The sequence below is a fragment of the Papaver somniferum genome, chromosome 3 (assembly GCF_003573695.1).
Source record: "Papaver somniferum cultivar HN1 chromosome 3, ASM357369v1, whole genome shotgun sequence".
Taxonomy (NCBI): domain Eukaryota; kingdom Viridiplantae; phylum Streptophyta; class Magnoliopsida; order Ranunculales; family Papaveraceae; genus Papaver; species Papaver somniferum.
This window is the reverse complement of record NC_039360.1, coordinates 220,981,520-221,053,608: the sequence shown is the minus strand read 5'-3', so window position 1 is coordinate 221,053,608 and position 72,089 is coordinate 220,981,520. Positions and strand designations below refer to the sequence as shown.

Here is a 72,089-nt window from a genome sequence, read left to right as displayed (position 1 = left end):
AAAAGATGCAATCAATTAACACAAGCAAGTTGTCGTTGTAGGAAATCTTACAACCACACAAGTATGAGAATCTAGCAATGATCAACCGATCTCAATGTAAATCATCTCTTTATTAATCAAAATCACAAGAACAATTACAAGATAATGGAAACTCTAAGTTTACTCTCTATCTCTATAATCTTTCTCTCTCCTGATTTCTTGACCAAGGATTCTAAAGAGAGCTCTCTCTTTACATGAACCATCTACTCTTTATATAGGGTATTACATAGTGGATGACAGCTAAGAGATCCTTTATTTTCGGAATCCATGTGCGTTATTATCGCACATGTACATTAGTTATATTCGCAGACTCTACAATATTCGCACAGATCTTCACACTTTACTTGTGACTAGGCTGACATCATTCAATACGTCACCACATCTCAGCTGAGCGACGATCTTCGCACACACCTGATTGTCTTTTGCTCACATATAACACATGTGCGATATTATATTCCTATATTTTGCCTCTTCTCATTTTGTTCCCTTCGCAGAATTAGCGAAATGAGAATCTTCAACTTGCCTCATCGCACATGCTTATCTTTTCAAATTCCATCCTGCCGACATTCTTCTGCAATTTCAGTTTATTTTTTACACGTGTCATCTTTATTGTTACCGTCACGTCCTGTTTACAACGGTCACCTTATTCAACCTATTTATTGATCAATTTTTAAGAAAAGTTATTTTCTTTTTCTTTATCACTCCTCTCTTCTTCTCTGAGACAATTTTCTTTTCGATTTTCTTTTATTTTGCTGCCTCTGTTACTTATTCAATTGATCATCATCATTTGGTATTGTTGTTGTTATTCACTTAATCATCATCTTCATTCATGAATCCCTATCCAAAGTAAGTATAATTTCTTGAAACTATCTTCTTTTCTTTTGATTATCCTTCATCTTATCATTAATCTAATTCCCATACTGCTTGTAGAACAAATTCTCCTGCTGGTGGCATGAAGATAACTGTCAATAATCCTAGATCTTCTTTAGATCCAAAAAATAAGGAATCTCACAAAAGGAAACCTTCGCAGAACAAAGGAGTAAGAAATATTTTGTTTTTATTAAACAATATTGTTGCCTCTATTTCTTATCTGTATTGTTATTCGTAGGGTTCCGACGGTGAGATAGAGAATGAAAGAGAACCTAAATTGAAGAGGCTTCGTAAGCCTACAACACTTATTTCCAATATTTCTATCCCCCAATTCGGTTCAAAAACCACTCCTACAACTCAAATTATTACAAGTCTTCATGTTTCCTCTTCGTTTGTTTCTACTCCTGCGAACATTCATTCTCCTCTCAGAGAATCTTCTCTTCCTAAAGACAATGCTGCTAATGATATGGGAGTAAATGATTTTCCTCTTCCTGCCTCTGCGACATTTTCGGGTACTGAACTGACTGTTTCAACCTTAGTAAATACTTCTTCGCTTGAAAATGTGAATATTACTAAGGATAATGTGGATACTGCGAACTTCACTGTTCCTTCTTCTTCCATTTCTGCCTCTTCTTCTTCCCCACATCCCTCTTTCTTATTAAAACCTCTTTCTCTTGATGAGAAAGTTTTGGAGAATGTAAAATTGGCTTCCCAGGCTTTGTCCGAGATTCATAACATTGCTCACTCATTCCCCAATGATCCTTTTAAACTTCAGATTTGTTCTGCCCTGAGCAAATTATTGTGCGAAGTTCCTTCTGACAAAGCTTCAAGAGAAGAGATCTATGCCAAGATAGATTCAAATGTTCACATTGCTCTAGATGTCTTGGTAAGTACTCCTCGTATTATTAACAATAATTTCTCGCATACTTGTTACTAACAAGAATTTCTTCTTAGAATTCTTATCGTCGACTGATTTTGGCAGAAGGGCGTTTTGAATCTAGCTGCTCTAACCTGGAACTTTCGCGTCAAAATACTTCTTTAGAGAAGGAAATTGGTAGATTAAAGGGAGAACTTCAGGTTGCAGCTTTTGATTCGGAGGCGCTTCATAACCAAATCAAGAAACATAGAGGTAGTTTTTCACTTTCTTTTCCATAATCTATCTTATTAATTCTCTTCTTCCCTTATCTTCGTCTTTTAAATTTCTTCATGTATTTATTAAGATTTAAACCGGAAGAAAACTTCGGAGAGGTATCATTTTGAGTTTCTTGCTGAAGATACCCGTGCGAATAACGAAGAGTTGCAGACTCAAATAAGTCAATTAGAGAACAACTATTCGTATTCTCTTGATCATATTGATAATTTAACTCAGGAAAATACTCATGTAAATCAAGAGAATGAAGCACTAAATTCGCAGATCTCCCAATTATCTAATTCGCTGTATAGTGCTAATTTAATACATCAAACTTTATCATAGGAAAATCTCCAACTTTCCAAGGAGAAACGTTCTTTTTTGATGAATGAAGCGATGTTTTCGCATCAATATCTGATTCTTCATAAAACTTGTGATGACCGAGAACAAGCCTTTCGCTCATTGAAAGCCCAATACGAAACATCTTTTAAGGAATTAAGCACTCAAAACCAAAAGATTATTCAAAGCAAGATAAATCAAACTGTAGAGATGAATCAACTTCGAGAACAATATAACCAGTTAAAAGAATCTCATGATCTCCTTAAGAAAAAACACCATTTACTTTCTGTTGATGAAAAGAAGATTCAGTCCCGCCTCAATAGTCTGTTGGAGATGAATTTGATACAACTATGGAAATATGAAGAAAAACACCCTCGCCTTTTCTCAATCCCTTCTCTGGCAGAAGGAAGGTAGTCACTTAAAGTTGACTGCCTTACTCATTTTTTTTATGTTATACTACTTATTTCTTTGTTCTTTCAAACGTTAGTTGTATAAGTCTTAACTCTATGTTATTTTTGTAGAGTCCGAAAAGTCGCATCTGGCCACCATTTCCCAGTTGAGATCTGACTTAGATAAAACTCAGAAGGATCGCACAAGCCTTGAAGTTTCACTTTCTACTTCTCGAGATCGTGCGCGCAGGCGACTTTCGTATCTTCAAAATTTCTTGGATATTAATGCTAGAAACCTTGAGAAAGAATCTTATCGCAAATCTCATATTGGTGCCCAAACTCTGGTTAATGGGATTCTTTCTGACAACTCTCTTCCCCCAGTAACTATCCCTCCTCTTGATGTAGGCGAAGATGAAGAATTTCCTGAACCAGATAGCGACTACGAATTCATGAGCGAGAATGAAAAAGATCCTGAAGGAGATAATGAAGCTTCTCTCCCAAGAGGTCTGTCCGAGAAGGATAAATCTGACCAAGCGAATTTTAATGATAAAGACAGTGCTGAATCCACCAATCCAGATTCTAGTCGGAGGATTGATTCTGAAGTTCCCATAGTTAATCAAGGAGCTTCTTCTAATGATTCTTAAATTGATACACTTTGAATTTGATTTAAGTTGTTTCTTAACAAGAGAGATAATATTTATTCACTTGAATTATCATACTTGCCTCTTATTATATGTCTCGTAAAAAACAATTGTGGGAAATTACTTTTCTTACTTTATTTTAATTATCCTGCAAAACAAACATATAATTAGATAAGTATATTTTCTTTTTCTCTCGAGGTCTTATTGTGCCTTCCTAAGTAAAGGTATTATTTTGTCTGTCTTTATTTTTCTGTGCGACGAGATCGCGGGACGTCTTTACATTTTACTGTATCGACCCATTGATCTCGTCTTAACTTATTCTTGTATTATTACCTCTTCAGGTTTTCTCTTGTGCGTAAATGCGATAAGCCTTAATACTCCCGTGAGTAAAAGCCTCATGACGTTTACGTCTTTGACACAATTCAGCCCCCTAATGGAGGGTGTCGTCTTTATCTTCCCCCTGGTCGCCCCTTCAAGGAGGCTTACCTCTACCGGGTTAAGGTTGGCTCCTCTCATCCCGTAATACAACAACCAGTTGATTTCGCAGTCTCTTTTCCCTATGCCGATAAGGTTTATGGTTACGAGACTGCACCCTAAGTGGGGTATCTTCGGACCGAGTGCATCATAGTCAGGACTTGTCAAAAGTGGTAAAGTAGGATCCAATGCCCCTCGCACTCTTGACTCAACCGTGTACCTCGGGGCCCTGATCGAGTTTCTGCACTCCTTGGGAAGATATTATTAACTTAATCTTTCGATTTAGGCGTCTTCCCGGATGGGCTTTTTCGTTTTTCTCACCCCAAATCTCCATGACTCAAGTTCCAGGGTTGGTATGACTTTCCCTTGAGTCATGCATACTAGTTTACCTGAAAATGACGTGCTTTATGTCTTATTCTTTCCTCTTGCATGTATGCGAACTAGGTTGCACGCCACATTCGGATTCCTAGTCTCCCTAATTAGAATTTTTATCTCTGATGCCTTCTATTAAGGTCTTATTTTTGTCTCTTAGTTATAAGAGAATCTCTTTCATGGAATGAAACCATCATGAAGTAATAAAATTTTCTCCGTCTATTGTTACTTTTGAGTTATATAACTCTCAGTACATAGAATTTTTACTATATAGTTACTCATGAAGGCAACAATTATTTTCTATTCATACTGCTTGATCATGTTCTTTGCTTGTGCAACATTTTTGAGTTCGCAGACGCTTCATAGGGATTTAATTCGCATGGGTTTTTCAAAGTGTGCGAACAACCGCATAATGACTCATACTTCCACCTCCACCTTTTCCTTTAAGGTGTAATCTTTCTATGTTTCTTGATGCGAGCATTCTCAGAAGATTCTACCTCGGTATCATTCTTTCCAACCGTTCCAACTCTAGACACCACATCGACCATTAGCCTTTCACACCTTTGATTGTCTTTAACATGTTTCTTCCAGTTTCTTCGCTTATTCTCTCTTTCTTCGCACTTATCCACATCAATTTCTTGGCAGCTTTTTCCTACGTTTGGATCTCCCCTTATTATTCCAAGACCTTGAGGTAATGGGAATTTTATGCATTGATGAAATGTCGAAGCTACACCCAAAATACCATGCAACCATGGTCTTCCAATCAAAGAATTATAAGGAGATTCAACATCAACAACACAGAATGTGATTTTTTTAGATAGACTCTTCAGAGGGATTCGCATTGACACCTCTCCTTTGGGATTATTAGCAGTACCATTGAATCCATATATCTTATAAGTGGACGGAATTAGTTCGTTATCTTTTCCTCCCATGGTCTTATATGTGTCATAAAAGAGGATATCGACCGAATTTCCTGGATCTATAAGTATTCTATCAATTGCCCATACATTTGCATCATCTTCTTCCTCATCATCGTCTTCTAATTTTGCTTTGGGATTAATGCCTAGATTTACCACTAATGGATTCTCATGTGGTTCTCCTCCTCTTGGTGTCTCTTCAGCGCTGAATGATATGACTTGTCTTTGCCAATCTTTTAATGGTGACATCTTCGCAAAGTTGAATATTTCTCGTCCATCATTATCTCTTGCATGCACCCGACTTAAGATATTATCATGAAAGTCTTCGATATTTTTGAAAGAATGAACGATTGAATAGCAATATAAATTCTTGGATTTCGCATCCACTTCAATCACATATGTGTTTTTTCCTTTCTCTGCATTTCCTCTAAGTGGTGGTGGTGGTGGTGGTAAATGTTGTTGCTGTTGTGCTAAGAAGTGATTTAATTTTCCTTGCTCTATCATTCGCAGTATAATCTTCCTCACAGTTCTACAATTATGTGTTGTGTGACCATGAAAGCGATGGTACGCACAGAAATATTTACTTCTTCGTCCTGGTGGTGGTTCATCTCCCATATTGAAGGGCTCAGGAATATCTTCCATTAAAATAACAGCTTCCCAGATTTTATCTATTGTTGTATTCAATGGCGGAATTTTTATCTGTTCCCAAACTATCTTTTAGTTTCCTTGTCTCTTATTATAATATGTCTGCTGCTGCTGTTGTTGACCTCCATAACTTTCTTGTTGATTATCTATTCTTTGAATTTTGTTATTTCCTCCCCGATTTTGAAGTTGTTTTTCTTTGTATTCTCTTTCAAACTCTTCTTGATTTGCACTGCCCATGGCTACTAGCTTTTGTTCTACCTCTGTTCTTTTATTTCCCTGACTTCCTTGAGATGTACTCGCAACTGCTTTAGTTATTCTTGGAAGTAAACTTGCATTCCCATTCGCATGACTCATCGCAACTGGGTAAGACTCCGTATCTCTCTGCTTCTCTTCTAAAGCTATATATTCTTCTTGAAATTCGCGTAGTTCCGACATAGTTATGGTGTCTTTTATCCTAAAGATTTGTGTATACAATAAGTCTGTAGGGAATAGAGCATTGATAAAAGATAGTATAAGATTTCGTTCATCTACTCTTCTTCCCATTTCACTACACATGGTTCTCCAACGTGCTGTTAAATGTCGCAGACTCTCATTAATTCTTCTGCGAAGCCCAAATGCTGTTTCAATTCCTGGTCTTGACATGTTATTGCTGATATACTGCCCCGAAAATATGTTCTGTAGGTGATGAAAAGATCTTATAGTTCCCACTGGCAACCCCTCTAACCATTGTAATGCTTCTCCAGTTAAACTTGCTGGGAAATATTTACACAATATTGTATCATTCCCCTCCCACTGCAATAAAGATCGACTATAAGCCTTTATATGTTGTATTGCGCACGTGGTTCCATCAAAAATATGAGTGAATGTGGGTAAAGTACACTTGGATGGTATTATTGTAATTTGTATGTGTCTTGCGAAAGGTTTTTCCCAGCTTCCTCTGCTGCTTCTTCTAACTGTCTTCTTCCACCATTTTTTCGCACAACCATCATTTCTCGTAACTCTGCCATTTCTTTAAGAATTTCCTCTCTCATAGATTGATCTAAATCATATCTCATAGGCCTTTTTAATCTCGCTTGTCTCAATCTATTCTCATGACTATTCTGTCGCATGGCTTCCTGTATCTCTCTTTCTTCAGTTTCCTCTCTCTTGCCTCTACGCCTTTCTCTTTCATCTCTTTCACGTTCACGGATTTCATTATTTCTTTCCTCTTCGTCTTCGCGTGCATATTGATCTCTTAACATTTCTCTACCATGCAATATAATTCTCCCGTGTTCTGGATCATGCTCCTCATTATTATTTCGCTCATGACGTATGCGATGGTGTTCCCCAGTATTTTGATATCTATCAATCCTTTGATCTTCTCGTCTACGATGTTGTTCTCGTGGCTGTTCATATCGATCATATTCCAATTGTTGTTCTGTTCGTCTCGCTTCACGCTGATCTTGTAGATTGTCATCTAATTCCAAGTTTTCGCCTAGATTTCTTTCCCTTCTAGCATGTCCTTGATTAGATTGAATTTGTCTTGATAAACTTCTACTGGTTCTTGATCTTGATCTTGTGTTTGTTGCACTTCTGGATCTCTGATCTTGCAATCTAAGATTCTCTTCTCTCAAATTATCATTTTGTCGCATTAAATTCGCACGTATTTCATCTTCTCTACGTCTTTCTGTAATCAATCTTTGCCTCAATTATGCAATTGTCATATTAACTTCGTTTCCTTCAATCATTCATGTTCCTGTGGTTCTTGGATCCTCTTCTTCGGTAGAATCAGTTTGTGAAGTATGCACGCTTACTCTATCATAATCGATATGATTGTTCTGTTCTTGTATACGTTGATGTCCAATTGTATCTTCGTTTCTTTGAATATTTCTTTCTTCCATCTCTGGTTGATCTGGAATTTCACCTCTTCTCCTCTCAGCAATTCTTGCACTCCTTCTCGCTGTCGTTTGGTCGATAACGTATCCAATTCTCACCATTAATCCTTCTTTCTGAGATTGAATCTCTAAACAAATTCACCAACAAGATTTATACTCCGAGCTGTTTCTAGCGCCATATGTAGTTGCAGGAAATCCTACAACCACACAAGTATCAGAATCTAACAATGATCAACCGATCTCAATGTAAATCATCTCTTTATTAATCAAAATCACAAGAACAATTACAAGATAATGGAAACTCTAAGTTTACTCTCTCTCTCTACAATCTTTCTCTCTCCTGATTTCTTGACCAAGGATTCTAAAGAGAGCTCTCTCTTTACATGAACCATCTACTCTTTATATAGGGTATTACATAGTGGATGACAGCTAAGAGATCCTTTATTTTCGGAATCCATGTGCGTTATTATCGCACATGTACATTAGTTATATTCGCAGACTCTACAAGATTCGCACAGATCTTCACACTTTACTTGTGACTAGGCTGACATTATTCAATACGTCACCACATCTCAGCTGAGCGACGATCTTCGCACACACTTGATTGTCCTTTGCTCGCATATAATACATGTGTGATATTCTATTCCTACGCAAGTAAAGAGGATGAATAGTGCATTTTAATGAAGAAAAAAGAAGATAAATTCAAGCTAAAACATATGAGATTGTGTAAAAAAAAAATTGAAACTGAGTTAACTCAGTTTTGCTACCGATCCTCAGAGCTGCTCCCGGACTGCTCCCGGAATGGTTTATTATCGTAATCTAATTCTTTCTGACTTAAAATAAAAAGTCAAACACGGTTGGGCTACTGGAGCTGAGCAACTTCAAAATTCCACCATCAGAGAGATCAGACAGAGTGAGAGATTAGGATCTTAAAGAAAATGTTTCTTCAGAAGCTAATTAATGGATTACTTTCCGTTTACTTTTTTTTCCTTTCAATTCAAATTCCATTATTCAATGGTCAAACGATTTTACCTATCGAAATCTTCCCTAAATTCCTCGTCGACTTGGTATCTAAATACGCTCAAGATAACAATGATTATTTGATTTCTGACAAACCCCATTTCTTCATCGGAATTATGTGGGCTGAGCTACTTCTCCAATGGCCTCTCTGTATGGCAAATTTTTATGGTATCGTCAAGAAAAGATCTTGGGTCAAAAAGACTTGCTTGATTTATGGTATTTCCGCTGTTACTAGCTTGTCTGCAATTCTGTCAGAGTTGATTGGATCAGGAAAAAAGGGTTCACTTAAGCTTGTGGGTATTTTTTATGTACCATTCATGGTTGTTGCTGTAATCTGTATTCTGAATGGACTCAATCTAAAATCATCTTCAGCAGTTAATCGCACCATCAGTGGCTCGACAGAAGAGGGTCCAGTTCATTTGATTTGATTGTGTGTACTTCCTTTTTCATTTTCTTGCTTTGGTTGCTTTGTTTGTTGTTGTACCCAGTTCATACAGATATGTAAAATTTATTTGAATTTAATCTCTAGTTTGTTACTAAATAGCTTTTCAGTCAAAAATAAAAACCTCATTTGATATGGGGCAACCTCAAATTTGGCACAAGTCAAAGCATTTCTAGTTAATGAGTCACTAACTCACCGAGTCAAACGAGTCAATAAGTTAAAGAAGAAGAAGAAGAAGACTGGCTAATTTTAGGGGTTTCTGGATTGTAATTGATTACCAAATGGAAGAGGAGACCTCAACCAGTTCTTCATCAGATGATCAGACATTCGATACTGGTAGCTGGATTATGTAAGTTTGTTTCAGTCTCTAACTCTCAGTTTAATTCAATAAAGATCAGATTTTTATTAAAAGTTTACACACAAAAAAACAGAGCCCAAGATTTGTTAAAGAGAAGGCTGATTTTGGAAGACAACTTCACTTGGATAATCCCCACCACCACCACCACAAAATCATCATCTCAATTTTTCGTCAAAGAAGATGATGATATTGATAGTAATGAATTGATTAGATATGTTGGAGGTGTTGATTTGAGTTTCTCAAAAGATGATTCTTCAATAGCATGTGCTTCGATTGTTGTTCTTGATCTTCTACAGATTAAAAATGATGGTTGTTTCCAAGTTGTGTATGAAGATTATAAAATCGTTCATCTTCAAATTCCATATATCCCTGGTTTCCTTGCTTTCAGAGAGGCTCCAGTTCTACTGGAATTGTTGGAGAAAATGAAACACGAATGTAGTCCGTTCTACCCACAGGTGAATGAATTTTTATTTATTTTTTGATTATATTTTGTGGTAATTTCAACTGCGGATGAGAACACAGAACAATATATGTCCCTATGTGGAGTTGTTGTTTCATTATAATGAACTTTGTGTAACAGTGTTTGATGGTTGATGGCAATGGATTACTTCATCCCCGAGGCAAGTATTTGTTCAATTGAAGACGTTATGAATGACTTTTGATCAAACTCGACCTTATTTGTCACTTAATGGCTCCGTTTTGTGTTCAAATTTTATAGTTTAGTACTCTTTTCTGAAGCTGGAGGAGATGCATAGAGTTCTTCCATTTCGTCATGAACTCATTGCGTTTTTTCATCTTATCGCTTGCTTATTTATGAACTTCTGTGTTCTGTGCGATTTGGATTACAACAATGTTGAGGGATAGGTAAAGTGCATTTTGTAGGTTTTGGATTAGCTTGTTTCCTTGGTGTTACTGCCGATATCCCTACTATTGGGATAGGAAAAAATGTGAGTTTTACTTTCTAGAACAATTAGTATTGCCTCATGCTATAATGTGTTCTTAAGTTCATAGCTGAGAAAGTCATTTTTGTTTCACACTTTAGCTGCATCACGTGGATGGTCTTACACAATCCGGAGTTAGAGAATTTCTAGAAGCAGAAGAAAACTGTTCTAAAGATCTAATTACTTTAACTGGCTGTTCTGGTCGCATATGGGGAGCAGTAAGTAGCTAGTTTGTATTAAGTCGGTGTTGCATTTAACTTCATGTCTGAAATTTAGTGCAACATCATAGTTTTGACTGCTATTGTGCAGGCATTGCGATCAACTAATGATTCGTTGAAACCCATATATGTATCAATTGGCCATCGGATATCACTTGAGAGTGCAATTAAGCTTGTAAGGTTCACCTGCAAGTATCGTGTTCCAGAACCTGTCCGGCAGGTAACTTTTTCTCTGTTGCTTAACTATGGAGTTTCTGTGCCTGCGTTAATCATATAGTTAAATCTTTTACCTCCATGAGTGTAAATACTAGTAAGTCCAAGACAAGCTTGTATATGTACAGACACCATTTTAAATCAAGTCATAGTAAGCCTTTTGTTTAATGTTTGTAAGTGCAGGCAGATATACGGTCGAGAAATTTCCTACAGAAAAATCAAGGAATCATGTAGAAAAGGTGTGATTAATAGGTAAGCCACCTCTTAATCTGTATGCATTCAACTACTTATCCAAGTTACAAACTTGAAAGAATGGAAAAAACACGAAATATTTTAGTTTGGCAAAGAGCCATGTGGTGATCAACCACTTCTTTTCCCTTCCCCTAGTCGGAACATCCCATGAATTCATTGAGTGGATTTTCAGCTGGTTTACAATTTCTGCTGTCCTGTGTAGCTTGAAATTCCTTAGTCTTCTAACCATAGAATCTGATATCCATAAGACAAGTTGATCATCTCACAACTTCTGATTGAGTTTGCTCCAGGTGCCACAAAAGTCACTTAGTCTCCCCACTTATCTGTCAAAATTCCTTGCCTCCTTGGCGCTGGGAAAACAGATAGAAGTCTATAACTTCTGATAAAATATTGGTCGCACAGGATTCTCATTATCACTGTTTCTCCTGATGTGTGTGATATGAAACCGCTCGCTTAGCTAATCCATAGGTACCTAAATCATTTTCTTCAATTGGTAAAGGTTCATGTTTATTTAGTATTTGTATCCTTCATTTACAGAACAAGTACTGCAGACAAAATAAATAACATTACATCCATGAAAGCAAGATGCACACTCCTCTTTCCACTTAAAAGATGTCAAAGCTGTGATGTGATCTTATTTGCAAGAAAATGTTTCAGAATGCATGTACAAAAGTGAGAAGCTTCGTATTTGCATTTGTATCTTGTCGACTTACTAGATCGGCATGGAAGTCTCAGTTTGAGACAGACTGCTTGTAAATCTACATGTTTACCTGTATATATATTGAGTAAATATTCTCAACCTGAGGCATTCTTGGGTAACCTTACTGTTGTGTGACTAATATTGTCGTGAGAGCTTTGGTTTTCCTCAAATTTACAGTGACAAAGTGCCGTTGGAATAATTCTTTGCTGCAGGCTTATTGAAATTGGTGGCTTTCTGTTATGTTATGCCCATCCATGAAATTTTCCAAATTTAATAACTGAGATTAGACACTCTTTCTATTCATGCTCAAAAAAAAATAAAAAAAAAAACCTTTATATTTAGCCCACTTTCCAGAAGTGGGTCTGACCGTCTTATGGTTTGGCTGAATAGAATTTTGTTTCACAAATGGAAAAGCCAGCAGCAAAGAAAACAAACACATTTGCGCATTTAGCGGACAACGGTGGCTGTCAAAGCTGAGTGAACACCTATAGTTAGACCAAACTCGAGCAGTAAACGGCGATACATCATATATATGTAAGTAACTGGAGGGTATTTTACAAACTCAGTCCAGAATAGGATAACAAAATTTTCTACGGTGTAAAAGCTTACGTGCCCCATGCTACAGAAGTACCAGAAAGAAAGGGAAAACAAAACACTATGACACTCCTGGAATCCTTATTGGCCAACAAGTACGGTCGAGTCATAACACACATCTTTATTCACGTGGGTCCTTTTTGAATTTCATTGCCAAAACGACCGTTGCCATAAGAGACACGTTTCATTTTGAGCCAATTAGGTTTTCGATATTTTTGCCTACACACTTGTCGGTTCTTACATACGGTATAATCCCTATTTTTGATTGCAAAAAAGTAGGTTGGTTTTTTTTGTACAAATTGGCTTAAAATAACCGGCTATCTTTCTGAAACGGAAGAAGTATAAAATAAACGATGTTGGAACTGGTAGAATTTGGTAATTTATCGCTATACTAAATTGTGCTAAATTAATTAGTCGACCAAAGGAAGACCTATTGTATGGTGACTCGTACGGATTTGATGGTCCTCAAAATTGAACTTTAAGAAGAAAAAAAATTCAAAATTGATCAATTCTCGATCGTTTTCCTTTAATTTTTTGTGTGAGAGAGCCATCAATCACTATATCCATCATAAATCGAAAGAAAATTATAAAGTTATTACCCATGATTAAAGAATTTTAAGATCAAAATTTCAATTAAAACAAAAGAGTTTTCTTAAAATTTTAATTTTTTGATTTTCATCAATTTTACATCGTTATTCTTCAAAATTATGACATATTAGTTTTTAATAAGCGAATAATATATGGGTTTAAAGGAATTTAGAGATATTTGATCCTAATCGAAGTTTCCCGAGTTTCAAAATTTACCCAGAAAAACGAGTCACGCGCGCGAGGAAGAAAGGCTCCACGGGTCAGTTAGGGACGCATATAAATGTTACATTTGAGTGAATTCTTTTGACAGTTGATTCTGACCAGGAAACTATGTTGCTTGTCCAACACAATATATATTAGGAACGTTGAGTAACTGTTGCAATAAATTTTGGCCATCTTGGTCGACCCCCAACTGCTGTAGCAGTAATCTAGTAATTATCAATTTATATATTAATCTACCAAAACATTGTATAATTGCGGTCACCAAACACTACACCAATTATTCAATATTTGTGATGCAAGGATTATAAGAGCTTTCCAGATGTATTATCATTGTCGATTCTATTGTAGTCCGTTGGAAGGTTATGAAGCAGAAAAACCAAATCACGAAAAGATTAATTTCTAGATACGATGAGCCTTGCAGTTTCAGCATGGAAAATAGATGTTCGTTCAATGGATGATACAGCGTCAGAGAATTCAAGTGAAATGTTAGATAATGAAGGCACTAGGGAACTGCAAAATTTAATCGAAGGTTTGAATTATCGCAATGGAATGAACGTTGAATACCTTCTAAACTACCTTCAAGAGAATACTATTTTGGATTTTTGACTGACGAGAATAATTGAGAGTATCGTAGGAAGCGAGGAAAGTGATGATGTGGAAGCCAAAGATGAAATTGTAGTATTTTTCTTTTCTAAATCATGAAATTTTATTACTAAAGAGAATCAAATACACAAAATCAATAAGACTTGTCCAAAGATAGAAAAAACACTTTTTACATTAAAAATTAAAATCTAAAGTAAGTGTCTTCCTCATTCTCTAATCTCCCTAAGAAGCTTGGTTTTTCTTCGTAGTAGATGACTATTCCCCTGTTTAGTAATACTCCCTTCTTTGCCATGCAGTCAGCAGATAAGTTTGTCTCCCTATAAGAATGTCTAAAAGTGATAGAGGGTATTAATCTTTTTATCTTCTCCCATCTACTCTGCACTATCCATGGAACCTTATTATTTGAAAATGCCACCAAGACAGCCTTTGAATCCATACTAAAGCATACATTCTGAAGTAGTTTTCTAATTGCCCATTCACCTGCCACTATTAAAGCCATTAGCTATGCTAAGTAGTTTGTTGCTAGCCCTATCCCTCCTGAAGTTGTACCATACAATCACCAGCGTTAGTTCTATCCACAAAACCCAAACTTGCCAGCCCTGGATTACCTTTTGAAGCATCATCACAGCAAATTAACACTTGATTGACAGCAGGCAATTTGAAGAAAACTTGCTTCACAGTTGTAAATGATGCTTTGCATGATGGTGTAATTATAGAGCACCCATGCAAAGAATTTATCCAAGCTTTAAGGACATTGAATAGTTTTTTATTGCATCACCAGACGACAACATCAAAATCTCTTCTAGTGACTAGTGTTAAGAAAAATCCAAGATGATATTCAATGTGACATCAATTTCAAGAAAAATGATGTCATAATTGGATCATTCTTTACCAAATTAATATAGATATAAAACTAATTTTATGTAAAGTAAAGAGTTATTAATTTATATATCGGAAAAGACCTTTAGAAACACTTAATCTTTTATTAAATTATAAATTTAGCACGTTGTTCCCGACTCGGGACTAACAAAATTTATTTATCATAATAATTAATTTATCGCGAATTAATTTACATGGATTCTATTGTATCCTCTTTACATTTACTACAAATATCAACCGTTGTTGTTCAACGGCAGACTCCATGGTAAAGGAAGCAAGGATCATGAATCTTTAACATATGCCAACAAGCAAGGATCATGAATCTTTAACATACGCCAACGCATTTGCGACAACAAGTTCGAAAATATAGCAATATATCTAATGTTTTTGAAAAGCAAGAAATTGTAAACCTATTGTATTATGTTTCTTAATTAATGATATTAACCTTTCCATCAAATAAAAATCATTTTTGACATGTTTGTTTGATTGGTTACAAAATTAATTGACGAACTCATTCGCATGTGTGTTAAGAATGTTATGTGCCGATAGAGTGTACAAACTTACACTCATAAAAAGATGAATTATAAACAGTGGTCCTTTGTCAAGTTGAGAAGCTAAAGACATGCTAACTCAACTTTACATAATTGTTAATGTGTTTGATTTAAGTGTCGTGGGAACTTTGATTGTCTAAAACGGGTTTATATAGTTGCTAATTTGTTTGATTTTAAATGTCGTGGAATTCAATTTGTATAAAAACAACTCCCCCTTTTATATTTCGGTTTACTATAAGGATTTCTTGAAGAAATGCGAAGATCCAAGCTATCAAAATGTTAAGCGTAAGAAACAACATTGCCCGCACAATGTAATTTTTATCAAAACTAGGTAGTCATGACAATTGAGCATATGTAACTCCCCAAAATCTCGACCAATATTCCAGGAACTGCATGAGAAACTAAAACATCGGTATAGCTAACTCAAATATGGATCCAAAACTGAGAATAATAGTTCTACGTGTTATTATTAAATTAATCTTGCACCCTCAACGTTAACTGGTGCGACTCAATCTGAAATTTGTGTATAAAAACGTTGCAAATGCAACCCCTGCGAGACCCCTTATGACCCTACATGATCCATGTGCCGTTCAGGGTATCCCCATGTGGACATGAGCTTACAATATAAGTGATAAAGGATACAATATAAAATAAATGACTATATAAAAATGTTTTTCATGATCATCCAAGAAAAAAGTTTATTGATTATAAAAATATGACGGTCCGGAAAATTACGCAATGACGTCCAGCTGCACGGGCGGAAACTCTCTGATGCGCCAATCGTGAACAAGTAACTTAGAATAGCTTAAAGCTTCAATGTCACCAAGAAAATACATATTGATTTTCCATTTAAAACATGTTTTGCAAGCATGTTGCCTTAAATATTGCTTCCACACCTTTCCAACTTACGCTTGTTCTGCGAAGGGTATATAGCCTTGAAGGCTAATGCTGATGCATTTGCATGCATCACTGGATTCTGAGTCCCGTCCATGCGTAGAGCATGCCTTGTCATTGTAATCCTACTTCCGACTTCCTTATATCACTTTGGCACTGAGCTGAAAGCATGCAATAGTCTTGTTCGTGTCAAGGGTGCATCAGTCATGATCATGCCATTCATCATCCTTGTGATGCAAGTGGATTATGGAAGCTCCTCAAAATTGTATACTAGTTACAGTAAGAACTCCATATATTAATAAAAAATCATAGTCCCAACTCGGGCCAGTTATAACTAGTAATAACCTCCACATATTAATATTAATAGCTTTTTCTAGCCCCTCCATAAGGAATTTACCTCCATATATTAGTATAATCGTCAGCATATTGGAAACTCTTATAGATCTTGTTACATCAAAATTTAAGATGAAACAAAATACTTATTTATAGTTGTTTGAGAAAGGGATGTAAATTTTTGAATTCTTATCGTATCTTTTGATTTGCAGATGCATAATACCTCATTACCGTGAACACCTTCTTGTTGAAGCCAAAACATATACAACTTGTCGAGCATGTTTAAAGCTTCTTGGAATGAAATATTTGGTATCTATGTATTATCATCATCAAGATCATTTCCCTCATCTTCTTGTCTAATTCCACCATTTTTCAATTAAACCACATATGACTTGTTGTTCGTTTGGATGATTAAGGAAGACATCCATATCCATTATCATTTACATACTTTATATTAGCAAAAAACAAAACATTTTTTTTGGTATAGCTCCCTACATTAATAAACTTTGTATATTAATAATTTTGTGAAGTCACAAGGCTAATTATATATGGAGTTTTTACGGTAGTTTCCTTTCCTAGCCATGCCAAATCTCAATTGGCGCATCTTTATGTCGAATATGTCTTGATAGATAGAATGAGATTCCAAAGGACGGAATGCAACAACCTCATCAAGTGTGGAAACAATCATCTCCTGCATCGCATTACTGAGCCATGAGATAGGAGTTACCATGGTGTCGAAATCACCTCACAATTAAATTATATGAGGGACAAGGTGGCAGACCACTAATGCTGCAGCTCATTACGGCTGCCTACGTACCCTCCTCCATGGATCAAAGGGATCAAACACTGATTGTAATTCATCTTCGTAAGGACTATTATAAATGATGATTGGCATCAGATGATCAAATTAATAATTTTACAATGTATTAGTACTGTATCGTACTCAGTTCTAGTGAATGGTTCACCTGGTGAATTGTTATTCCCTACTAGAGGTATTAGGCAGGATGATTGCCTTTTCTTCGTAGATCTTTATTATTTGTACTGAGATTCTATCTCAATTGCTCTTAAAAGCTGAATCAGATAAGTTAATTCAAGGTTTTAAATTTAAGAAGAACAACTCATCGATTTCGCATTTATTCTTTGCTGATGATTGGATGTTGTTTGCTAAAGTTTCTATTACTTATGCTAGAAATCTTATGAAGATTATAAATGTCTTTGCTAAGGCTTCAGGTCAAGCCATGAACTTTGAGAAATATGGGTTTATTACTAGTAGTAAAATGGATCATAAACATATAAAACTCTTGTCAAGATCAAGTTTTTGTGTAATTCAGTGAAATACCTTGGGACTCCACTCTTTATTGGCACACATAAAACAATTTTTTTTGCAGTTTTTGATAGAGAATTTCTATTATAGATTAAGTTCTTGCAAGAAGTCTAATTTGAATGTTGCTGGTAGAACAGTTGTGACAAAGCATGTGCTTTCTAGTTTGGCAATTTATCATATGTCATGTTTTCCATTTCCGAAAAAGATTACTTTTAAAATAGATTCAATTCAAAGAACTTTCTGATGGTCTAAGAAAACCCTAGACGTGCAGCTTATTTTCGTTCTTGGGATGATATTGGTAAATCAAAAATTTATGGTGGGTTGGGTACTAAAAATATGTACGCTACTAATAGGGTGTTTATTTGCAAGTTTGGTTGGAGAACAATTCATAATCCGAATTATCTGGTTTCTGTTTTTTTTAAAAGATAAATATTTTCCTAATCAGAATTTGTTGGAAATTGACAAAGCCATATATTATTCTTCTTGGATATGGAGAGGTATAGTTAATGGTTTGAACTTTACTAGAGCTAATGTAGTCAGTAAAATAAATGATGGTACTTCTACATCTATTTGGAGTTCCAATTGGATACCTTTTGCTACTTTCCCTGCGGTTTCTAGTTATCCTAATTATAAAGATTATACTTATGTTAGTGATCTTATTGATGTGCAAAAAAACTGTTGGAATGTGGGAATACTGTCTATTTTGTTTTCGCCAGATGAAGTTATCAAAATTAGGTCAATTAAGTTAAACCTTAACCAAAGAGATAAAATAATGTGGGCACATACTAAAAATGGTGATTTTACTATTAGATCAGCCTACAAAATTTATATGAATGAGAATAGTACTTTGGAAGATGCTAGTTTTATGAGGAAAGTTTGATCAATTGATTGTCTTCCAAAAATAAAGTTCTTCATGTGGAAAATCTTTGCTCAGATGTTGCATGTTAACATTGTGTTTAAATTCTACAACCCTTTTTTGGATGAAAAATGTCCTTTATGCCATAATGATGAAGAGTATGTTATGCATTTATTCGTAAAGTGTCTTATTGCAGCTAATATTTGGTTTGGTGTTACTCTGCAATATTTAGTTTCTACTGATTTGGATTGTATTGATGAGTTATTTCTGTATTGGCATGATAATATTCTTGGTATATCTCCCTTTGTTGTTAGCTGGCCTAGTATAGGTGCTATCGTTATGTGGTGCATTTGGAAGTCAAGGTGTGATGTGAGCTTTAGAAATATCACTATTGATCGGAATAAAGCTATTATTGATGCTAGAAAAATGATTAACACCTATACTCCCCCCTACTGATTAGAAAAGTGAATAGATATGTTAAAGTTCCTAGAGCAGATATGGAGCACTTTATGTTTATAGATGGTTTCTTCAAAAAATTTAATATGGGTTTGGGTATATTCTGTGTGATATTGCAGTAAGAATAAGAAGAACTTGTTTGGACTTTCGGATGATTCCAGATGCAGTTGGTGATGAATCGTCTACTCTAATTTTGACAATCTCTTGAGCTAAAGAGATGAATCTGTCTAAAGTCATCTTTGTTAGTGATTGTCTCCAATTGGTGGATTTTGTGAATGGGGTCAATACTAATGTTGCATGGAGAAGCAGTGATCTTCTTGAATACTGTCAGAATTTTCTTTCTAATTGTTGTTTCTTTAAAGTTGTGTACATAAATCGTGCTAAAAACAATCTAGCAGACCGGCTTGCACGTCGGGCTAGAAAATAGTGTATTAAGGGTCTTTGGGTATTCTTTCCTTCTTTTTTAGACAATCTTGCTAGGAAGGATCCCTTAACTGTTGTTTGTAACTCTCTGCTTCTTTAATTCCATGGGGTGTTTCTCAGCAAAAAGAAAAAAAACTATATGTATACCGAATCAGGAAAATAATGTTGTTAAAATCTCGGCGAGTTAGACCGAGTTAGCCAGAGACGAACCGTGTTAGTCTGAGATTGCATGGATCGTCTCGTTCGGATAATGAGACTTGGAATCCCAAGGATGTTTCGTCGGAGATAGTGGAGATCGATTATATTGGTCGTGCCATTGCTAAATAATTTTCGATTGAATATTTCTTTTGAAAATAATAAAACCTTCTTCTTGTTGGCAGCTAAAATAACAACGTTGAACAAAGAAGTTAGGAATTTTGAGGGAATGGGAATTTTGTTTATATCCTTGATGGATCACTGCCAACTCTACTTCACTATCTGAAAGTTATATTGTGTTCCTTTAAACTTTTGAAGTTCAGAATTTTCAACAATTTGGGATCAAAATTTGGTGAACTATTAGAAGTTCATAACTCAACCTTGAATTAGGAAGACGCATATGCAATCCGAATAAGAGTTAATTACTATGATCAGTTAATTTTATATTCTTAAACCTTTAATAAATGGTATTGCAAATCAATCATACGGAAAAAATTAGGGTCCCAATGATCTCTTAAGGCACACCAAAAAATTCTAATGGAAGGCATATAATTTTGCATTCAATAATGATTTTCCGAGAATTTATCTTCCAGATCGCATGAATTAAATTCAAATATGAAATCATCTTTTACCTCAATAAAGAAGTAAAAAGTTATGGCTGTCAGATCTAAATCATCATTAAGTATTAGGCTTTGGGTAGAAGGTTGGACTTGACCAATTTGTGTAATTGAATTCAATTTCGGATATAAGATCAGCTATCCCGGTCTCAACAACTACTTTAACTAAAATCTAAAAAGAGTCTGAAGTATGAGATTACTTGAAACTTGCGATTCATTTCCTTCAATAGATTGATACAACTGAAAATATTAATGAACCTGACACTGTTTCTCTTAATACTCATAATTTATCTCAAGATGATCCTAACAAGAATTCTGATTTCTTTTTTAATTTGTTCAACGTAAGGAAAATGAAAAAAAGTAAAGCACAAGATAAATCCCAATTAAAATTTAGTTGATTAATTGTGTGATGTTTATTTCTGTATTTTTTTTTTTTGGGTTTTGTCTTGTTTTATCACTCCAAAGATTCTTTGAATATTATAGGTATCGATAATCTCAACAAAGATGTTATTAAAAATGTCAATGATTGAAAACTAATTAAGCATTTTGGTCTTATAAGAACAATCCAAAGATGCAATGACTTTATCATGGAAACTTTTTGGGGAAATCGTAACATAAAGTGGTTGCATGTTTACTCTCAAGGCAGTTCTTGGGGAGTTATTTTCTTATGAGATGAGTCTAAAGCGTTAGGTCTTGAGTCCTTAATTTGTCATTATTCAAAGCCTTTATATCTGAAGTTTTTTCTGCTTTTATATTTCTGCATTACATTGATTTCTCTCTATAATCAAAAGTGAAAGTCTAGATTTTGAACACCTTGTTGTAATCATCTCTTTCACCATAACATCATTCAATGTGCATCTTGAATAGATTGAGTAAAATGATTACTAGTACATTGGTACACCCTCACTTTTTCATGTGTCAAACAGAGCTAAAAATATATTTTTTTCCTCTTAAACAATTATTAATAGTCTTTTGCCGGTAGGGTTTGCCGAATGGAATATAGGTAACGGTTTGTCCTTTCCTAATACCGAGGCATGATGAGTTCACTTTACTGAGTTGTGGGAAAAACTTCTCAGTTGAGCGTGCTCGTCCAGGAGTAGTCACGGGATGGATGACCTCTTGGGAAGCTGCTGCTGGATAAATTCAATGGTGCCCTTAAAAATCCCACACTGCTGGATAACCGTAGTATATAAGTGGGAAAAATATTGGTGTTAGTTAGGATACAACTAGGGAAAGTTCTCTTATGCTCAGATGAGAGAGTATGCTAGGCCGTTGATCTAGATACTAAAGAGGCAATGAACTTCTACATCATACCAAGGCCTTTTCAGCACATTTGACTCCAGAATTGGCAAAAAACTCTGCAGTTGAGCGCGCTCGAGTGGGAGTAATTCAGGGATGGGTGACCTCTCAGAAATTTTTTGCTAGATTACCGCAACGATGCCCGTTGAAAACCGCACACTACCAGATAACCACAGTGGCTAAGTGGGGACAATATCCATTTAAGGACGGGTCATTGCAAATGGTATCAGAACCGATGAAGGGTCACCTGCCGAAGATGGTGATGAGTGCCAAATATTATATATATTTTCACCTTTTTATTGGCATTTAACTCATCATTTGTGCACTAACGCTCCATTTTATCCCATATTCTGTGTTTTCGTTGTTTTCAAGAATAAATACTTTTCTCAATTAATTTTGCATTTTTAGGTACTAAATAAAGCCTGGTTAACTCACGGAGCGAAAAGAGCAAAGATACGGCAAAGACTCCCGCAGAAAGGCAGCGAAGAATGATGTTTGCAAGAGCCGGATCAACTAGAAGTGGGCTTGAAGAGGAATAATTGTCCTTAAAGAAGATATGGGCTTGGCATACCCAAGGCCCAAAACCCTTACCCAAATCCATTTCCAATATCCATACCCATTTCCACGAGAGCCGTCAGATTGGATCCATTACATCATCCAATGTTCGCCTCATCACCGAGCATCAAATCTTGAAGCTCCTATCAAACATCATAGTACCTAACTCCAATCTAAGCCGTCAGAATTGTTGTATCACGCATCCAATGGTCGCTGCAAGCTTGTTCCATCTTAGCCGTTCGATTCAATCCAGATGTGATCATCCAACTTATCATCTTCGCTGGATATCGAATTTGCTACACCCGCTCAACACCCTAGCACCAAATATCTTCTCCCAAAACCATCGACTTCTCCTCTTCTTCCCAAATTTCTCCTTCTTCCCCGACCAACAGACCTGCAACTCCTTCACCACCATATCCTGCCACCACCAGACCCCGATGTTCACTGCCACCATCTCCATCAAATCATTCCAAACATCTCCACCATCTCCCTAGCCTAGTTCTTTTACTCATCTCACAACCACTGAACCCTAGGTTTGGGGTGAATAAAACAACTCGAGTTAGGGAACAATTAGAGCATCATAAGAGACAATTGGAGCAGGAGGAGTAGCAGAGAAGGAAGACAAGACATGGGTCGAGGTGGAGACAACAAAAGCAGAGACGGGTGAGCTTTAACTTTAATTTTCAATGTAAACCCTAATTTGGGAATTCTGGGGAAACTGTTAAGAACCCTAATTTTGGGTATAAATAGAACATGGTATTGTGTGTGTGTGGGTAAGCCTGGGTTAGCCAGAGCAAAGCCATTAGAGGCCTGGACTAGCCAGTGCCCTCAATGTTACTGTCCTGTTGATGTTCCATGTAGTGTTAATGTTCAACTCTCTATTTCAGTTATCAGTTAGTTACAATATGTTCTAATTTGCTTGCTGAGGTTTCAATGAAACCCTAATATTGATGTGTGTTCATTTTGATAGTATTGATCTTGGATGTTTACAATTCTTATGAAAGATTCAACTTAGTGCATCATCATCTTGCTCTCACATTGTATGTCATGCATACCTTGTAGTTAGGTTTACACCATGATGATTGAACTACAACTCATGCTCAAACAGGTCATCTTTGATCCTTAGACTAGTTGTACTTGACTTAGACAATTAGTACTTTGGAGAAAAGCCTTAGTTGTGCTTGGTCTTTCTAGTGGGGAAACCCCTCAGATATAGGGCAGACTAGGATCTTACCCCTTATCTGCTATAGGGACAAGAATGGTGATGTCAGTGGAAGGCATAGTACAAGATTAGTGGTGGATTTGCTAACCTCAGTTCACTCATCTCTCTGTTTAACTTGCTTACTGCCTGTGTTACTGCCTCTTTTTGTTGTTGTTGCTCTTACTTTTACTGTCTTGCATTTTACTTCACCACTTGTTTACTGCCTTGCCTTTGGTTACTGCCTGATAGACACATTTTTGTGTCTAATTTGATCTCAATACTATATATTGTTGGCACTCGATTTTGTACTAATTTTGGTGTTTTGTGTGTCTTTTAGGTATTTTTTGGAAATAAACATTTTTGGAAAAATCAGCTCGAAAAGTTGCCAGAGGCACCCTTGAAGGTCATTTGTTATTCGGACTCTCATCATTGCTTAAGGGGCACCTCATTTACTAAGGGGCACCTTCTTTACTATTTACACCCCAGGACAGCAACTGCTATTCGCACTCCCAGTTTTGTTAGGGGGCAGTCATCTTCTTCATTTGAATTTAGATTTTTGGCGGGAAAATATCTTTTCTCTTTGGCAGATTTACCAATTGATTTTTGGGCGTGCTGGAGATCGATTCAATGGCTGGAATCTTTTGGAAAGATTTGATTGATATTAACAAAGTTAACATGCATGTTGGAATCAATCAAAATGGGCTGTACACGCTGTTTGATTCAAAACAGGAAATAATATTTTCATAAAACAGAGGAAGAGATACAAGGATTTTTTTGGTTGTATTCCGGGAAATATATATGCAGTAAAGGCAAGATATTGATTGTGGATTATACATTATTGATGGAGAGATATTTTGAAGCACTTTCCAGCGTAAAAATGATTCTCGTGAACTGGCAGGAGAAGAAAATATTGAAAATATTTTCTATAGTAAAGAGGATGATTCTCGAGTTATTGTGAATGATTTCTTCCTCCTGTTGTGTATAAATAGCATCTTGGGTTGGTAGAGAAGGGCTGTCGAGAGTTTTGGGAGCTAGGGAGAGCTAGAGAAGACGAAATCAGAGTTTAACAAAACTCTGCTGCTGCTGATGATGAACACCAAGAACACGAAGAACGGACTCGCGAGGGCATTCGTTTATGAACAGTGTCTAAGACGCGCATCCGTGGGTCGCAGCGCAGTCTAAATATCAGCAGCACCTGTCTCTTACCGTTCTTTTTGTGACGCCTTCTGTTGGTCGTACATTCACTGTTTTACTCATTTTTATCATTTTAATCAACTTTTGAGCAACATACATGTATTTTGAGATTATGATTAATATGAGAAGCTAAATCCCAACACTGGGGCGATGGAGGAAGCCTTATTTCACACTTGGGTAATTATATTTAATTCTTTTCATGACTTTTGCATTAATTTTAATTGAAATTATGATTTAAATTAATTAGTTGTGATTTGATTTGATGGGTCATGCTTAGATTAGATGATTTGATGTCCCATGCTTAACATTTACACCTAATATTTTGAGAATCTATATTGGCAATAAATTAGAGTCGATATATTTAATATATTTTTCGAGCTATTATTGATAAAAGAATTATTATTTGAACCTTAAGAAATGAATTTGGCGGAATCCTAGTCCCAGTACCTCTCGCCCATTGTTAATATTTTTGTATATATTTTTGTTTTAAAAATCTATTCAAGTCCGAGAAACGAAAACCCTTACCTATCGCAATATTATTACTACAACACTGCCTTTGTTCTCTGTTAAGCTTAGAAAACAATTTAGGAACTTCTCTAGCTTCAAACACACACACTAGTCCCTGTTGGATCGACCCGTATTTGCACATTCTACAACACGACACCGTGCACTTGCGGTTTAACATGTAGGATTTATCCTTCTCATATTTTCTTGCACAATCCCCAGCCTACCAAGTTTTTGGCGCCGCTGCCGGGGACTTGGCTGCTATGTGGTTGAAGCTTTGTATATCTTGCTTTGCTGTTTTCTGTTTTCCTTGTTGTTCATCTTAGTTTTTCTTTACTTACATCTTAGCTAAATTACTGTGCATTTAGTGTAAGCATATTTGCTGTTTTTCCTGTAACTGCATTTTAGTTTCTCATCTGTAGCTGCACCTGCATCTCATACTCTTTGATCACTGTTTGCTCTTGATCTTGATCTTTACTGTCCTGTTCTTGCTGTACATTCCCTTGTCTTACCTGTACTTGCATTTATCTTGTAGCTTTTTCTCTTGCTGTTCATTTGCATCATCACTACATCTGCATCTTCTCTGCTCTAGTAGCATTTGCATTTTGCATCTTCGCTGCATATTGTTCTTGCATTTATCTTTGCATACTGTTCTGCATCATAACTTGCATCTTTCAATTAATCTTACTGCCTCCTGCATTCACATAATCTCTGCCTTCTTGCTGTGCATCTCATTGCATTTCACTGAACTTGCAAATTTTGCTGCTGCTGTGGTGCTGGGGAGCTGGTGTTGTTGCTGCTGCTCTTGGCTGTGCTGCTGCTGTTGCTGTGTTGCTGCTGCTGAGCTGCTGCTGCTGAGCTGCTGCTGCTGCTGGTGTTGTTGCTGCTGTGGACCAAAGCCCAACTGGGTTGTGCAACTAGAACAACAGAGCAGCTGAGATGTGCTAAAAAGAGTAAGCCTAAACCCAATAACTGTGTGGGCTTGCTTTAAAAACTGAAATTCTGGGCCTTGTAAATTGATTCTGAAACTCTTGAACCCAAGTGCACTTTGTTTCTGAACTCTGGGCTTGAACCCAACTCAGAATTTGTAAAACGTTTTTAAGCCCAAGTGGGCCTCGTATTTTGGCTAACTGAGAGCCCAAAAATCAAATACCCAGCTGGGCCTCGTGCATTTCTAGGCTTGGTTCACTGAACTCGTTAGTTGGGCCGTGTACTCAAATCTCTAGGCCGTTCGCTGGGCTTGTCCCACAGAAAATTTGAACCAGTTAGCTGGGCCTCATCCCATTAAAACCAAAAGGAGTTTTCAAAACCCATAAAAACCAAATGTTTCCCATCAAAAACCAATTTTTTTTCATTCCCAACAAAACCAAAAATTTTCTCCCACATTCAAACCAAATTTTCTTTTCAAAACCCAACAAAACCAAAAATTTCTCCCATATTCAAACCAAAATTTTGCTCCTAATTCAAAACCAAAGCTTTGCTCCACCAATGTGGGGTTTCTCCCAATTTTAAAACCAAAGTTTTTATCTCCCAATTAAAACCAAAAGTTTTCTCCCATTCAAAAGACCAAAATTTTTTCTCCCTCTTTTTAACCAAAAATCCCAAATAGGCTTTACCTTTAAAGCCTAAAAACCAAATTTTTGAAACCCATAACTGAAAAGTGTGGGCCTTATTTCTCTTTTTGAATTGCGTGATTGTTTGATAAACATAACATGTCTGGATTTTGGTCTTCCACTGGAAATAAATCTATTAGAGAAGCTTACGGGGAAGATTCACCTTATGAGCCTCCCACAGACCATGATGTCAATAGTTGTAGGGATTATTATTATGGACCTTCTGTAGGTCATGAACCTCAATATGCAAACCCTAATGACTATTCACACATGTATCATCCACCATTGAGTGAAAATGAACATCTAGACAATATCCAACTCACACATTCGTCACTTGTGAATCAATTAGAGGCTCGGATCACTGCTTTAGAAATGCAAACACATGAGAAATATGTAGCATCTATTTCACATAGATGACCTGAAATCTATGCATGTACCTTATGTGGTGGTTTAGACCACCCTGATAAATATTGCTATATTTTGCATGATTATAGGCAATTTAGAGAATCCCATGAAAATCCAAATTATGAAATGCCCACAAATTGTGAGGCTGGTAGTTATTGGGACCATAATCAATCCTTTGAGGGTTGCGATCAATCTTTTATAAACCCTAATGACCATGCACACATGTACCATTCACCACAATTTGAACATGAAGAATTTTGTACTCCCATGAATTTAGACTCCACCACAGAAGCTTTCAGACTCAGTGAGAAAAACTTTGCTAGATCTACATAATGAATTCAGGCATATTTAGATCAGATTTTGCTTCACCTACAAAAGGAGGAAATTCATGAGGAAATGTATGTTGTCCCTATGAAGTGTCTAGTCCCATTCATGTAAATGATGTTGAATATGAACCTAATTTAGAGGAACATGAATCGATTAATGACACCACCACTGACAATGAGGACCAATATGCATGTTACCATGATGATGATTATGAAGATTATGATGATAATGATGTTATGTTAGAAGAACATGAAAATATTGTGGAACCTTTTGGTTCAATAACATATGGATTCTCGCCCTCGACCTTCATGAATGTTCTTTCTTCAAATACTCATAGCAAATCATATGATTTTTATATTGATATGGTACTTGTACAATTGTTCTTCGAAGATGAGCATGACATAGGAATAATTGAATCTTCTGTAGACACTAATGTTAATATGCATGAAAACAAATTTGATGTGTCTGATTCCTTGAGTAAGTCACAAAATGTTATTTCTTCCGATGTTGATTTGAGTACTACAGACAATCATGATACCGATTTAGGTCTTGATGTTTTGTTCGATGAATGTGAGCATGATTCACCTATTTCTGATTTAAGGAAAGTATGTGCTGGTACTATTGGTCCTATACATGAAAATAACTTAAAAGTACCTACTTTCTTTCCTAAGTCACAGATTGAGATTATTCCACCCAACCTAGATTTGGTTTGTCACAAAAATTTTAAACCAACTATTCTGAGAGTCCCTAATCTAGGCCTGGAACTATGTGCCTCCCAAGTCCTTTTGGACTATTTTACATCAAAATACAATACTTTTAAGGAGCCAAAATTGGAATACATTTCTTTGCCCATCCCGCAAAAAGTCCATTTTGAGTTAGACCTTGTGAATCCTGCACCCCCAAAATTGCTAGATTTTGTGCTTAAAAATAAATCTGTTGAAAAATTCAGGTTTAGGGGTGATTCATTCGGTTTTTCACTCTCACTCGCATTTAAGTCCAATTTTAGTGTTTTGAAACTGTCTATGTTTCAACACTTTGTCTTTTGGGTTGATCCTCAACTCTTTAGACTGTATGTATATAGTGAATTGTTTGTATATAATCTGGTAGGTAATGTTTAGTGGAATCATATGTTTCTTGTATATATTGTGCTAACCCAATGTGAATTCAGTTGAGTTACTGTTGGGTTTTGCCTTGAATAATGGAGTTCAGAACTTGCTTTCGCCAATATCCGGTAATCTCTTTCCTTTTTCTACACTTAGCATCGTTCTCATGGTATGTGTTATAATCATGTTTATCTTTTGAAACATTGAGGAAAATGTTTAGTTTAGGTTTGGGGGTGAAAAGTAGATACTTTGATAACATGCTATAATCGAAAAATAGAACTCTTTCTTTTTGAAAAAAAAATAAAATAAAAAAAAACAAATGAAAAAATCAAAATAAAAAATTAAAAAATTCGAAAAAAAAAAAACATAAAAATGGAGCTCATTTACCTTGAAATGTTGACTCTTGTGCATGTATGTAAACATAAGGATTCTTAGTCTAGATATTTAGGCACCCTGATTCTAGCACAATTCACATAGTGATAAGAAACTTGCACGCGCACGATCTACCAATACATGTATAGCCTCATCCTTGAGGTGTTATATCGGAATTCACGATTGCCAATCACTTTAGAATACTGAACGAAACTTGACTAGCTTGTTCTTTGGTTGGTTGGGATAGAAGGTGGAGGTTACATTAAGAAAGACAACCATCGAATTTAACGGGGTGCATCAAAAAGGGCTACCTCTTGCAAAGTGTCATGTAATTTTTTGTTTCTTTTTGCTTATGTATCAAAAGAGTTACCATGTTGTAAATACTTTTTTCAAAAAAAAAAAAAAAAAAAAACGATGTATATATTCAGAAAAAAAAAGTATTTATCAATTCCATCCTCTCTTGTTCCAAAAATAAAAGAGAGTAGTCAATGTAAATAAGAGTCATGTAAAGAGTCATCTTTTGTGTTTTTGTGTTATAAGCAAGGAAGGGTGTATGCCATTGATGTACAACGCGAGTAATTGTGAAATACCTCCAACTCATTCACAATTCTCGTAAAGTCCGGACAGCTAGCTAGATTTCGACCTCGTTTCTTAGCCTGAGAAACTATCTCTTGGTGATTAGTAGTCATAACATCCGATCTTTCTTTACACATGTGTAGATACACTTTACACTCTTATCACATGTCTTTATTTGTTATCAGTGCTAGGATTGTGCCTTTGATAGCTAGATTGACATCTCCATTTTGCTGTGAGCTTAAACTGTCTTGCACATGTCACATTTCATGGAATCTGAGCTTATATTTTGTCCTAGAACTTTGTAGGTACGTTCTAAGCAAACCTTCACGAGACTTCAACTCGTCCACTAGGGACACTTAGTGGTTTAAAAGGCTTATTGCAGTCGCTAAATGCAATCGAGAGACCAGCGACAGTGGTATAGGTAGGATTTTCTTAGTTTTGTTTTACTTGAGGACAAGTAAAATTCAGGTTTGGGGGTATTTGATGAGTGCCAAATATTGTATATATTTGCACCTTTTTATTGGCATTTAACTCCTCATTTGTGCACTGACGCTCCATTTTATCCCATATTCTGTGTTTTCGTTGTTTTCAAGAATAAATACTTTTCTCAATTAATTTTGCATTTTAGGTACTAAATAAAGCCTGGTTAACTCACGGAGCGAAAAGAGCAAAGAAACGGCAAAGACTCCCGCAGAAAGGCAGCGAAGAATGATGTTTGCAAGAGCCGGATCAACTAGAAGTAGGCTTGAAGAGGAAGAATTTTCCTTAAAGAAGATATGGGCTTGGCATACCCAAGGCCCAAAACCCTTACCCAAATCCATTTCCAATATCCATACCCATTTCCATGAGAGCCGTCAGATTGGATCCATCACATCATCCAACGTTCGCCTCATCGCCGAGCATCAAATCTTGAAGCTCCTGTCAAACATCATAGTACCTAACTCCAATTTAAGCCGTCAGAATTGTTGTATCACGCATCCAATGGTCGCTGCAAGCTTGTTCCATCTTAGCCGTTCGATTCAATCCAGATGTGATCATCCAACGTATCATCTTCGCTGGACATCGAATTTGCTACACCCGCTCAACACCCTAGCACCAAATATCTTCTCCCAAAACCATCGACTTCTCCTCTTCTTCCCAAATTTCTCCTTCTTCCCCGACCAACAGACCTGCAACTCCTTCACCACCATATCCTGCCACCACCAGACCCCTATGTTCACTGCCACCATCTCCATCAAATCATTCCAAACATCTCCACCATCTCCCTAGCTTAGTTCTTTTACTCATCTCACAACCACTGAACCCTAGGTTTGGGGTGAATAAAACAACTCGAGTTAGGGAACAATTAGAGCATCATAAGAGACAATTGGAGCAGGAGGAGTAGCAGAGAAGGAAGACAAGACATGGGTCGAGGGGGAGACAACAAAAGCAGAGACGGGTGAGCTTTAACTTTAATTTTCAATGTAAACCCTAATTTGGGAATTCTGGGGAAACTGTTAAGAACCCTAATTTTGGGTATAAATAGAACATGGTATTGCGTGTGTGTGGGTAAGACTGGGTTAGCCAGAGCAAAGTCATTATAGGCCTGGACTAGCCAGTGCCCTAAATGTTACTGTCATGTTGATGTTCCATGTAGTGTTAATGTTCAACTCTCTATTTCAGTTATCAGTTAGTTACAATATGTTCTAATTTGCTTGCTGAGGTTTCAATGAAACCCTAATATTGATGTGTGTTCATTTTGATAGTATTGCTCTTGGATGTTTACAATTCTTATGAAAGATTCAACTTAGTGCATCATCATCTTGCTCTCACATTGTATGTCATGCGTACCTTGTAGTTAGGTTTACACCATGATGATTGAACTACAACTCATGCTCAAACAGGTCATCTTGATCCTTAGACTAGTTGTACTTGACTTAGACAATTAGTACTTTGGAGAAAAGCCTTAGTTGTGCTTGGTCTTTCTAGTGGGGAAACCCCTCAGATATAGGGCAGACTAGGATCTTAGCCCTTATCTGCTATAGGGACAAGAATGGTGCAGTCAGTGGAAGGCATAGTACAAGATTAGTGGTGGATTTGCTAACCTCAGTTCACTCATCTCTCTGTTTAACTTGCTTACTGCCTGTGTTACTGCCTCTTTTTGTTGTTGTTGCTCTTAATTTTACTGTCTTGCATTTTACTTCACCACTTGTTTACTTCCTTTCCTTTGGTTACTGCCTTTGTTCTCTGTTAAGCTTAGAAAATAGTTTAGGAACTTCTCCAGCTTCAAACACACACACTAGTCCCTGTTGGATCGACCCGTATTTGCACATTCTACAACACGACACCGTGCACTTGCGGCTTAACATGTAGGCTTTATATTTCTCATATTTTCTTGCACAATCCCCAGCCTACCAGGTGGGAAGGTACGCTCGACGGGTTTTTTTCAGGTGCTTGTCTCATGAAGGGAATGGAACGTCGAAGATCTGGGCTTGAATATATTCTGATTCCGGAGCCGAGGACGAATCCAATTTAAGGTGATGGTATTGTAATATCCGTATTTGACCGATAGGATTCGCCGAGCGGAATATAGATAATGGTTTTTCCTTTCCTAACACCGAGGCCCTGATGAGTTCACTTGAATGAGTTGTGGAAAAAACTTCCCAGTTAAGCGTTCTTGGCCGGGAGTAGTCACGGGATGGTTGACCTCTCGGGAAGCTGCTGCTGGATAACTGCAGTGGTGCCGTTAAAAATGCCACACTGCTGGATAACCGCAATGGATAAGTGGGAACAATATCGGTGTTAGTTGGGATACAACTAGGTATAGTTCACTTTTGCTTAGATGAGAGAGTATGCTAGGTCGTTGAGCTATATACTCAAGAGGCAAGGAACGTCTACATTAGACCGAAGCCTTTTCAGCACAATTGACTCTAGAGTTGGCAGAAAACTCTGCAGTAAAGCGTGCTCGGGCGGGAGTAATCCAAGGATGGGTGACCTCCCGGGAAGTTTCTGCTGGATTACCGCAGCGATGCCCGTTGAAAATCACGCACTACCGGATAACCGCAGTGGACAAGCGGGGACAGTATCGGTTGAGGTACGGGTCATTACATTTTGGCATAGAGTGGTTCATATCTTTTGAACTTTATTTTGTTTGTTTATTTGTTTAACACCCGCATTTTTCACATGACGCATGCTCAAGGATGCTTCATTTAAATGAGATGAAACTTCATCTCAAGATTGTATTGCGCGATTCAGGGCATGTTAGCTCAAAATATAAGTTGCACCACCATGGTGCACCATGGTGCAATACGCCCGTGAGAGGCTAGTCAAGAACTGTTTATCCACCACCATGGTGCATTCCACCCTTGATATCCTTTTTTTTTAAGTAGTAGATATGTAAATAAGAGATATAAAGGGAAAATGCATCATAAAGCTTGGCCAATGAAGCATATTTGATGCGAAAGCATCATTATACGACGTTACTTATTTAGAGAGATTCATGATGCTTAGGAATCATTGTTGTAGCGTTGTTAAACCAAGAATGCACCACCATGATGCATTCTGAAGGAAATTCCAATGATACACACGTTTTCATATATCATTTTCAAAATACCATTTGGCATATAAGGACTAGGCCTTTGCCTTGTACCACGAGTTGTCTTTAGTTGTTAGTCCTTACGAAGATGAATTACTATGGCTATTATAAAATTAATGTCTATTAATTTGACACCAATCATCTGAAAAACCAAGCTTCTTGAAAATAGCCAAAATAAAGGACCACTCCAATTTATCGAAAGCTTTGGAAAGATCCTGTTTAATAGCCATATAACCATTTTTAGTTTTAGTCTTTTTCTTCTTAAAGGAGTGAAGAATTTCATGAGTGATTATTATATTATCATGAATTTGTCTATTAGTTATAAAAGCTGACTAGTATGGCGAAATCAGAGAGTCTAATAAAGGTTTAAGATGATTAATTAAGATTTTTGATATAATTTTATACAATGTATTAGATAAACTGATGGGTCTGAAGTCATGAGGGGAAGGATGATTTTTGATTTTTGGAATTAAGGTAATAAAATTATGATTTGTCTGTTTAAGAAGAAATTTAGTTTTGAAAAAGTTTTGAACATGAGAAACTACTTTAGTCTCAACCTCTTCCCAATTATCCCTAAAGAATCCAGCAGGGAAGCCATCAGGTCCCAGAGAATTCCAAGGGGCATATTTTTAACAGTGACAAAAATCTCTTCACTGGTTGGAATGGCTACTAAAGCAGCATCAATGTCATCAATAATGATTGGTTTGACATTTTTTAAAGCTTCTTCTATGTAAGAATTACTAGGATTTGTAGAGATGTAGATATTTTTAAAGTGTTTTGAAATAAGAGTAACAACTTGTTCCCTATTTCCCAACAAATTACCCTGATCATCCCTAATGGTATGAGTTGTGTTATAGATATTCTAAGCTTCACAGTGTTATAGAAAAAATGCGTGTTTCTATCATATTGAGTAAAGTAGTCTATCCTAAAATTGTTTGTAAAAACTATTTTCAATTTCATACCAGTAGTTGCTTGGAATAATTCAAAATATGATTTCCTATATCCGACGTGTAAGGCATAGCTTGAAGTTTTTCTATCTCAGCATTCAGTCTTCCTATTGTAGTTTTTATATGTCCAAAAGAATTAATATTCCATCGAATCAGATCTTGCTTCACATTTTGAAGTTTATTAACCACTAAAAAACCAGGCGAACTCCTTACCCTTTTACACTAAAAATTATGAAGAACTCCTTTAAACTCAGAATTCAATTGCCAGCATTTAAAGAACTTATAAGGTATACACATAGTTACATGTATAAAATTTGAAAAAATTCTCGAGAAATCACTATAGATTTCACCGAGATAAGTAGTTTTGTATCTCAACCGAAACGAGACAGAGATCCGGGATTCACTACCTTTGGCATGTCTTATCCTCCTGCAATGGTTTATTAATCAAAGCGAAATTCCAATTTTCAATAATTGAATGATTTCTTTTACTTTTGTTGAACAGTTTTAACGGGGATCATTCTTATACTATATAATATAGGATTAATTTTTTTTTATTTGCATGAGTTGTATAAGCTCAGTCAGCTAAGGTTTTCTCAAAGCCCACGACAAAGTAATTCCATCTTTTACCATTTTTACTCTACATGATAATAATGTGTTTGCGATCTGAAGAGATAACTAATCAAAAAGCGAAAATAAACTCCAAAGTTCAGTTCTTTCCGAATTTAAAAAATTAATAACCATAATCAAAGGCAAGGAGAAAGAAAAAAAAACACTAAAAGTGTAACTCAAAATTATACTCCCTTCGTCCCAAATTAGATGAGCTAGTTGTAATTTGCACAATTCTTAAAGAAAGGAGTAAAATGGGAGTATATTTATTAAGTATTTTTTACAATTATACTCTTATGAATAATAACTACTAGTAAAATTTAAAAATGATTTACCTCTTAAATTATATCATGATTTTTTCGCAAATTTTACACCGTTCAAAAGCATTATTAAATATCTAATAAAGAATATAAACATGACTATCAAATTGTACATATTTCTTATAGTAACAATAATCAATTAAAATGATAGTTTTAGAGATATCTCCTTAATTAAAGAGATAGCTCATCTATTTTGAGACAAAACTTAAAACCAACTAGTTCATCTAATTTAGGTCGGAGCCAGGTTAGAATCGGCAGGCATTGGTGTACACCTACAGCTACCTATACACTTAGCCCATCTGGCTCTCAAGCTACTCTGTTAATCCAATACCATTTTCATATTAAACCGCCAAACGATAAATGGTACTGCAAAACAATGGCTATATAACTAATATTTCTTTCTCCAAGTAACGAGGGTTTACACCAAACTCATAAAGGCTTTACCCAAAGAAAATCACACACGACCACTTTATCTTGAAATCCTCTCTTCATTCATCCCATCTCACCAAAATGAATAGTAACCATTGCCCGTAAAAGCTCAAAGTAGGTCAAGTTTTAGATCTTCATCAACTCAAAAGCTAATTCTTTTTGGATTTCCAAGGTTCACTAAACCTATCCCCTCCCTACCAATGGGGGACAAACCCTAATATTTTTGATCACCTAACTAAGATTTCTTTTGACTTAAACAGTGACACGTGGCAAACACCCATAACTAGATTCAAATTCAAGTTATAGATAGATGCATCTCCTAGCAACACAAAACATTTGGACAAAAGAGGCATGTTGAAGCATGTTAGGGTTTTCCTTTAGCAATAGATGCGAATTACGTGCTTAGATTTTATTGGTGGTCATACTATGAATGGTAAGTTTGTGGTGGTGGCCTAGAATTGGAAGATAAAAAAAGGCGGAAAATTATTCCCATAATTAGTAATTTAGAAAGGGCTCAGTATTTGAGAAAAGATAAGGTTTCCTTTTTTCAAATTTCTATAATGGTGGGTGGGGACCGGGAGGGTGACGTGACCTTTTCCTAACATAGAATAGAGCTTGATTAGGGTTTTATAAGGAAGTGGCTTGATAATTCTATATTGGGAAGTAAAAGATCTGAACGAGATATCTTGTGAGTTTGTGACCATAAGGAAAAGAATACTTATAAAGGGAAAAAAGGGGTTCGCACACCGCCCCATCGTACACAACCCAAAGAAAGAACTGTCTTTGTTGCAAGGGATTCTTTTTCTCTTTTGGTTCCGTATCGGTGTTTCGCCTGTAATCTCGACCGAATCATTTTGAGCTGCAAACAAGCAAAGCGCATGAACGAAAATATTTATCACTGCGGCTCAAGCGGAATTTATATATGCTCTTGCTCTAGATATCTTAGTAGTGCTAACCTTTTTGCCAATAACAGTCCATGGGAAAAACGAATCCACTTAACACATTACATTATAGCACTAATAGATTTACCTCTTAAAATCAGTCGATTGTACAAGTGAATCCACTAAACAGAAGTCTTTGTCAAAGTTATTTTCATATCCATATATAGAAATATCATTGTGTTTCTATTTGGCCAATCAGATACCAAACACTTCCAAACACAATGAACAAAATAAATTTCTATCCACAAATATTATGATTTGATTACGCTCCCCCACCCTCACCACCCCAGAATTGGCAAATAATCGATGTTGTTTGTGCATGTCACCATCAAATTAGAATTTAGGAGACGTAATACTAAACCTAACAGAATCAACTTGGGGTCCTCGTCAAAAAAAAAAAAAATGCATGGATTTTCCAATATCAAGACCATATTTCATCATCAAACTATTGGATTAGACAAACAAATTAATTAACACTTAATAGATAGATAATCACATCAAATACACTGCATTACGACCACAATTTTGAAACCAATGACGTGACAACTAGTTTATCCTGTTTCTCTCTTATTCAAATGCACCCAAGAGAATTTAGAGAAGTACAGTATAAGGAAGAGTGCAAGAGAGGAGACAGAACATGCATTGAGGTGATGAGTCATCGGCATTTCTTTTGTTGTTTAGCCAAAAGAGAAATCAATGACTCACTGCATGGGAACACTCAAACGGTTCGCATTAAGGCCGATGCTGATTGGTTATCAAAGTTGCACAGTTCTGGCGGATCAATAGAGTGCCAGATTTCGTTTTCTTACTGCTGTTCACGTGGGTCCCGCCTTCTTTCTATTAATGTTCATAAAAGCCACGTTTCATTTCTCAACCAGTCCTGTTTTTGAGCTGTTCATATCTTTGCCTATACACGTGTCGGTTCTTATACGTGTCCTCGTTATAGTTACTATAAATATCTTCCCCCATTAATTCTCTTCCATTGCTCATTATCATCATCATCATCATCATCACGCTCAGAGTGTTTTCCGTTCTCATCTATCAATCACATATATATTCAGATTCATAAGAAGAGAAAATATATTTCTTGGATAGAGATGGACGGTAGAGGAGGTTGTTGTATAGCGAGATACGACGGGAGGAATCCGTACGATACTTCAAAGATTGATCGGATAATGTTAAGATTCCGACCAATAGCTCCAAAACCAGTTGTGAGTGGATCAGTTTCCGGTGATAAAGCGTCGGAGAAATCTGACGTGCTTATCAAAAATGGTGGTAGAACTAAAAGAAGGTATGTCAAAGATGCTACAAAAACTAGAAAAAACAGTAGTAACAATAATTCCAATTCCAAAAAAATAAAATTATTATCAGATCATCATGTTCATCAAGATGATCAAGCAGCTGTTGTTACTTTATCATTATTACCAGAAAAACCCACTGGTGAAGCATCATCTTCACCATCATCACTATCATCACTGCTACTACCGGTAAATCATCTGACTGGTTATGTACCTGCTGCGACGTGGAGCCAAAACGGCAGTAGTCCAGCTAGTAGTGGAGGGTCAGGCGGATCAGGCGGTGGTTCTGCTGCACTATCAACATCATCATCATCAACAGATCGTACGGTTGTGATTCCACAGCCAGTAAGACCAGTAGGATCATGTGTAACAGTGAAGTGTATAACTGAAACATTCGGAGATCAAGAAATAGGGTTAGGGTTTTTAGGAAGAACCGACGAAGAAAAGAAGATTAATCTTGAGAAAGACGCGTGTCCTGGATTCATATCCGACGGGTTGAATAGAGTGAGGTGGACCAACGAAGCGTATAGGAAACTAGTGAATCAAGATGGGTTCGGGTATGGCGGTGAACAGAGACCGGAAATGGTGTGGCTGGTAACGAAAGATAATGAATCTTTACCGTGGAGATGTCAAGGATTTGTTTGTAGGGTTAGATTGCAGTATACGTGTAAGAAAGAGAGGCACTCGTTGATAGTACCCTGTGATGTTTGGAAAATGGACGACAGTGGTGGCGGTTTTGCATGGAGGTTAGACGTTAAAGCTGCTTTGAGCTTAGGTCGTTAAAAGAGTTGTAACCAACCAGTGGAACACAATAGTAAAACCCTAGATTTTTTCAGTAATTGTGAATATATTCTGTTTTCCAGTTTTAGGTGTTTTTTTATGTTATATTTTTGGGTATGTTAATTAAGTTTTTACCGTTTGTTCGAGAAAAATGATTGTATGATTGTTGTGATGATAATATTTTTGTAATATCCATCGATCTCTGATCACATACAAATGAATCGTTCTACTTCAATAGTGCACTTATATATTTCTCTCTTTACAGTCCGAATATATACTCCCTCATAAACAAAAGGAGGCATGCTGATGATTAAGCGGAAAATGAGTCATTTGTCCAAAAAAAATTTAAAGCATGATTCTAATAGACGAGTAAAAATTAGTATGAGTGAAATGAACACCAAAATAATAGCAAGAATGAAATTGGATTCATCGTGTCTTAACCTTAAAAAAGAGCGAGGAGAGCGAGGTTGAAACTTAAAAGAGCGAGGATGAAATTGAATGCATTCTAGTGTAAATTAAAAATAAGAAAAAGTATTTGAAAATGGGTAGGATGAAACTGTTTACATCCTGGCTATTTTTACATTTTCGTACATTTGAATAGTATCAAATTTTACATGTCATTTTCACCCATCCTAACTATTTTTACATTTTCGTGCATTTGGATAATATCAAATTTTACATGTCGGTTTCACCTAAAAATTGTCTTTATTAGGTTAATTGAATTTTGTGATTCTTCTGTAAGCAATTTTTTAAGTTTTGTGCCCAATTTAGCTTTGTGATATTTTTTGTTTTTAGAAATTGACAAGTTAATATTTAAGGTGTAATCCTCGTACGTTTTTTGTTCGGCCAGAAATTAATTTGAGACCACGAATTCAGGCCGACTTCTGCGAATTTTGTTTACATGAGGACAAGCCATGTTTACAAGTTGTGAAGCAAAAGTGCCTACATTTTGTGTAGCAAATTGTTTTTGCTTTTAATGTGTGATGAATACTGACCCAATGAGGAGAACATAATTTGTTGTTGAATAAGCTGAAAATTGGTAATTAAATAACATAAATTATCTGAAAGAAAGCTAACATGTCAGTACATGATAATAAACCTGGCAGTCTCCCACGTACACAACGGGAAAACATAACATGTTAGACAAAGCACTTCCTTTCATACCCCGATTTCGATTTGGTACCTTTACGGTAACCATGCTCCCGTTGAGGTTTCTTCAACGCGTCATCACAACAGATACCCTTCTAATAATTGAAATCTACCAGTCAAGAGGAAAAGAAATCCTTGAAATTCTGTAGGATGTTACCTGGACCGGTGGGTAAACAATTGGGGACTACACGGAATCTTACAGGGTACTATAGAACTGTTTCTTAGTCCCATACGCCATACCTTACTGCCTTCGTTTTTAAATCTTCCAATGTTTTCGTTACAATCTTACATTCAATGTCAATCAACTGTAAGTGATGTTACTTGGTTATTATAGAGGAAAAAAAGGAACGAAAATGCTTAACATCTCAGTTGAGTTAAGAACACTAGTGAGTCCCTGCATTATAAACGACTAGGATGTCTGAACATATTAAAGTTAGTCCCATAGGGAAAACAGACAATGGTAACCAACCTCATTTCTTCACAGCATTGAGGATGGTCTTAGAGATACGCATACCAGTGAAGCAACAACGACACAAAATCAAGCAGATGATTCAGATCCTTCAAATTGAGAAGTGTATGTCAAGGTTCCTACGTCTCAAACCCTTCTTTCAAGTGCTCTCATTATGTGTAGCCCTTATGAGCCCTTATTATATGTAAGAGATCATAACAAAGCCACAGTGCTTTACGGGCAGCATACTAAGTGCGGATATCTCTACGTTGATGAAAAAAATTTGTAAGCATGCTAAGAAGAAAGAATACTATGACTCTGTAAGATCATGATTATTGAAAATTGGCAAGAAAAGTACCTCAAAGAGAACCTCCAATTTCAACTTCTTTGATAATGTTATTAATATTTCTCGCAAAATGTGTTCTAGAAGGATGTTCACCTAACGGGTGCTCCCCAACACAGCTGCTGCGTTCAGTCCTTGTTCCACAAATTCTGCACTCCTTTGATCCTCCCCCTCGAGTTCCATTCCTTCATTGCTGCTAAACAGATTGAACTCCTCTAATTCGTCGTTACTACAGGGCTTGGCGATCAAGGTCACCAATCCAAGAGAGGAAGTCATCGTTCTTCAAGAGATTAAAAAGGTTCCTCCTCCTGATTTGTAGAGGTCACAGTATCAACAGATTATGGAATACCATTTGATGATAGTTTGACTGCACGAAAAATATAGAGGTTAACTAACAAAACTTGAACCAGGGAATGTATGATAACATAATACTGTAGCCAAGCAAAGTTAGCCAATTCTTGGTCTAGTTAATCCAACAATTGATTCAGGATATTAGAATCCTTCTAGCCAAGCCAAATGGAAAAGTACTCACTAACAGCCAAACATCACATTGAGCAGCCATGAATGCTCCCAATGTCACAGTCCCGACAAAGCTACGATCATCACGAAAAGAAAACCACCTGAAAGAAGCAGATTGTATTCAAATTAATGTATGCAAATGTTTGCACAACCTCTTGGAGAAAATGTCACATATTTCTAAGTTTGAGCAGGAGGTGCCACAGAAAAATGCTTAAATAATAATCATTGTACTAAATGAGATGGCAACAATGTGCATGAATACAAACACTGACCAGATTTGGCATAGCCAGCAAACTGCATATTTTCAGTATTAAGTGGTCTAGGACACCATTACACTAAGCATTAAAAGACATTCATAATTGCAGTCACTGATTCCATATTTACTTTGGTGATCAAAATAATAACAACAAAAATGTCAAAACAAATGAAAGCAAGATTGTGCAAAATAAACTTGATCATGTAATTTGGTCGCAATGTTAATTGCTCCTATGCACCGCCCTTATCACTTAGGCATTTTTCCGAACACTATGAACACAATGTTTTTACAGCAAGTTAAAAATAGGACTTTCTTTAATGTCTTTGATCGGTATACTAACCATAGCACGATTCCAAGAAGTGTCTACACTGAACTGAGAAAGAACAGTGTCACTCTATTAGGATTAAGACAACCAATTAGAGGAGCTTCTTCGATGTTCAATGCCCTATTGGACGTATAATTGCGGGCTTGATTGTTAGTGTTAATTTTTTTGGGGACCATTGTTTTATTTTGGTTAAGACATTAGAAGTAAATTTAGGTCATCCCTTATCTAGATATTTATATTAATATCTAAATTATCCTCCTAATTAATTTTGGGTAATGATTAGTTAGTGTTAATAATAGTTACTGTAATGATTAAGTTAAAGATAATTAGTGAAATTAAAAAATCAGATGATTTTTTTTTTTTAAAAATAGAATTATTGAGAGAGTAAAGTTAAAGAAGATGAAGAAGGAAAACATGAAAAACGATGGATTTTACCAACCATAATCAGAGGAAGAGTATTTGGGTACCCAGGTATGCTTCAAACTTAGATAATGTTGATTGAATTGCTCCAAATTTTTCAAAAAAATGTAAATTTTTAGAGTAGATTTGGGCTTGTCCGGTTACCTTATGTGAAGAACAGGTTACGGAACTCATTTGAAAGTGTAATTCGGTTACTTTTTCCAAACACGCAGGTTACCGAACTCGCTCTTTAATGGAGGTCTTTAGTCGTTTGGTTAACAGACATGTTACCAAACTTTGTTTATAGGATTTACAGAGTCATGTTCGGTTAGTTCGCAAACTTTAACGTGACAACATATCTAACCGAACTCCACATGTATGCAATTAGTGAAGAGTTCGGTTTGTCAAAAAATTTTGCGAACAAACCGAACATAGTGGGACAAATTCGGTTAAATCATAACTCAACATAGTGGGAAAAATAACACAGTTCGGTTACATTGGTTTTTTTTTTTTTTTTGTATTATGGGTAGAGTTCGGTTACTAACTAGTTTTAGAACTTTTTGCGAACCAACCGAACAGAGTGGGAAAAGTTCGGTTGAATGAGAACTCAACATAGTGGGAAAAATAGCACAGTTCGGTTACATTGGATTTTTTTTTTTCTTTTTGTAATATGGGTAGAGTTCGGTTACTAGATAGTTTTAGAAATTTATGCGAACCAACCGAACTCGCAGTTCGGTAACATAATTTTAAATCCTATTGAACCGCACTGTTCTTCCTTTCAGGAAGTTAGGTTAAGAAACTAGGATTTTTGTGAAACGCGTCCTAACCGAACAAAGCACTGTAACTTCCATATGAAGCCCATTTTGATGATATCTATTCAATTAAATGTAATGGGGAAGAAGAGAAGAACATGAGAAAAGAATAATTTTCAATTGAACGAGGAACGTCAAGGAAAGAGAGAAGAAGAAGAGAATAATTTATATTTTTTCAAAACTAAAATATTTCGATTCCCCTCCTATTTTTGTTTTTGATTTTGATTTTGATAATAGTTTCATTTAGATTAGATGTATATGATTAGATTTATATAGTTATTAGGTTAGTTTTAATTTAAATTAAAGTAAAGGGTAAATGTGTATTTACCTAACTTTAGGACACCCCTTATAAATATAGGGAGATCGGCCTAATAAGACCATGGTCCCTAAAAAATCATTCTTATTTTCCAACTGATTTCGTGATTAAGATGAACAAGCAAGCCGACACGAAGAGGATCCATTAGAAGTAGATACAAAGATTGAATTTGGGCTACGATTAGTGGTGGTTTTGTTGAGCATCTCAACTGAAAGATTAGAATATTGGGCTCAATCGAGTGGGTTTTGAAAAATGGTGATGGTGGAGAAAAATCAGGGAACCGGGGTCCAGCGTGAACTGAATTTTGATTTGATTCCATGCACAAATCAAGCTCCGTCACGGCAACATCTTGGTTTTGTTTTTATTTATATTTTCTATTATTGGGAATGTCATAATGATCTTGATTGTAATGTACTAGGGAATGACGCGTGCTGTAACGGCACGGGCTATTCCACAGTGCGCGATCTTCGATTATGACACGTATACACTTATACTAAAATCCGAGTTTAACACCCAATATACATTTCCAAAAGATATTCCCAAATAATTGTTTCATGAATCATCAGCCGGACGGAGTTTCAAACTTCCGAAAACAGTGTAAGTATCGTTATTACTAGATGACTGCTAAGCAGTTGGGGGCTGACCAAGAAAAACATATGACTGAAGACCAACAAGTGATGCCAGCATAAACATAAAATACATTTATAAAGAAAAACACAGGTTTGAAAATGAAGAAACGAGAAATAGAGAACCAATAATTTTCACACTCTCTCCCACTGTAGAGGTAGGAATTCGAACCCATAATTATTTAAAGGAGTTGGGATGTAGTCCCCAAAAAAAAAAAATGAAAAATGACCTTATTGTATATTATTGCTTTTGATAATTGTTGCATCTAGATGACCAGTGACACAATGACTGTATTGCTTACATCAAAAAGATGGGGGCTGTAAATAACAAGGCTGAATTGGAGGCCCTAGAAAAATAATTGGGGACCCCTAGCTACAGGAAAAAAATGTTCATGAAATAGTAATTGGGAGTTATCCCTTATCCCCAACTTTTTTAAATGGTTAAACTACCCCGAATCATTAGTGATAATTAATTTAATTAATTATTAATTAGATTAAAATCAGATTTAGGGATAAAATTTTGATAATTTTTTTTTTGTGTTTTTGTGTTGTGGAGAGGAAGAAGTTGAGTTTTTGGGGGATTCCAGTAGAGGAATCATATTGCTCAAAATGAAGGAACCAATCCTCAAAATGAAGAACCCGAAGCTCAAAACAATCAGGTAAACTTCCTATACTCTTCAAATTGTATGAATGATGCCCCAAGTGGTCGATTCATGTATACTATGCAACTACTCAGAGTGAGGGTCGTTAAGTCGAGAGGGTAATAAACGAACGACTCTAAGGAGTCGTCAATTACTTGACACAACCTTTGACGACTCAAACCTGCAACTTTTGCAGGTTATGAAAAATCGTCAACCAAGTGTGATATAATTGACGACTCCAACTAGTTAGGTCATATAGAGTTGTTAACTTAATATGTTTAGAACCCAACGACTCTAAAACTTTTTACTCTCTGAAGGTGTTACTCTTAGGGTCGTTAATTAGGCATTCCTATATATTGACGACCCTAGCGAGCCATTTCATAGATTAAGGGTCGGCAAGCAAAATTTATAAAACCAAACGACCCTTCAACATCGTTAACGATTTCAAAAATTTGACATGACGACCCTTCAACATAGTTAACGACTACAACCATTTGACATGTCGTTAGTTTAATAAAGGGGTTGTCAAACAAAGAATCGTTAATGCTTTAGAAATATATTGACGACCCTGTCACTATTTGGGACAGAGAAGTGGTTCTGCATAAGACAAAGTCGTTCGTATTTAAAAATGGTCGTCGAGAAGAATCGTTAACGATTTAGAAATCCCTAGACGACACTATTCTAGGGCAGAAAACTAGATTTAGGGTCGTCATCTACTACACCCTAATGGTTAACGATTTTTCATCAATTCAACATGCATATCAAAAATCGTTAACCAATAAAAAACCGTGGTTAACGACCCTGGAACTGTAACTGCAATTTTGCAGTTGAAAACCTAACTTTTCAATCAACAAATCAAATTAAAACGCAAACCCAACTTAGATTAAGGAGTTTTAGTTCACTTACGACGATGAATCAGTGAGAATTTTTTTTTCTCAGAAGTCGTTAATGGAATGGAAAACAGTGGCAGAGAGGGAGCGGAGGAGAAGAAGACTGGGAGGAGAAGAAGTTATTAGAGAAGGGTAAAATAGTTATTTCACCACCATTTTGGAAGCTCCATATATCTTTTGGTGTGGGTATAAAATGTGTCATGGCTCCCAATTCAGCCTTGATGAATAAGCCGGGTGCTGGCCTGGTTTAGGACAAAATCTAAAGAGCTTGAGACAAGTTTCCCCGTAACATAACTCAACATGGGGAATGTAGACATTTTTTTTTTGTAACCATAAAAATAAAACGTAATGGCTATAACTCTGTGATCTCTTTTAATTAGAAACTGATAATGGACATCGTCCGGTCAGTCAAGCTGTTGCTAACCCGTGAAATCCAGCTAGATGAAATTGTTGATGGTCAAACATTGGTTGATAATAGTGGACTATGAATGTCCAATGGACAATAACCATGTTGTCCCATCCAGATTTTTTACTTCCTAAAAAGATAGGTTTAAAAATACCAGTTTGGGTCTTCCACCTGTTTCTCTAATCGACATTGCATGACACACAAGTGTAAGCAAAGTCTCGGAAACAAGTGTAATATTGTGGTAATTCATTGAAACAAAAGGGAAACAGAAGACTACACGTAATGTTGTCTTCCTCCAAGAACTTTTTTTGATGAACATTACGTTTCTCCATCACACAGTTACTGAAGTTTATTATTTTTTTCATTATGCCAAACAAGGAAATAAAACAAGTATGTGTAATCACAACAGACATGTTAAGGTCAAGTGATTACTGTTCCAAACATAATTATTCAGCTACTTCTGCTTCAAGAATCCATTTTTGATTCGATCTTGAGATGGTTGTGTTGAGTTTTGATTTTAAGGAATGGGTTTGTGATTTTGATTCTTGGCTGAACAAAGAATGAGAGAAGAAGATGATCAACTCGTTTATTAGGATTCAAATTCTCTGACCGTATTGAATCGGCACTGACTCAGCGACTCGGAACTAATAACCAGGAATCATCGTCTTCTTCGGTGAAACAGTATGGTGCCCTGTTATTTTTTTCCCAGAAAAAACAGATTTTTAGGTGTAAATTTGTTCGAATTGACTCAAATAAAAGATTCAATTATTGAAATGGGTTCTTCTATGTTCTACATGCATTAAATTTATGTAGATTTTGCTCTTATTGATCATGCATTAAATTTATGTAGATTTTGCTCTTATTGATCATTCAAATGTATTTTAAAATTTAATTTTTTCTATTTTTTTTATCTATTTTTTTTATCTATTTTGAATGAATACTGATGCAGGGCATACTACAATTCCAGAAGATTCCGTTTAGAGGTTTGACTTTCCAGAAGATTCCGTTTAGAGGTTTGACTTCCATGGTTTCCTAGTTTCAGTCTTTTTTATTTTTAGGATTCTTTTAGATTTCCTTTTAGTTTTCTGTTTCCTAGTTTAGTTATTCTTCAAGCCTATATAAAGGCTAGATTAAGTCTTGTAAGAGCTATCTATTACTTAATCAAATTATTAAACACAAAACTTATCTTTCTCTTCTTGCTTGAATTCTCTTCTCTTCTTGCTTATAGCAATCTAGTATTACTTTCTTTTACCTTGTTCTACATTAGTTGGTATCACCCGCTTAGTTTTAGGTTTTTCATCCTATCACTTGATCCTTTACTTCGCTTCCGCAACACCTTTTCATTCCTTTTAAGTACAAAAAAAAAATATGACTGCTCAACCAGTTACTTTAGCAGCAATCGAAGCTCTCATCAAATCTCATACCGAGATTTTGGCAAAAAACATTACTGAAACTCTTGAGAAGTCCATGGAGGAAAAATTAGGGTTAAGAGATAACAAGCTTGAAGCAATGCAGAATCAGCTTTTCAAGGTTGCAAAACACATAAATATAGATTTGGATATGCCTGAGCTTGTAGACTTAGAAGAAAAAAACTAAAAACGATACACTTCAGTTTTTACATAATGATGAAGTACCTAACGATGTATTGCGTACTTTAAACATTAAGAAACCGTATGAAGGGTTCATAGGTCATTCAAAGAAGAAGCTAGTTTCTCCTACACTCGACAGTGATGATGAAGATGAACGTGAGAACGATCTAGAGAAGAATTGGATTGAAGAACGACGTTTAAAAACTGGTCACAACCCTTACATTTCTTTACCCGAATATAAGCTAAAAGATGATATTCCCAACTTCTCTGAAAATTTTCGTATTGAAGAACTAACTGATTGGTTCTTTGAGGTAGAAGCTTTTTTTGAATTTATGGAAGTCCCTGAAGATTTTAAGGTCAAACTTGTGACTTACAAGCTCAAAGGAGGAGCTGCAGCCTGGTGGGATAAGATCTGTGATGATCGTAGAAACGCTAACAAACCGAAAATACGTACTTGGACACGTATGAAAACTTTGATCAGGGATAAGTTCTTACCTAGAGACTTTATGCAGCAACTTTTCATCAAATTGCAGAACATTCAGCAGGGGGCACGCACTGTTGAAGAATATGTGTCAGATTTTTATAATTTGGTGGCACGAAATCAACTCAAAGAATCGGAAGAACAGTTAGTTGCAAGATTCATTGAGGGGCTGAATAGATTAATACAAAATGGTATGACTCATTCAGTTTTTACTATGGTCGAAGCGGTGCAGCAAGCTATTAAGATAGAAAATCGCCTTCTTCGTTCTTTTAGGACTTATCCATCCAGACAAGGGCGTTATCAAAATAATTCCAGGGGTACCAATTCATCTCAAAACTTTTCTCCAAATACTGTTTTGACTATTCCCAGGCCTCCTTATGATGATGTTAGCCATTCACATCGACAACCTAGCCATATTGTGCCTTATACTCCACCTCTGGCTACACCTATCTTAGCCAATCCAGTTGATCTTCAGCCGGGTCAACAGTCTCACTCTCTGCAACCAACTCCTCCTACTACAGGGAATCGGTTTCATAACAGGCAACAACAATTTCCACTGCAACAGAGAACTACTAATACTTATGCAAAATTTCGTGGAGATAAGTGCAATAAATGCCAGCAATCGGGGCACACGTCTAGTGATTGTCGGAAATTCAATGCTTTGATTGGTGAACCTCAGTTCATTAATGAAGTCACTGGTGCGCTTAATGAGTTCGAAGATGAAGACTCACCTGGTGATGACGATGAGTTTGTTGGGATGATTCATCCATTATTTCTTACTCAACAATGCAAGTCTCGGAGACACAGTATCTTTAAATCCAGATGTTATATTGGGGGTAAAATCTGCAAGATGATAATTGATAGTGGCAGTGTGGATAATTATATTGCTGATCACGTAGTTAAGAAGCTTGAACTACCAGTAACTTCTCATCCAGAACCTTACACTGTAGGATGGGTTAATGCCTCTAGCACACAGAAGATTACTCTTCAGTGTTATATGTCATTCTCTTTTGAGGGTTATGAAGACACAGTTCTATGTGATGTCATTAATATGACGGCAACCCATCTTCTTCTTGGCAGACCTTGGCAATACGATCTTCACGCGGTTCACAATGGATTCGAGAATACTTACACTTTTGTTCATAATGGGAAAATCAAGGTTCTTAGTCTATCCAATTCCACTTCAAACTCTTGTGCGCAGACTGATGCTGTCGTAGCCACTGTTATTCGTTCTTTGCACCCACAACATTCTTTACATTCCCATGAAGATTCTAAGCCTATGATTGAGTTTCCTGCAAAGGTGAAGCCCTTATTATTTCAATATAATGTTTTATTTCCAGATGAACTACCAACTGCATTACCTCCTTTACGGAATATTCAACACTGCATCGATTTTCTTCCTGGAGCCTCTTTACCAAACCAAGCACACTATCGCTTGAGTCCTGCTGAGCATGAGATATTACAGGGACAGGTAAATGATTTGCTTACAAAGGGTTTGATACGACCTAGCAACAATCCTTGTTCCAGTCCTGCCTTCTTGGTTAGTAAAAAAGACAATGGATGGAGGATGTGTATCGATTGCAGAGCATTAAATCGCATCACCATTCCTTATAGATTTCCGATCCCGCGTATTGATGATATGATTGATTTACTGTCGGGCACTATTATTTTTACTAAGTTGGATTTACGCAGTGGTTACCACCAAATACGCATTCGAGGTGGAGATGAGTGGAAAACAACATTCAAGACACGTGAAGGTTTATATGAGTGGCTGGTCATGCCATTTGGGTTATCTAATGCACCTAGTACTTTTATGCGACTTATGAATCAGGTTCTCCAACCCTTTCTCAGTAAATTTGTTATTGTCTATTTTGATGACATACTAATTTTTAGTCGCAGTGAGCCAGAACACCTCCAACATCTTTCACAAGTGTTTCAAGTTCTTGCTGACAACTCTTTATATGTTAATTTGAAGAAGTGTACCTTCATGGCTTCTTCAGTAACATTTTTGGGATATGTGATTTCTACTAATGGTATTCATGTCGATCCTTCTAAAGTTCAAGCAATTGAAGATTGGCCAGTTCCTACTTCTATTCGTGATGTTCGTAGTTTTCATGGTTTGTCTTCTTTCTATCGAAGATTTGTGAAGAACTTTAGCTCTATTTCTGCACCTTTGACTGACTGTCTCAAGAAGGATAAGTTTGAGTGGACGGAAGCAATGGATAAAAGCTTTATTCTTCTTAAAAAAAAGCTTTGTATGGCACCAATTATTGCACTTCCGAATTTCAACAAGCCTTTTGAAATAGATTGTGATGCATCTGTTGTTGGTATTGGTGCAGTATTATCACAGGAGGGTCATCCAATTGCATATTACAGTGAGAAGAATTCTGATGCACAAAAGAAATGGTCTACATATGAATTAGATTTATTGGCTCTTGTTCAATCTCTTAAGCAGTGGCATACTTATCTTATACATAAGGAATTTGTTGTCAACACTGACAACCATGCTTTGAAGTTTTTGAATACTTCTGCTAAAGTTAACAGAATGCATGATCGATGGATTTCCACACTCAACAAATACACTTTCTCCGTGAGACATAAAAGTGGCAAATTGAATCAAGTTGTTGATGCCTTAAGTAGAAGAAGTCATCTATTAACAACAATTCGTAATGAGAGTTATGCATTTGACTATATCAAAGACATTTATCCAGAAGATGAAGATTTTAGCAAACTATGGGATCAATGCAGTTCTCAAACTCATGGGGTTGATGATTTTCTTATACAAGAAGGTTTTCTTTTTAAAGGGAATCGATTATGTATTCCTCAAGGGTCTTTACGTTTACATCTTATGCGAGAATTACATGGCAGTGGTCTTGGTGGTCATTTTGGGAGAGATAAAACCATTGCCCTGATTGAAGAAAGATATTTCTGGTCATCTTTGAAACGTGATGTACAAAAGTTCGTACAAAAATGCATGGTCTGTCAGAGAGCAAAGGGTACAATTCAAAATACCGGGTTGTATACTCCTTTACCAGTTCCTGATGCACCTTGGGTTGATATAAGTATGGATTTTATACTTGGTTTACCTCGTACTGCTAGAGGTAATGATTCTGTTATGGTCGTAGTTGATCGTTACTCTAAAATGGCTCACTTCGTAGCTTGTAAGAAATCAACTGACGCTTCTAATGTTGCTTCTTTGTTCTTTAAAGAAGTAGTAAGATTGCATGGGGTTCCAAAGTCTATCACTTCTGACAGAGATACAAAATTTTTGAGTTATTTCTGGAAAAGTTTATGGATGCGCTTAGGCATAGTTTTACAATTCAGCACAACTTCATATCCGCAAACTGATGGACAGACTAAGGTTGTTAATAGATCACTTGTGAATTTGATTAGAGCTAAGTGCCTGGATAATAGTAAGCAGTGGGATGTGTTATTGCCACATATGGAATTCGCTTTGAACACTTATGTGAATCGTTCTACTGGGAAAACTCCATTTGAGATTGTGTACTCTAAAGTACCTAATCATACTCTTGATTTGGTAGCCTTACCCACCACACAGAGTACAAACACTGCAGTCGACTCTATTGTAGACAAAGCAACTGAATTACATAATGAAGTAAAATCTAAACTGGAGAAGTCCAATTCTAAATATAAAGAGGATGCTGATAAACACAAGAGGTTTAAAACCTTCAAGGAAGGGGAGCTCTTGATGATACATCTAAGAAAAGAGAGATTTCCAGTGGGTACTTATAACAAAACCAAGATGAAGAAATATGGTCCTTTCAAGGTTTTAAAGAAGATCAATGATAATGCTTATGTTATTGATCTACCAAATGATTGGAATATCTCCAACACATTTAATGTTCAAGAGATTTTTACGTTTCATGGTGACAATGAACTTCTGGTTTGTTTGGACAACTCGAGGACGAGCTTTACTCTAGAAGGGGGGACTGATGCAGGGCATACTACAATTCCAGAAGATTCCGCTTAGAGGTTTGGCTTCCATGGTTTCCTAGTTTCAGTCTTTCTTATTTTTAGGATTCTTTTAGATTTCCTTTTAGTTTTCTGTTTCCTAGTTTAGTTATTCTTCAAGCCTATATAAAGGCTAGATTAAGTCTTGTAAGAGCTATCTATTACTCAATCAAATTATTAAACACAAAACTTATCTTTCTCTTCTTGCTTGAATTCTCTTCTCTTCTTGCTTATAGCAATCTAGTATTGCTTTCTTTTACCTTGTTCCACATTAAATACAGAATGATATTGATCTATTCCGATCGATTTACGTGTTATTTTGATTAAGTTTGAACTGTTAATTTGTTTGTTTAATGTTCTTTGATCGAAATTGATGATCAATTTGATTGATTATATCACCTATCATCTGAATTTCATGAGATTAGAAAAAAAGCAAACCAATTTTGGTTTTTTTTTGGAAAAACTTTGTGACTGACAAAGACTACATCTTTTCGTCACATAGAAGGCCTCCTTAACAGTCGGCCAATAATAGGAAAAAGAGCGATTGACAGTTAAGCAAATGGAGATGCCAGAAGTCGGACTATTGTCGTCGGAAAAAGAAACCATATGAAGCAACAACCAAACCAAGGCTTTGATCGTTTACACCAACTCCCAAATTAAGAAATAACAAAAACTAAAAACATGGATCCATGAAAGATATGATAACACCTCGCACAAAAAATCCAGCTGCCACTTAACACCCATGACCTATCCAAAACTTTAATCAAAACCCATCTAACACATTGTTTGTTTGCAGATGACTCGTCTGGATCTGAGTCATCTGGATCCGACTGTAATCACCTGACTCATCTGAATCTGATTCACTAAGATCTGACTCAGAAAATGTGTTTGTTTTTTGAGTCAGACCTAACTCAACTGACTAGAATATTTAAGACATAAAACATCCCTGACATTAGATGACTTGAAGTATACGAGACATGAAACAACAAAGAGGAGGAATACAAGTTACTCCGATATAACAAAAATGTTAGAACTATAATGTGATTTACATAAGACTGTTGTTAGGTTCAGTTAATCATATGTTTTCATTGACTGCTGTTAGGTTCAGTTATCCCTGGGTGTCCATATAGCTCCTGTCACCTGTGATCATGTATATATGATTTAACTTAAAATTGTTATTCACACTGGCACCATGATCCAGAAAAGGTAAATGTTACTCAAATTGGCTCCATGATCCAGATTCTAGAATAACTTTAACAATATCGTGTTTGCCAGCAACAACAATATATTGTAGCAGTGAGCCATGACCATTCGAAACATCCACATTAATACCTTTGAAAGTAATAAGGGTGTGCTATCTTTATGCCCTGCAACACGAAAAAACATCAGGAGATACTCTAAAACGTTTGAAATTATGCATTTAAAAAGTTAGCAGATCAGTTGAAACACAACCTATCGTTCACTATGACATGATGCAAAGGATTGCAGTTTCAAGAAGATATTCCACAGTGTCCAAGCGCCCTTCTAGGGCTGCATACTTTACAGTAATTACGTCTTAGATGATGCTTGATTTCGCAAACAAGTGGGTGGACGACTCTACACTCCTAAGGAATAGTAGTTCACATAGTGTGGATATGTTAAGTCGAGATTCAAGTGAACAAATAGGGAAAGCTAACATATTCTTTTACTGCTTTAGCCAACACATAAACACTCAGACAAGTGGCATAAATCTTGTTCATGTTCAAATAACAGGAAAGACACCAAACCATCATTTTTAATATAACATTATTCATACCTTACCATAAGTAAAACAAAATCCAATTTAAGAATTTGCTATATTTTTCACACTAGTTTTTGGAGTACTTACTGCATATCCATCTGTCGTAACCGTCTCATCCATCAAGGGTCCAGAGATATCATTGTGATATCTTTCCTAGTTATCCCAAGTTCATATCATTATCATGTATCCTTGCAGGGTACTTTGCATAAACTACTCAACTCATGGCATGGTTACTGCGGAAAGTAAACAAAACATCTCTGAACAATACTAAACCAACACAAAAATTACAAGGAAACATTATTTTACTCTTAGGATTTTTCACAAACACATAAAGCTCACAAACCTAACTTTGTTGAACTTCTAATACATGCATAGAAAATTACTAGAACACTTCGATAATCCGTACCCATAATTTGAAACCCCAAAATAATTAAAACACCATTACATCCAAGAACATTAAGCAAAAATCCCCTAAGAAAAACCACAAAATTTTTTTAAAAAAAAGAACATATAACTAACCCGATTTTGAGAAGAACATATTAGAACTCTAATTCAGATTAGAACTCTAATTCAGAGATTCTTCGGTTTTCGAATCGTACAAATTGAGCAAAATATTTTCAGTCGGGAAGTAGAGGTAAATCTCGTCTTTTTGTACGAGTCAGTGATGGACGCATTGAGTCAGGAGTGTTTTTATACCTTACTCAAAAGCCACCGAGTCAGAGGTAACCCCTGACTCAGACAGCGAGTCAGGTACTTCAAAAATTTAAAACCAAACAGTCTGACATCTAACTCGGTGCGTGTCAGGGGTTGAATCAGATCCAGACACCGAGTCAGCTGCAAACAAACAAACAAGGTGTAAATTTATCCCCTAACATTCTTCGATGGTCAATACTAACAACTTAATATTTCTCTAACTTAATCTTATATTTCAGACTACTTCTCAATCCCCATGAACTCCCCATAGCTTACCAAGGGAACTTTGGAGATTGGTTTGTCGAAAGAAAAGAAAAAATCATAATTATCAACAACCTCTGTTACATTAAAACAGTACAGCAAGAAAAATACAAAATGCAACCATTTATCGTCTTAATCAACACAAATAGCTAAAATTCTCTCAATAACCCATAACACCAGTAGAAAAGACACCCTGAGATGGATTGATAATCAGAGGGGTGAGTTCACTAGTAACTCTCTGTATAATCTCCTTGATAAAAAACAAACCCAACCCACTGACAATTTGGCTAAGAAGATTTGGAAGCTGAATGTACTCCCTAGAATCTAATTCTTCATCTGGAAGATGAAAAATAGCATCCTGCCTTTCAATGGTCATTTAGCTAGATACATCATTCACATAAACCCAATTTGTCCCTTGTGCAACAATTTTAATGAAACTGGAGAACACTCTCTCATGAACTGTTCTTTCACTAGAGCTGTTTGGGCTCATTGTTACTTAAACCTTGATATTGCTTGTAATGGCTTTAATAATCTTTCTGATTGGTGTAATAGTTGGTTTGTGAACAATTATGATATACCTCAATGGGGATCGTGGGCAAGTGTCTGTTCTACTATATGCTAGTTTGTATGGAAAGCTAGGTGTGACGCTGCTTTTGGAAAAGCTAAACCCTGCCCTTCTCTTACAGCCAAATCTATTCTAAATCATATGAATGATGTCTATGCTCATCAGTCTAGGAACTATCCCACTCCTAGGACTAGAATGGTAGAAAACCCTAACCAAAATTCTAATACTCATATATCATTTGCTTATTTGTCTGTGATAGATAAAGTAACAGAACTAACAGGAATTGGTGTTTCTATAATAGACTCCTCAGGGGATATCATTGGTAGAAGAACAAGGTGTGCCAGAGCTCATGGAAAAGAATAAGGAGATATCCTAGCAGCACGGGAATCTTTGGATTGGGCCTCTGCACTCAACTGCAGAACTTTCAATCTCTTGGGAGGCAACTCAAACATCACAAATACACTGAAAGGAGGAAACAGAACAACAGATTGGAGGACTGACCAAAGAATGAATCATCTCGTTTTAAAGTTTAAATCTTTTGGACAAATATCATGTAAAACTATTACTAGCAAGATCCTACCAGAACTTCTTAGTCTTGCATTAGCAGGAGGGAAAACATTAAGTCCTCAATCCTGGGAGGCACCTTTGTTATCTGCACTTTGTGCTTAATCTGCTTTCTTATCTATTAAAAAAAATCAACACAAATACTGAAAACGTGATGTTGGGTCTTCATATACATCCATAATGTCTAAAGAGGGTTGCTTCGGTTCTAGTGATGCGGGAGGCCATGACAGTTAAGACAGGTGATTGTGTAGCTGCAACGTTCTGCTTCATGCTGATGGAGGTCAGAGTAACTTGAAAATTCATAGGTTGGTGCAGAATCGCTAAAAAGTTATAGATACCAGTGCCAGCATAATTTTCCGAGTCTTTAGTAAAGGGAACTTCTAAAAATTTGTTTGAAAACATCTCTGGAGAGCCACAAGCATAAGAAAGCAGCAATGGTCAATACATTATCAGCAGGTTCTTCAGGAACTCTATCTCTCGGCCACCAGTACTTCAAGCATCGAATGTAACAAAGTTTGGGTGACTTGTTGAGTTCGTGCATCTCAGCTTTCAGTATATCAGAAATTGCAGTCTCCTTTATCGAGAGATCTTCAAGGAAATTACCAGTGACTGGGAGATGAAACAAAGCAACCACATCCTCTAAAGTGACAGCGAATTCTCCCCACATGCATATGAAAGTATGAGTAGAAACGTACCAGCGATCAAGCAAAGCCGTCATACCTCGTGCATCATGGGAAATGACCAATTCTCCAGCATCCTGAATTGCTCGAGTCACTTGTGCACGGTCCAACATGGCTCTTACATGAGCATAACCCAACATGTGTCGTGCCCAGCCAGAAAATTCTGTCAAAGGCATTCGCGAAAGCTTGAATTTTATCTGAGAAGCCAAATAGTGTCCTCTAGGAAAACAAAACCGAATTATTTCCTGAGGGGATACCAATTTTTCTGGATAGTACTCCTGGGATTTATAAGAAGCTTAAACGAGGAACCTGTGGGACATTTTTCGGGTCTATACAAAAACACGAAGAATCCATCATTCGAATTTGGAATGTTCCTAAGTTTGCGAGTCTCTTCTCTTTCTGTAGAAGTTTCAGAATCATCATTGCTGGAGGAGGCATCTGTGGAAGCACTTTAATTGGAAGTTTCCTCTCTAGAAGCATCATCTTCAGAATTGCTATTACGAGAATCAGTCATCTTTGCAGAGTTGCTGTAACATCCATGCACGAATTTCATCAATACAATGGAATTAAAGCACAACAAAATAACCAGGATGCTCACATTAGTATTTACAAAAATGGTAATCCTCAACTCTTACCAATTTACGATTTCGCTAACTGTAGTGATAACAACATAAAACCTCAAAACTTGCTCACTCCTTCAAACCTACGAAGACGAGCAATATCCATTATCTAAAGTCAACGCTTGATGAAATTATGGATAACTCACACACTCTCTTTATGTGAACAAATCACTGATTTTCTGCCATGTGTACATACACTACAAATCACGGATTCACGAAAATATTACTTGCTTTCCACAATTACACAAAACCAAATTTTATGCTATCAAAATTTACAACTCACGTAAAATATTATATATATGTATATATAATATATATACATATATATAATATTTTACGTGAGCAAAATAACTCACGCACATTTAAAAAAAAACCTTATTTACATGAGTTATTTGCTAAAAAGATTAAAAAAAAAATCCTTCATGCTCAATTGAGCACTTATTTACGCAATAAGAGATTTTTACTATTTGTACAAAAACCTCCATATTCACAACAAAGTTTTTTTCATGAAACCTTATAAACAAAAAAATTTCTACTGCAATTAAGTTATATCTATTCAAGGATGTACATATCTCTTTCATATTAAGAATTATTGCTCGTTTCATTAACTAACGAATAAACGGGTATATATTTTCTCAAACAAATTCTCATAAAACCTACGTATGCATGCATACCTATGGGATTTTTGTTTTGTGAACAACTCATGAAAACACACAGCAAAAAAACAAACAAATTGTCGGGTGAACCTGGTCGGTGCCGGCCGGAAGTTCGTCGGCCGATGATCGGCGTCAGTTTTGCTCCGGCGAAATTTTTCTTCTTCCCTGCTGCTCTGCTCGGCGTGAAAGAGTGGAGAGGAGAATGGTCCGTCAATGGGAAATAAAAATTTTAGGGCTTCTTCCCTTTTATATCAATTTATTTCCAAAAACCTAATAAAACAATATTTCCTTTTTTGGGTCGGGCCCGTAAACACTAAACCGACCAAAACTGGACTCCAGACCGTCCAAATCAGCGGTGCTTCATCTCACCACGACTACGAGACGATACTCTATCGCACCATCAGGATCCTCACTTGAGCATTTGCTTGCATATGACACCATTAGAACAAATCAGGGGTTCTGAAAATATCTTTGTACGACTGAGTTCCGCTAATCGTCTCGTGAAAAATCACCATCTAATGCTTACTGTGGCACATGACCGTCCCTCACTAATCAGGGGACTTAATGTTGATGGTGGATTTTCGACAAAACACAAAATTATAAAATCATGATACTGCAAGTTTCTGACCCGGTTTCAGGAACACATGCGACGATTCATATTTTACGACCCGTGAACCGTTTTCACGATCTCTGATCGAGTACCTCTCAGAACCACGGTGAATATGATTCTTGAAAGGCCTCCCACTCGCTGAGCGTTCGATTCTGTGCATTTCATCGTGCCCCCTCTATGTAGAAGAACAATTGGGCGGTCCTCCATACATGATTATCTGTTGAGAGGGCAGAACGCCTTCAGGACGTCGGTGACACTCGATGTTCCCTTACTATGTAGAGAGACCGTGTATATATTCAGGCGGCTCTCTATATATGATTGTTTAAGGGGGAAAACGCCTTCAAGACGTTAACAACGTGGCGCGTTGTTCCCTGACTATACACATTTCAGAACGAGTATGATGTTACAACTATCTCATATCTCGATTCCGAAATAGATTAATTCTACCGTGACATTCGCCACCGAGTTCTTAGAAAATAATCTATTATATCTCATTACTCCGTTTCCTGAATTCCCCAGCTGGATTCAGGGATTAGTAATAGATAACCATTTTATTTTATTACCCCGTTCCCTGAATTCCTCAGCTGAATTCCATGGATTAGTAATAAATACTCAATACATTTTATTACTCTGTTTCGTGAACAATTCTCCACTGAATTTCATGAATTAGCAATAATTACTCAACAAATGGGCATCTGGATTGTCGCCGTGTAAGCCCCAGTAAAATGGTGCAAGTGTACTCAACAATAATGCACAAACGAGCACACAAATGCACAAACGAGCATCCAAAAATATGGACGAATGAGGAATCCTACACAAAATAGGAGAGAGAAAATAACATTAAAATAATAAAATAGGCGCCTAGGGACCGGGCCCACCGGCCGGTCGGTCACGCCGTCGTGGCCGGTCCCCCATGTCCTTTTTCCTTATTTTTTCTGTTGACTTGTTTTCATGAACTCATGAAAATTCTCTCATTTCATCAAATTTCCTTGTTTGAGCAAGACTCATGGTTTCTCCATATTTTTACGGGTCACGAAAAATAATAAAATAAGAAAAGGTGTGTGGGACTGGGACACCTAGCCGGCCGTCCATGCCCTAGCCGGTCCCACACCTCGCAATTATTATTATTTATTATGAAGACTTCTTCATTGAATCAACTTTCCTAAATTGAGCAAAACTCAGGGTTTCTCCATATTTTTACGGGTCACGGAAAACAATAAAATAAGGAAAGGCGTGCGGGACTGGGCCACCTAGCCGGCCGGCCATGCCCTAGACGTGGCCGGTCCCACACCTTGCAATCCTTATTTCCACAATTATTATTTTCATGAACTCATGAAAAACTCCTCACTTGAGCAAAAATCATGGTTTCTTCATATTTTCTCAAATATTGCTCAAACCATAAAAAAAGCCAACATGGTCACTCGACCGGCTAGCTACTCACGACAATATTAAATGTTCAAGTATCCTTATCTTAATATTTACAAAATATTGATCAAATGAGCACACATGCTCATTCGAGTAAAAATCAAGAATTTCAGTCAAGATGAAACTCTTCTGAAAATCCACAATGTTGCTCAAACGCACATCAGAAAATACCAAAACTCTCCGGATTGAGACGCGGACATCACGGTGACGCGGGCGTGCTTCCTTGACCGACCAAAGCCGGCTCTAGGCTTGCAAAAAGCCTGTCCCACACATATTCCCAATTCTTGACCTAATTTGCTCAATTGCACACATATTGGGCCCAAACTCTTCCCAGCCGACAGGGAATTTGCTCAAATGACCATCATTGGTCCCGTGACCACCAGGGGCCGGTCTCATGGATTCTTTTTCGGTCATTCACTTCTCCATAAATTAGGTTTTTCACCTAATGCTGGGAGGAGCATTATTTTAATAAATGATTAAACCGGCATTTAATCATCTTTTCACCAACTGGTCGACAAAAGACTTTGGTGCATGCTCACTCAAGCACTCAGGCGCCACATGGTCATTCATCATCCCATGTGGTCGGTCCTCCTGTCACCCAGTAACCTGTTTTTCAGTAATTCATCAACCAATGAACAATTGATCAAAATTAGGGTTTTGAACGAATGCTCAAAAATCACCAATTCTGAGTAGATTCGAACACTAATAATTTTTATAATTGATCCAGCAATCAACATCTAAATTAATTGTACAATATTTGGTCACCTGCCAATATTTTAATTAATTATTATCTGGTCACACTACCAGTAATTCATCGAATGAGCAATATTTTCTCATCTGCTCAAATATTGATAAAACTATCAGTATCCAACGATTCATCACGTAAGCAATATTTGCTCACTTGAACAATGTCCATCATCATGTTAATCTGTTATCAACAGTTACACAGGAATTACACGTCACGGCGGAATTACACGTCATGGCGAATGTGTTCAATTCATGAATTCTAGAGTATTCGACAATCATGCTCAACTCACAATATTTAGACCCACTGTCTAAATCAGTCAACAATCAACTAACTAATCCACGTCTTCCTTGCAGACTCCACGTTCGTGATTAGTTGGTTGATATTTGATTGATTTAGACAGTGGGTCTAAATATTGTGAGTTGAGCATGATGAGAAATGTGCGTAAGTTGTGCTACCGGTTTAGGAAGTTAGCAAAGTGATGAGTGGACGAGTAATCAAGTTCCCACACGACTCGGAACTGATCTCACCACGATTTCCCACTTTCCTACTCTTCCGCTCAGGAAACCGTCACACTTACAGGGATCAATGTGTTTACTATTCTGGAAATATAAATAAGTCTCGGAATTCATGATTGAGAACAAGACAATACAACGTCTAACACAGAATTCACCGAGTAATCACCCTCAAGAATTCATCAATCTATCAGAACTTATTCAAAAACTTAAGCAGTTCACCATTATTGCAGAATCCTTCAACACATCCACAACCCTTGATCAATCATTGATCCCACACAATTCTTAGCTTCCCTCCTACAGATCAAAACGTCTCCCTCTTTGTGACCGAGACTCTGGAACGTCCATTGACTTGGTTTAGGATGGAGTCCTACAGATTGATCTCTCGAACTTAAAAGCACTCCTGTACAGTGCATCTGTTTGAGGTTAGGCAGTTTTCTCGGTTGAAGAGTCCTGCACACTTGGTCATCTCTTCATTCCCCAAAAAATCGGCGAACCGTTTTTCCCCATATATTGACACTTGATTCATATCTTTCTTCTCAGGAGTCACTGGGAAATTTTCAAGAGAACGAGCATATTCTGTAATATAACCATAAAGTTATTCTGAAGATTGAGAATGGAGAACTAGCTGTGGATATTTGTGGGGCTAGAGTTAAGAAAATTAATCATTCTTCCTCTTTAAATTCTTGTTTAGAGGAAAAAAATTAATCAAGATTTAGAAGCTACCATGGCTCAAATTTCTGCAGCTGAAGCTAAAAGCAAAGTTTTGGATAGATCTCTCAAGTTATCTAGAGAGCAGTTAGTTTTTCCTTAAGATGAAGTTGTTAGAGCTGTTGTAGCTACTAGAGAAACTATTGTATCATCAACTCAGATCCTTAAACAAGTTCTCATAGCTTGGGTTTTTGGATGAGATTGATGTTTCTGAAGTTGAGAAACTTATTTCTCTTTCTAAAGTTAAAAAGATAATTGCTAATGAGATTCTGGCTTTTCCAGACTAGATTGTAATAACTTTGTCATTTTTTATTTTAATAATTTTTTTTACTTATTTCACTTGAGTTCACTCCAAAGTTTGATGTTTATTTTGCTTTTGCATTTGCGCTCTTTTGGCTACTGACCTTTTTTTACTTAGGGAGATTTTATAGTTAACATGCAAATTTAGATTAATTCTAATTAGATAACTTTTTTTGTCAATAATGCTAAGATTTTGTCAAATTTTATTCCTCAAGTTCAATGGCTTAATTAAAATCTTTATGATTTGCCTTATGATTCTGATTTTAATTTCCTGACATGTGATAAATTTAGTTATCTAGATATGAAATAGATTCTAGTTTTTCGATATGTTGATTAATACTTAAGCTTAGTCATTTGACCTTTATAAGTCCGACTATGATCTTTCTGACCTATAAAAGTTTGACTTCAGTGTTCCAGTATGTGCTGTTTGATTTTAGTTTCTCGACTTGTAAAAGTTTTTGGTCTCTCGATATGTTAAAGTTTGACTTTAGTCTTTCATTATTTATTTATTTTTTGACTTAGACCATATTTGTTCTTTATCTTTTAACTATTGAAAAAAAAATTCCACCCGAATTATTTTCTAGGTCGAACTATGCTCATGGTCTTAGATATAACCTTTAGATTGATTTTTTTATCTGATTTTTCGGCTCTTTAAATAGCTCATATACTTTCTTTAGCTCATATGGTTCATTGAGTTCGCTTATCTAAAGTTCTCTTATTGTCGTTAAGGTCTTGAGTATTAAGAGTTATTTACCTAACCACTAGTGACGTAGGCTGCATCATTGTAGCAGTGATTGACATGTATCATTTTGAGGCACTGGCCAGGGTATCATTTTGTGCTTTCTAGATACTGGAGCTTAAGTTGTTGGTTTTAATGTCGGCTTGATCTCTCACAAGTATTGGCATTTTGCTTTTATAGGATGTCTTTGATTTTATAACCATACGACTCCGACCAGATATCCTTATACAACCAACATTTCTAGAAATAAAATTTTAGAGCATTTAAGTGAGTGTTAATCACTTTACTATATGTTCTAACAGGTGAATCGTGTTAACAATTTAAAGTTGTTAGGTTTTTAGAACCATTAAATTTGTTAGGATCGAATTAAAAATTAATAAGAGATGAAACTTATCTTGTTTATTATTAGTGGAACACAAGAGATTTATATATATATATATGAAAACTACAGACAAACCCATTTTTTCAGATTTTTTCTACTGTGAAACCCACGCCCTGAAAAAATCAAGCGTGCACCATGTAAAGATCCGTAAGCTTGTCAACGCTATTAGACTAGTCAAGAGACGTATTAGCCGATAATAACTCGATTAGTTTAACATGAACGTTAATTTATAGAAACTAATCTAACAACGATTTAGATACGAAACCGGTACCACTCGATAGATCTCGAAAAGTTACGCAGAATAGACTACTCGAACGTGTCAGTCGGATATCAGACAAAGAAGAATTTATCACCATATTAGTGATAAGGGAAAATTTATTCTCTTAACATTCTAACCGACCTACCCTTATAGTTTGGGGGAGTTCCTTTATAATTTGTCTTGGCCTTATCAACCCAAATCGAGAGGATAAACTCTCATTTTTCTTTTCTCTTCTTCTTCTTTCTCTTTCCCATGTTCTTCATCTGTTGAGAGTTTGAGAATCAAAAATGAGGATTTTGAGCAGAGCCGGGCCTGAGGGGGTGCAGGAGGTGCGACGCACCAGGACCATCTCAGGCCAAGGCCTTTTTTCATGCACAAAAACTAAGCCCAAGTTATAACTTATTTCCCTATTATCCAAGGCCCACGTCTTTTTTCTATTCTTGCCTTAACTATTTCTTCCACGTCTTTTATCATCTGTTAGGGGAAAATTTCTTTAGAATTCCCAATTTCTCTCGAACAGAACCAAACTACCCTAGTTTTCTATTGTCTTCTATTTGGGATAACATATCGATTCATAAGGCTAATCAACCACTCTTCTTTAGTGAAGTAAATTTTCATTGATGATATTCTGAATGGTATATATGCACGTCATATTCGAATTTGATATTAATTTTTTAAAGTCTTCCATTTATAATTTTGGTTTGCTAACAACTTTAGTCTTTATATATCTTTCAGGTACATAGATTTTGGTTAACTAACTCACAGATGGGAGAAGTTGAAGTCATTTACAAAGATATGTATATGAATCATCTTAGTATATGAATCTTTTTTTGGACCCTTTTTTTTGTGTTGAACTAGACAATATGTATAAAAGCAATGCTTATAACCGTAAAGAACTTGTTATGCTTATCCTATATATATATGTATATGAATCATCTTAGTTTCGTATTCTCATTGCTATTCGAAATTGTCGGGGAGAAAAAAAAATTGAACGTAAAAAGGCCCTGCGGTTAAGTTCGCACCAGGCCCTAAAACGCACAGGATCGGCTCTGATTTTGAGATCGAATCAAGAGTAGAAATATCATGCAATGGTTAGTAGGTGGTGATCGTGATGGCGTCTGTTGTTGATTCAGACTCGAATGAGGAAGTGAATTAAGAATTAGGTTTTCTTTATATGTTCTGTGAGTAGGTAGATGGTGAAATTGAGTAATTAAGGAGAAGATTAGAGATGGGTTGTGGTTCAACGGAAATTCTGAAGTTGATTCAGAGAATAATTGAATAATTTAGGTTTTCTTGAAGATGAAAGTTGTTGAAGAATTATGTGGATCTGAGATGTAGATCGAGTTGCTGATGGATTGAGGATTAATGGGTAGATGTTTAATTGAAGTTTAAAATTTAATTTGGTGAAGATTTGAGAATTAGGATTTCTGTTCTACCCCAAAACAGAAATTAGGTCTTCGGTGGAATTGATTCAGCGTATTAGAAATTCAAGGTATGCTAAAGTTTGGGTAAGCTTCTATTTATTCTAATTTCAAGATTTTGTATTGGATTGTTTAAATTGTTGAGATTAAGTTATTAGATAATGGAAATGTAATTGGAGTTAGAAGTGATGTTGATAGAAGATGAATTGTTGAGGTTGAAGTATAGTTGGGATTGGGTCTGTGGTTGCTATCTTTGTTAGAGATGAATCTTGAGTTGATTAGATTGAAATAATAGGTGTTTAACGGATGAATTGAGGTAGTAGTGGTGAGGTTGTTGCTGCTGTGATGCTGTAAATGAAGGAAACTTGGATTGGTGTTGAGCTGGTAGATGAGTAGCAAATTAGAGTTGTTTTGATATACAGGAAGAGTATGTTACCTGAGTTGGGATTTAGCTGAAGTGTAATGGTTGTGTTATGAGTTGAACAAGGAACCTGTTAGATGGATTTAAGATACTTAGTGGTGGTTCTGTAGTTGGGTTGATATTGCAGTTGTGTTAATGGGAGAAAAGAATAAACGGATGATAGGATTTCAGTAGTGAATGGTTGTTGTAGAATGCCGGTGAAAAGGTTGGTGTTGTTACAGGTTCTTAAGAAGATAATTTGATTGAGTATTTGTGATTGGTAATTGGGTTAAGGCTGGATGTTGGATATGGAACGAAGTTTGGTTGTTGTTTTGAATTACACATGATTATATTGGCTGGTGGAGCTGCATATTGCTTTATTGTTGAAGTAAATGGGGTATTGGGATGTGTTACAGGTATGCGAATGGTGGTTTTGTTGTGTTAAGGTGCAGGGTATGATTGAAATTCTAGAGGGTGGCTGGTTTAAGTGGTGTTATGGATGTTGACTAGATTGCAGCTGAAACTGAAAGGGGAAAACTGATAATAATAATGGATTGAGATTCATTTGTGGATGAGTTGAAGTTTATATAAATCATTGTAATTGATAGTATGACTACAGTCCAGGGAGATTTTATAACCTGAGACGATGATGTTGTGACAGTGAAGTCACAATTCTTGTGACTTAGAGAAGTTGAGTTGATCTGAATTTGGTTTAGAGCTGCAATCGCAGGTAAACCTAGTGTATATTTGTAAATGAAGTTATAATTTGTTAAGAATGATGAATTGATGTTGTTATGTTAAAATGGTAGATGAAGATGTAAGAACTAGAGTTAAAGTGATCTGTAACATAGTGTGTTAGTTAAGCTTGTATGACTCAGTATCTTACTGAGTTGAATCGTTGACTCACCTAGTTCCCTGTATTGACCTGAGTTGACTAGTTAACCGATTTAGACTTGACCATTGGACCATGACTTGACCTTGACTGGACGTTACCGTTAATTGACCTTGTTGATTGTTAGAGACCGTTAGTTGATCCTAGTGGACCAGGCCTTGTGTAATGGGCTTGTTTAGTTGGACTTGGGTTTAGGTTTAATTTTCCCATTTTGATGTATTGGACCCTTATGGTCTGATTTAGCCTTTGGTTTCTTCTACAAAGTTGTAGATATTCATAATACTTAGCTATGGACTCTAGAATCAATCTAATTGGTATAATAAACCCTTAGTTATGTTAAAGATAGAGAATAAGATACCTTAATGGGCTTAGAACCATTAAATAGAATTGTATGATTCTTGTGTGAGCCATTTTGGCTAGTTTCTTAGACTTCTTGTGTAATTAACAGTTAGTCTATATTAACAACGATCGATTCAAAGGACGAACCAGTGGATCGTGGATCTCGAGGTAGGCGAGGCTTGTCATCAAAAGAGGTGGGAATACATTTGACTCTCTGGTAACCATTGTTGTTTTCCTTTACAAAAGTTTATGCTTAACAAACTCATGCATTGTCTAGTGTGCATTCCATGTTTTGTTTAATTTGTTTTCTGATAACTCTGTTGATTCTGTTAATCTTTCCATGGTTTGGAAAGGACCTGTAATGTGTTGTGGTCAATATGAATCGTTATGGGAAATAATAATTTCCACGTGTGTATATAGGATATGCTCCTTCACATTTATACCTAGAGCTTTTAGGATATATTGGTCGACAGTTTGCGAGTTCGGAATTGTCCACATCCATATTTAAGATTAGGTGTGGATTTGCGAGTTCGGAATTGCACAACCATATTATACATTGTTTGAAGAAGGAGTTTGTCCATATACATGTTTGTTTACTTCTGTGAGGATATGCTCTTTCACATTTATACCTAGAGATTTTATGATATATTGGTCGACAGTTTGCGAGTTCGGAATTGTCGACATCCATATTTACGATTAGGTGTGGATTTGCGAGTTCGGAATTGCACAACCATAGTATACATTGTTTGAAGAACGAGCTTGTCCGTATTCGTGTTTGTGTATCTCAGTGACTTGGTCACTATTTAATGTCTGAGAAAACATTATTGTTTTTCTTAATCTTGTTTATAACTACTTAGAAGTTAAATGTTAATTATTCCCACTTTCAGTTTTTAGAGACAGATCGGAGTTGCGCAGCGAAAGTCGCAAGTGTTGACTCCGTTAATTAGTTAACTTTTGCTATGTTTATTATGTTGTTTATTGTATCTGTAAACCAAATGACTATTGTCTATGTATCATTTGAGAGAAGTTCATGTATATATATTCTAAGCAGGGTTAGTTTTGGGATAAGTTTTGTAGCAGATTTCTTAATTGATTGTTTAAGTAAATGATTTAGATTCGTAGTGCCTCTTTATTTAACTAATTTCTTGGATTAGTCAGCTGCTAGCTTAGGGGGGGCTACACACCCATTTTCGGTGAGAAAATTTCTCACAAACCCAGAATTTTTAAAATTATGTTCCGGACTATTTTTCTCTTATCTTCTTTCTCTCGTTTTCTACAGTTCTTCTCGTCTCTCTGTCGACCTCAAATCAAAGGAATTGAGCTTGATTTTGTGTGAATAATCTCTAGGAAGTTTAGTAGCTTGATGAATCGAGGGAGAAGGTGATGGTGCTGAAGTCGATTGAGCTCTGGAAAAGAAGAAAAGGGTAAGCTAATTTAGGGTTTCGTAAATGATTGATATTTTATGTGAAATCGATTTAAATCGATCAATTGTCGATGGGTTTGTTGTTAATTGGAGTAGAAATGGTTGTGTTCAGAGTAGAGCTATGTTTACAATATGGAGTTTCTTAAAGCTTCTTAAAAGGTATCCAGGATTAGTCCCAGATGTTGATCTTATGTTTGATTGTATGGATAGACCCGTTCTTAACGGAACAAAGTATTATGGGCAAATTCCGCCTCGGTTGTTCCGTTATTGTACCACCAATGCTCATTTCAATATTCCATTTCCCGATTGGTCTTTTTGGGGTTGGTAAGTATTATTGGTGTTAGTCTCTTGAATTTTAGTACTATTGAACTAGATTTGTTTAATTATGCAATAGAACAATGTAAGTAAGAATGTTGTAACTTTGTCATAAAGTGAGACAAATTGCAGAAGAGCTAGAGTATAATATTGCGTTCTAGTTTGGAAATGGTTACATTGTCTGCTAAGCATGGTATTCTCGTAATGACATGTGAATTGATTGGTGTAGGCCGGAAGTGAACATAGAACCCTGGGATGATGAATTTAGAAGCATAAAACAAGGTTCTCAAGCTAAAGAATGGATAAAGAGGTGGCCTCGAGCTTACTGGAAATGGAACCCAGATGTTCTATCTCCTGTTCATACGGAGTTGATGCGTTGTAATCATTCTAGGTTTTGGGGAGCCCAGATCATGCGTCAGGTTGAATTTTATCAACATCTCAGAGCATTTTGTACATTTATATGCAACCGTTGACACTGCTCGTGGCTGCTCTTTCTCTATTTGTGGTTCGTGCTTAGTTTTTCACTTGCCTCAAATTGATGCCTTTATAAATTTATAAATTTAAAGCCTATATTCGATCTGAATTTATGCTAAAATTGAATAAAAGCTCGTACGACCAAGTGTTCAACACTACTGTATTGGGGACCGTGGTAAATAAACTAGGAGATGACCTAGATAGCTAGTCCTGTTCGTCATGCTATCTCTTCCATTACCCCGAGTTATAAATTACTAATAAGAGCTATTGTATACTGTTATAGGGAGCAGTATTTAGGGCTGCACATGGGCGGGTATAAGCTAAAACCAACCTCGCACCCATAGGCTGCGGATTTTTTTTTTATAACCAACCCCGCACCCACAAACAGCGGACGGGTGTTAATACCCGCCCGCTGCGGGTTGGGCGGGTATGGGTTTAAGTGGGTTTAACCCGCTTTATATTCAATAATCATTCACACACATCTGTTTTTTAAAATTTAAATAAACTACTTACTTAAGTTCTTGTATAACTTAAAAAAACAAACCATAAACATAACATTGCTAAGCTAAAACAAGTTTAAACAGTACAAATAAAACAACAGAAGGTTGCAATCAGATCTCAGTCATGGTGCCAAAAGCATAACATTGCTAAGCTAAAACATGGTTTGAAAGCTAAAACAAGTTTAAAACTTAAACAATAAAAGTTTCCAGACTATCATATTCAAGTGACTCAAGTCTCTCATCCTAGCATCCTCAAGGATCAAGGACTTCCGACACGGTCTTCTTAAATAAATCTGCAACCAAATTGAAAATTATGTTAGCTTCTTTTAAGGTCTTTACTCTTTACTGACATATGCATAAAATAGAAAACAAAGAAGAAGAATATTTTGAAGATTACCTTCCTCAATGCTAGAGGAATCATCTGGTACATACTCCATTAGAAAATCAAGATCGACAGGCTTTTGTAACCAACTCTGCATACAGAGTAACGCCTCAACTGTCCTCGCAGACAAAGAGCTTCTCCATTGGCTAAGAACACGCTTCCCTGTACTAAATGAAGATTCAGACGCAACTGAAGAGACAGGTATAGCTAATATATCCTTCGCCATATGTGAGAGTATTTTATACTTGGTGCTATTTTCTTTCCACCAAGCCAATATATCAAAATCGGGATCATTTGGAACACAATCATCCATCAAATACTTATCTAACTCTGAGTTTGCATCAATAACTGGGTTTTTTCTAGGCTTTTTCTTCCTTGACTCAAGAATAGCCTCAATCGAATCATCTACCATAATATCAGGAGTTACATCCACAGCAGCAACACTAGATGACCCTTCCTCCACTGTTGAAAACATACACTTATACTCTTCAAAGAGTCTCACAAGTTCTTCCTTTACCTTTTTCATAATACTTTCAACCCTGTATTCATCGCTCTCATACAAACACTGAAGCACAAACTCTAACCCACCTTCTTTCTCTCTTGGATCAAGTATTCGGGCAAAAAATAATGCTGAATTCATATCTTCATACCTATCCCAGTACTTATTGTACTTGCCAATCATAAGAGTTTCCAAACTTGAAATATAAGGATCTGGATTTCTGGTATCTCTAAAAGCAATTAATTGTTCATGGATGATTGCTAATTGCCATAAGAATATATGTGATGTAACCTTTGTTGAAGCAAAAAACTTAGCAGTACAGTCAAAGAATACCTTAAAACACTTCACAAGGCCTCTGGCATAATCCCAATCTTTGGCATAAGGAGCATGTTGCTTAGGCTTTTTCTTCTTTTTCTTTTTCAGTAATAGCTTCCTGCCTCTTGGATTAGCATTCACACTTTCACTGTCAGATTCAGAACTAGATGAAGAGTCAGAAGATAACTCTCCAAGGTCAGAATTATCAATATCAGAAAGTATATCTTGAATATTAGGTAAAGCAAACGATTCATCTTCAGGGAAAATATACTTCTTTTGGAAGTCTTTGTCATTCCTTGCTAACCTATTAAAAACTCTTTCGTACTTTTCAGCTGCCTCTAACATCAAATATGTGCTATTCCAACGGGTTTTAACATCTAAAATCAAACCTTTCTTGGAGTCAATCCTTTCTTTTGTACAATACTCTTTAAATGTATCCAACCTAGTAGGAGAAGAAGTAACAAACTTCACAACTGACCTGATCCTCTTAATCGACGCGTTATATTTAAGTATTGCATCTCTTATAACCAGAGCAAGGACATGTGCAGCACATCTGACCTGATAAGAACAAAAACAAGATAAACTTAGAAATTGCATTGGTTGAATCAGAAATTAAATCGTCATTTGTAATAATAATAAATATAACTTTCTTACATGTAAGTACGCAGCTCTTTCAACTGCACCTGTCCAATCAATTACACTCGTCTTCAAGTAATCAATAGCCACAGTATTAGCATTAACATTGTCAAGAGTCACAGCAAAAACATCTTCGAGTCCCCAATCCACCAAACAATTTTCTAGCATGATACCAATGGCTTTACCTGTATGACCTTTCACTAAGCAAAACATGATAATTCTCTTTTGCAACTTCCATTTATCATCTACATAATGAACAGTTACACACATATAATTGAAATTATTCGGCGATGTCCATGTATCTGTTGTTAGAGATACTCTTTGTTTGTTCGCCTTGAAATATGCTTTCAACAGTTTCTTCTCATCAATATACATTTCTAAAATGTCTCTGTAAATTGTCATACGACTTGGGACAGGAAATCTAGGCTCAAACTCTTGAAGCAAAGACCTTAAACCCTCTGCTTCAACAATTCTAAACGGCAACTCTAGCTTAATTATAAACTCCACTAAACGCCTTCTGCACCTATCATAACTATAAGAGGAAGCAGCTAGTTTAGCACTAACACCTGGCTTTGGGGGTAATAAAACAATACTCTGTTGTCCCTTCTTCCTATCAATATTCTTAGGACATCTAGCCGCATGATTCTTCAAACTAGTTGTCCCATTCCTAACCTTTGCATCAAAAGTATTTTTACAATGATTGCATCTTGCTTGAAGAGGATTTAACCTAGTAAAATCTTTCACCCATACATCAGAATACTGTTTTGACTTCTTGTTACCTTCACATGGGGTTGTAACTTCATTTTCAGAGACATCAGGTACAGATTGAGGTGTCCCACCAGTTTCAGATTGAGGTGTTTCCGAGGCTGGTGCTGCACTTGACATTTGGCTGGAAGTATCCATAGCCAAAGCCAAAGGTTGATATGATGAACCTTCTTCCATTAACCTGACTAAAAAAAATTGAACACCAATTATATTTCATACCTAGATACAAATAAAATCACTTTCTTTACAACTTACAAGAATAAAACATTACATGTAACAGCATCAAATTGAACTTCCTAATAATTTCAAGGCTAGTTTCACCAAGTAGAAAGACTAATCAAACAACATATTATTCAGGAATTAGTCTACACAAACACTGATTGTTTCATTCATTCGAATCATTGATCAGATTTTTGTTCTGATTCCAAAAAATCAAATTGAAACAAATCAAAATTATAAAATCAAAACAAAAAATAAGAACATTATAATTAGAATTTACAGAATCACAGATGAACATTAACTCAGTGAAGAAAAACCAAAACCCCAAAAAATTTCATACCTAGTAAGTTCACATATGCAGATTAGGTGTTGAATCTGTTGATTTTTTCGATTGCTGGTGAAGATTCGAAGTTGTAGTTG

General features: G+C 36.3%; 3 protein-coding genes across 4 annotated transcripts; all 3 read left to right on the top strand.

Annotated features, from left to right (window-relative positions):
* The first annotated feature begins 8,574 nt into the window (after positions 1-8,574).
* LOC113358734 (endonuclease V) lies at positions 8,575-12,032 on the top strand. Of its 2 annotated transcripts, XM_026602390.1 has the most exons (8): positions 8,575-9,500; positions 9,583-9,964; positions 10,090-10,129; positions 10,392-10,456; positions 10,552-10,668; positions 10,760-10,888; positions 11,065-11,133; positions 11,671-12,032. In XM_026602390.1, exons 1-7 carry the CDS (start codon positions 9,433-9,435, stop codon positions 11,113-11,115), a joined length of 852 nt encoding a protein of 283 aa, XP_026458175.1. In that variant the 5' UTR covers positions 8,575-9,432; the 3' UTR covers positions 11,116-11,133; positions 11,671-12,032. The 2 variants fall into 2 exon arrangements, with proteins under 2 accessions (XP_026458175.1, XP_026458174.1); XM_026602389.1 differs by having other exon boundaries at positions 8,575-9,964.
* A 25,319-nt stretch (positions 12,033-37,351) lies between these two features.
* LOC113362142 lies at positions 37,352-38,540 on the top strand. Its single transcript, XM_026605114.1, has one exon. The coding sequence runs from the start codon at positions 37,432-37,434 to the stop codon at positions 38,413-38,415; it is 984 nt and encodes a 327-aa protein (XP_026460899.1). The 5' UTR covers positions 37,352-37,431; the 3' UTR covers positions 38,416-38,540.
* Positions 38,541-67,300: 28,760 nt separating this feature from the next.
* Positions 67,301-68,447, top strand: LOC113362141. The gene is made up of 2 exons (XM_026605113.1): positions 67,301-67,888; positions 68,109-68,447. The coding sequence occupies exons 1-2, from the start codon at positions 67,590-67,592 to the stop codon at positions 68,350-68,352; spliced, it is 543 nt and encodes a 180-aa protein (XP_026460898.1). The 5' UTR covers positions 67,301-67,589; the 3' UTR covers positions 68,353-68,447.
* Positions 68,448-72,089: the final 3,642 nt, after the last annotated feature.

Excerpts from the sequence above, each read along its gene's own strand:
- LOC113362142 (XM_026605114.1), top strand. The coding sequence starts at position 37,432 with ATGGACGGTAGAGGAGGTTGTTGTATAGCGAGATACGACGGGAGGAAT.
- LOC113358734 (XM_026602389.1), top strand. The coding sequence starts at position 9,467 with ATGATCAGACATTCGATACTGGTAGCTGGATTATGTAAGTTTGTTTCA. Across the intron at positions 10,457-10,551 it reads CTATTGGGATAGGAAAAAAT|CTGCATCACGTGGATGGTCT; the intron begins GTGAGTTTTACT and ends TTCACACTTTAG. Across the intron at positions 10,889-11,064 it reads TTCCAGAACCTGTCCGGCAG|GCAGATATACGGTCGAGAAA; the intron begins GTAACTTTTTCT and ends TTGTAAGTGCAG.
- LOC113362141 (XM_026605113.1), top strand. The coding sequence starts at position 67,590 with ATGATTGATATTTTATGTGAAATCGATTTAAATCGATCAATTGTCGAT. Across the intron at positions 67,889-68,108 it reads GATTGGTCTTTTTGGGGTTG|GCCGGAAGTGAACATAGAAC; the intron begins GTAAGTATTATT and ends TGATTGGTGTAG.